Genomic DNA, 72089 nt, shown 5'->3' on the forward strand with positions numbered 1-72089 from the left:
GCGGTTAGAATTAATTTGCATGTACAGGTAAGCTCACAACAAAAGTGAGCTTTGCAGTCGCGAGTTTAGAATTGCAGTCCAGTTCAAGGAAGCGCAGACCAACAAGCGTCTTGCTGTTTTTCTCACACCGTTCGAAGAGGAGAGATAACCTAGAAAGTCAGTCCAGTTTATCGTTTGAATGTTCCCTGCTCCACGTGCGCAGTTGGCGACCACCCAGGGGCATGGTGGTAGCACACAAAAAACAGAAGTGTGCATGCATGTTTAGAACTTTCCAGGGGCTTGGGCATACTTAAAATGAACAGGAATGTTATGGCTTATATACAGGGCCACTGGAATTATGCAACAAAGGAAGACCGAATTTAACAAATGAAATGGCTTATTTGCACGGCCACTGGAATTATGCAGCAAAGGAAGACCAAATTTAACAATGGGGTTGACTAAACTTTGCAAAAATAAATTTAAATTATGTAGCACACTACTGCACACACTATATAAGTATTACTTCACTCTTGCGACATTTCAATGCACATTAATACTATATTACCAAATATCACACCTCATTGTTACCAGCTTAACGTAAATACAGCCATCAGCAACTCAAAGGTGACCACCTAATTTTGGCAAAAAATGCATGTCTCTGCGCACCACCACCTGTGCTGTCTTTTTACTAACTTCAGTCGTTTGAGCTTCAATATTTTTTGGGAAATCTGCAAATTATGCAACAAATGATAGACAACATCCATAATTATGTGGAATACAGAGCTGGCACAAAATCGATTGTCTCTAGTGACTATCGCTATTATGAAATCTGGAGATGTACTAATAGACTGGCGAAAAGCCAGAAGGTGTCGAGTAGAACGAGTGAGTGTCAGATTCGGCCACAGGCGGAATTGCATTTAGGCAGTAAATATGGATAGATGCATAGGTTTGTAAAGCATGGCAATCTACAAAACATGCGGCAAAGACACTTGGAGCAAGAAGCGCTGCATCTACTATTTAGACCCAGCCATTGTTGCAGTGGAACTGAAAGATTTTTCTGTTAGAAGTCAAACATTACCTCACATAAGTCCAGCCTGCGGCTGTGGGCTAACGTTTTGGAATGAAGATACACAGAGTTATTTTTTTTAGGCACACAAGGAAAAGCTGCTTAAGCGGCCATAGACTTAAAAGCAACAAGAATCTACAAAACGTCAGAAAACCACAAAAAAAAACATGGTTTTCTGACGTTTTCACGGCCAGCGCATGGTGACATGAAGTATAATTTCTACACTTGCCCAGCAGCCACTACAATTCTTAACTTACAAACCGTTTGTAAGTTAAGAATTGCAGTGGTTGCTGAGCGAGTGCGGAAATGATGCTTTATGTCACCATGCGCAGGCCTTGAGAATCGCGCCTGAGTCAAAAAATACGCACCTGACAAGAAATGCGTTTGGGGGAAGTCCATCAAATATGGAGTCTTTGAAGAACGCACCCCTAAGTATGACATTAGCAGTCAAGGAAATGTGTATAAAAACTTCAACCCTATGCTGCTGGATGATTCTGGAAATAATACGTAATGTTTCAAGGCGCAGGCCTTGACATACACATCCCAAGAAATGCACGTTAAATTAAATGTATGAAGTAATAAGTGCACCACCTACTGAGGCTTGCGCTCCTACAAACGTCCTACATGTGATATGTATTCCATAACACGCATTCTACGATACATATGCAAATTGTTGTAAATAGACTGCACACATACTGTCATGTCCCGCATTACGGGCGGGTGGGGGGTGGAAATATGGTCGTCGCGGCGAGGATGGTGAGAGGCGGGAGGGGTTTAATTAGATACAAATATAGAAATATCAAATAAAAGTACTTACTCAGCTTATGGATGGGTCCAGCTCCCGACTCCCGTCGTCCTGCGCCAATTCCTGCAGCTCTTCTTGTGACCTCGTCATCAGAAAGGCAGCCTCCCTCCCTCCGCCTCCGCATTGGTGAGTCGCAAGGAGAGCGCCCCAACCGTGCCTTTTTCTCCTGCATAGAGGACAAGGGAGAGTGGGCAGTCGCAATGGAGGGCAGGGGGGAAGTGGCTTACCCACGGTTGTGGGTACTAACTGTTTGGTCGGCTCCAGGGGCCGTCCAAACAGTCAGTGCCCACAACAGTGGGTAAGCCACTCTTCCCCTGCCCTCGAGCACGACCGTCCACCCTCCCCGTCCCCAACCATGCTTTCTTGCAGTGCGAGAAGCAGAAACATAACATTTTTACCATTTTATGTTTCTGCTCCACGCACTGCGAGAAAGCAGTGGGGCGACGCCCAACAGCACACATAGAAGTTGCAAATCGTCATTTTTTTAATGGGACACCTTCCTGCACATAAACAATCATTCATGGCGATTTGCTGTTTCTATGTGTGCTGCACAAAGCAGCACACATAGAAACAGCAAAGACAAGAAGAAATTAATCATTTCTCCTCATTTTGCCATGTTAAGAACAGGTTATTTTTGGTCTTCATTTTGGCTCTGCCTCATATTTACGCCACTCTTGTAAATAAGGGGCAGCGTCAAAATCAATGGATGGTGTGGCAGAACGCCCAGCGCAACATCCATTGCCCACCACTTTCACGCAAAGTGCAGCATGAAAGGGGGCCTTAATTACAAAGCGGCATTAAGCCACATAAAGGGGCTTAATATCGCCTTGTAAATAGGGTGAAGACACCAGAGCATCAAAAAAAGTGACGTTCCTGTGGTGATAGGGGCTTGTAAATATGCCCCTCAGTTTTACTGTATTTTATTTTGGCATTGATAGTGAGATTGCAATTTCTTCTCAGGATCTATGTGCTGTGATATTATATAGATTGAGAATGGTTATGGCTGTCAATGTCCAGCTTGCAATTAGTAACCGTGCGGACCACTGGCTGATGTAATGAAGGGAAGGCTTTTGTGGATGGAGTAAACGTTAAAGGATGATTAAAAAGAGTTCGGGAGGTGGTGGCATGGAGGAACGGGCATTTAGCCGTTGCTTAGCGGGAGTACTTCTCTTTACGAGGCTCTCCTATCCTTCTTCCGGCTTCTTCTGGCCAATAGTCACTTCGGAGAACTGAAGGAGAGAATGGAAGGTCAGTTGGTTGATAAGTATGAGGGAGGTAAGGAAGAATTAAGGATCTCCAAGGGCTGTGAGGATACACAAATCCAGATAGAACCTCTACCCTTGACCTCCAAGGAAGACTCTGGACCATTCTGAAGCATGGATTGAGCGGCCGTGGTCAAGGCAGCAGACATCACTTTCCAATGTGTTGAGCGTGCATGAAGGCGTTATTGTACTCTTCGGCGCGAATGCGGGCCCAGATGGCCATTTGAAATGTGTGGTGCCTTGTTTAGGTAGAATGTGTACTGAAAACAAGGACAACCCTTCCTGCCCACGAGGACCAGAGCAATCACGTATGATAAACACAATTGTCCAGTGGGATTCATTCAAACAAATACCTCCATTAATTTTGAGGTACTAAAAACAATTGTGTGTGTGTGTTTTATAACATATCAGGTCCACGTCAAACATTTCAGGATTTCAGGATTTGAACAAAGTCATTGTGAAGTGCAAGCAGCAGTGGGTTCCTGACCAGAGCCCTGGCACTTTATTTTACAAATTAAGCACTTATATTTAGGCAACTTCAACAGTAGTGTTCGAATCAGTACACAATCCTCCTCAATTTTGTGGGTGCGAGGGATGAAAGCCTGTCTACTCAGTGCACCCAAGCGGTTCATTGATGTGAGAATAGTGTGCCTTTAAGCACAAGATTGGCAAAAACCTTTGAAAAAAAGCTCTCGAGGACCCCTGGCCTGATGGTGATGCCTCCCACATCAAGTGTCTGCCTCCTCTGCCTCCCACATCAAGTGTCTGCCTCCTCTGCCTCCCACATCAAGTGTCTGCCTCCTCTGCCTCCCACATCAAGTGCCTGCCTCCTCTCCATCAAAGAGCACCCCTGGCTGCAGCACCGAGCCGGTGCCTGCGCTCATTACGTAGTCTGTGGCTGAGTTGACTTGTGGTTCTTGTACATTATACTTGCTCGGCTCCTGACCCGCTCTAAACCGGGCCTCTGGCTCCAGCCCAGTTATTTCCGCCTCTATTAGACTACTGAAGGGAGTCTGCTTGCCTGTGGTGCCAATTAGCCCAGGAAAGAGGAGGCCTCCCCAGCAGTGGCTTTTCAATGCCGCGGCTGTGCCAGCGTAAACCCAAGGGACGCCATTAGCATCCAGCCACCGACCGCCCCCTTGATGTGGAGCGAGTATTTCCATATTTTCTGCTGAAACGGGAGCTCCTGCCGAATCCGAGATGTATTATGTGCCGCATAAAAACCGCAGAAAAGCCTTCGGTGACCTGATTTCTCCGGAAAAGGTGGATGGGATGTCTGTGTTAGCAGCACCGGGAAACAACGCATCTCTTGAAGCTTCTCTCTCAAGCAAGGGGAGCCTCTTCCAGTCGCCTCATATACGACGTAGAAATAGAAAAGAGGCTCAGAACCCGTAAATAGGGCCCAGTGAATTAAAGAGTTTGCTTCTGATGTTTGTCAGTGACCTGCTGGTTGCTGAGCCTTCTTTTAGCACCATCATCTGCTCCACTAACTAGCCTTTCTAGAATATTCGGACTAACTCACCTGAAATACAGCGCTCAGGTCAGGATACTCACTTAACTCTTTACCTGATATAAAGTACCAGCTCTGAGTTATTCAGTAAACGTGTCATCCGTACGCCAAAGTGCTTTGAATTTGCCAGAAGATGACACCTAATAGCAGACCACAAAGAAATCAAATAAGTAGATTGCATTTGGACAAAGGAAGCGCCTGTTATTTACAATGCCACAAAATGGCAAATTCTGCAGTAGCAAGAATTATGTAAAAATGCATCTTATTATTTAGTAAAAGGTTCTCTAAAGAGAAGGCATAACTGTGAATGACATAAGGGTTCAATAAGCACGACCCGTCAGGGGTGGTAAGCACTATATAAATACAATTACGATATTATTTTATAAAATGTAACACGATAATTAAAACATTGATAACCAAACGTAAAATCATGCATGACCAATCAAAGAAGAAACTGCAATTGCCACAGTTAAATCAACATATTAAAGCTATTGGGTAACAACAATGGTACAGAGGTTTGCATTGTTGTTATAGTGTGGCTGTGATCATTATGACTGTTATTACATATATCTTTGTGTAGGAATCAGTTTGGAGTCACTCAAGTGGTGTTTGCTTTGAGGTTTAAAGACACATACAGTTAAAATACCCTATATAGAAGTCAGTGAGCTCTTTGCCATTTACCAGGTACATTCCTTTTTTAAATGTCTCTCATAGAGCAAAAATCAATTTTAAATAGGTTTATTCGATTGATGCTATCACCTTTATCTATAGTACCATGGTACTCTAAAAGCGCTCATTAGTGGGAACCCTATGTAGAAAAAGTGCATATACTCATGTGGAGATATCAACATTATCACGTCTGGTTTTATTAGATGCAATTTTAGCATGTTTTATTTCGGTTACATGTGATTTCATAGTGACTGGAGTTTGTGATGTATACAGCATAAATGGTCGGCTCTATCATACGGTCGGGATGCCTTCTGCAATCATTCAGACTATGTTCACTGCTTCAGACCTCCATGCATAACCACATAGGACTGCCAACATTATAATAATTCTTTCATTAGTGTATTTCCTTGTGTATAAGAGTTCACACTTCTACCCCATTGCAGTGGATATCATAATTTGTCCATTGTTCACCTAGCCTTGAAAAAGCCCCAAACCTGTGCCTCTTGAGAGGGCGAAACACGTGTTGCTTGTGAACTGGCTACCCTCAAGTGACGTCTAGTAGGAGGTCTCTCTTTTAATATTGGACTTGAATCTTACAGCGACCCAACATTTGAAAGCAAAATGTAACCTGTAACTATTGCAATATTTTCCATGATTCGAAGCATGGGCATATCTTTTGTATTGCTATAAATACAACCTGTAATTAACACAAGAAAAATATATGTATATATGCTCATAATCTCTACAGAAAAAAAAAATATATATTATATATATGTGCCTATATAAATACACACATTTCATAATACTAGTTGTCCTTTAAATGGAATTACAGAAATATAAATCAACTTGTTATTTTTCATTTGCAATGGACTATATACCAGCTGAGGAGTACTAAGCCCAGCAACGGAACTACAGCGGAAAGACCATCAGCACTTGCAACAGTTAGGAACATTAGAAAGTTCATTCACAATATGTGCACATTAGGAAAATTACTATTACATCAGCTTGTCTTTGCTCTGAAGAATCTGTGAGGAGAGAAGATATGCAGAGGGATGAGATGAAAAGGAGAGAAATGAGCAGCATCAAAACAGCATCCGTGTTAACTAATATGGCAGTTTGATGAAAATGTGGCACAACTAAATTACATTAAAAACACTTCTGCACATCATGTTAACCCGTTTCAACTAGAATATTATTAATTCATTGTTTAAGTTTCGGAACGATCACTACAATCATTAGTTTTCAATATTAATTTTATGGCAAGGACGGAGGCTCCTATTATGCCTTCTTTTCTTGCTTTATTTTGAATAGCGATTCAGAAAAGGGGGTGGTGAAGGACAGAGTATCTGAATTAAGCAGAACACTCCTACCCAGTCAACAGATCAGGGCTTGATCCATCACCGTTTTTTAGCTCACTGCACCATCCCAGCTCAGAACCTGGCTACATGCAAATTAGTCTGTCCCTGGCCCAGAGCATCATGGGAACAGGGCAGACCAAACTACCAAGCCAATTCTTTTACTGGAAAGGAAACAAGCTTCCGGGGACCGGTTTCTGGCATTACAGCCGTCTTCGGCCCGGCTTGCTTGAATCCTGATGTTGCAGTGAGCAAGGTACTCATGTCTGAGCATACCCTTCCACGCTTATGGTGGACAAAATTATTCAGAAAAGGGGGTGGTGATGGACAGAGTATCTGAATTAAGCAGAACACTCCTACCCAGTCAACAGATCAGGGCTTGATCCATCACCGTGTTTTAGCTCACTGCACCATCCCAGCTCAGAACCTGGCTACATGCAAATTAGTCTGTCCCTGGCCCAGTGCATCATGGGAACAGGGCAGACCAAACTACCAAGCCAATTCTATTACTGGAAAGGAAACAAGCTTCCGGGGACCGGTTTCTGGCATTACAGCCGTCTTCGGCATGCTTGCTTGAATCCTGATGGTGCAGTGAGCAAGGGACTCATGTCTGAGCATACCCTTCCACGCTTATGGTGGACAAAACGATTCAGAAAAGGGGGTGGTGATGGACAGAGTATCTGAATTAAGCAGAACACTCCTACCCAGTCAACAGATCAGGGCTTGATCCATCACTGTTTTTTAGCTCACTGCACCATCCCAGCTCAGAACCTGGCCACATGCAAATTAGTCTGTCCCTGGCCCAGTGCATCATGGGAACAGGGCAGACCAAACTACCAAGCCAATTCTTTTACTGGAAAGGAAACAAGCTTCCGGGGACCGGTTTCTGGCATTACAGCCGTCTTCGGCCCGGCTTGCTTGAATCCTGATGGTGCAGTGAGCAAGGGACTCATGTCTGAGCATACCCTTCCACGCTTATGGTGGACAAAACAATTCAGAAAAGGGGGTGGTGATGGACAGAGTATCTGAATTAAGCAGAAAACTCCTACCCAGTCAACAGATCAGGGCTTGATCCATCACCGTTTTTTAGCTCACTGCACCATCCCAGCTCAGAACCTGGCTACATGCAAATTAGTCTGTCCCTGGCCCAGTGCATCATGGGAACAGGGCAGACCAAACTACCAAGCCAATTCTTTTACTGGAAAGGAAACAAGCTTCTGGGGACCGGTTTCTGGCATTACAGCCGTATTCGCCCCGGCTTGCTTGAATCCTGATTGTGCAGTGAGCAAGGGACTCGTGTCTGAGCATACCCTTCCACGCTTATGGTGGACAAAACGATTCAGAAAAGGGGGTGGTGATGGACAGAGTATCTGAATTAAGCAGAACATTCCTACCCAGTCAACAGATCAGGGCTTGATCCATCACCGTTTTTTAGCTCACTGCACCATCCCAGCTCAGAACCTGGCTACATGTAAATTAGTCTGTCCCTGGCCCAGTGCATCATGGGAACAGGGCAGACCAAACTACCAAGCCAATTCTTTTACTGGAAAGGAAACAAGCTTCCGGGGACCGGTTTCTGGCATTACAGCCGTCTTCAGCCCGGCTTCCTTGAATCCTGATTGTGCAGTGAGCAAGGGACTCATGTCTGAGCATACCCTTCCACGCTTATGGTGGACAAAACGATTCAGAAAAGGGGGTGGTGATGGACAGAGTATCTGAATTAAGCAGAACACTCCTACCCAGTCAACAGATCAGGGCTTGATCCATCACCGTTTTTTAGCTCACTGCACCATCCCAGCTCAGAACCTGGCTACATGCAAATTAGTCTGTCCCTGGCCCAGTGCATCATGGGAACAAAGCAGACCAAACTACCAAGCCAATTCTTTTACTGGAAAGGAAACAAGCTTCCGGGGACCGGTTTCTGGCATTACAGCCGTCTTCGGCCCGGCTTGCTTGAATCCTGATGGTGCAGTGAGCAAGGGACTCATGTCTGAGCATACCCTTCCACGCTTATGGTGGACAAAACGATTCAGAAAAGGGGGTGGTGATGGACAGAGTATCTGAATTAAGCAGAACACTCCTACCCAGTCAACAGATCAGGGCTTGATCCATCACCGTTTTTTAGCTCACTGCACCATCCCAGCTCAGAACCTGGCTACATGCAAATTAGTCTGTCCCTGGCCCAGTGCATCATGGGAACAGGGCAGACCAAACTACCAAGCCAATTCTTTTACTGGAAAGGAAACAAGCTTCTAGGGACCGGTTTCTGGCATTACAGCAGTCTTCGACCCGGCTTGCTTGAATCCTGATTGTGCAGTGAGCAAGGGACTCATGTCTGAGCATACCCTTCCACGCTTATGGTGGACAAAACGATTTAGAAAAGGGGGTGGTGATGGACAGAGTATCTGAATTAAGCAGAACACTCCTACCCAGTCAACAGATCAGGGCTTGATCCATCACCGTTTTTTAGCTCACTGCACCATCCCAGCTAAGAACCTGGCTACATGCAAATTAGTCTGTCCCTGGCCCAGTGCATCATGGGAACAGGGCAGACCAAACTACCAAGACAATTCTTTTACTGGAAAGGAAACAAGCTTCGGGGGACCGGTTTCTGGCATTACAGCCGTCTTCGGCCCGGCTTGCTTGAATCCTGATGGTGCAGTGAGCAAGGGACTCATGTCTGAGCATACCCTTCCACGCTTATGGTGGACAAAATTATTCAGAAAAGGGGGTGGTGATGGACAGAGTATCTGAATTAAGCAGAACACTCCTACCCAGTCAACAGATCAGGGCTTGATCCATCACCGTGTTTTAGCTCACTGCACCATCCCAGCTCAGAACCTGGCTACATGCAAATTAGTCTGTCCCTGGCCCAGTGCATCATGGGAACAGGGCAGACCAAACTACCAAGCCAATTCTTTTACTGGAAAGGAAACAAGCTTCCGGGGACCGGTTTCTGGCATTACAGCCGTCTTCGGCATGCTTGCTTGAATCCTGATGGTGCAGTGAGCAAGGGACTCATGTCTGAGCATACCCTTCCACGCTTATGGTGGACAAAACGATTCAGAAAAGGGGGTGGTGATGGACAGAGTATCTGAATTAAGCAGAACACTCCTACCCAGTCAACAGATCAGGGCTTGATCCATCACTGTTTTTTAGCTCACTGCACCATCCCAGCTCAGAACCTGGCCACATGCAAATTAGTCTGTCCCTGGCCCAGTGCATCATGGGAACAGGGCAGACCAAACTACCAAGCCAATTCTTTTACTGGAAAGGAAACAAGCTTCCGGGGACCGGTTTCTGGCATTACAGCCGTCTTCGGCCCGGCTTGCTTGAATCCTGATGTTGCAGTGAGCAAGGTACTCATGTCTGAGCATACCCTTCCACGCTTATGGTGGACAAAATTATTCAGAAAAGGGGGTGGTGATGGACAGAGTATCTGAATTAAGCAGAACACTCCTACCCAGTCAACAGATCAGGGCTTGATCCATCACCGTGTTTTAGCTCACTGCACCATCCCAGCTCAGAACCTGGCTACATGCAAATTAGTCTGTCCCTGGCCCAGTGCATCATGGGAACAGGGCAGACCAAACTACCAAGCCAATTCTTTTACTGGAAAGGAAACAAGCTTCCGGGGACCGGTTTCTGGCATTACAGCCGTCTTCGGCATGCTTGCTTGAATCCTGATGGTGCAGTGAGCAAGGGACTCATGTCTGAGCATACCCTTCCACGCTTATGGTGGACAAAACGATTCAGAAAAGGGGGTGGTGATGGACAGAGTATCTGAATTAAGCAGAACACTCCTACCCAGTCAACAGATCAGGGCTTGATCCATCACCGTTTTTTAGCTCACTGCACCATCCCAGCTAAGAACCTGGCTACATGCAAATTAGTCTGTCCCTGGCCCAGTGCATCATGGGAACAGGGCAGACCAAACTACCAAGACAATTCTTTTACTGGAAAGGAAACAAGCTTCGGGGGACCGGTTTCTGGCATTACAGCCGTCTTTGGCCCGGCTTGCTTGAATCCTGATGGTGCAGTGAGCAAGGGACTCATGTCTGAGCATACCCTTCCACGCTTATGGTGGACAAAATTATTCAGAAAAGGGGGTGGTGATGGACAGAGTATCTGAATTAAGCAGAACACTCCTACCCAGTCAACAGATCAGGGCTTGATCCATCACCGTGTTTTAGCTCACTGCACCATCCCAGCTCAGAACCTGGCTACATGCAAATTAGTCTGTCCCTGGCCCAGTGCATCATGGGAACAGGGCAGACCAAACTACCAAGCCAATTCTTTTACTGGAAAGGAAACAAGCTTCCGGGGACCGGTTTCTGGCATTACAGCCGTCTTCGGCATGCTTGCTTGAATCCTGATGGTGCAGTGAGCAAGGGACTCATGTCTGAGCATACCCTTCCACGCTTATGGTGGACAAAACGATTCAGAAAAGGGGGTGGTGATGGACAGAGTATCTGAATTAAGCAGAACACTCCTACCCAGTCAACAGATCAGGGCTTGATCCATCACTGTTTTTTAGCTCACTGCACCATCCCAGCTCAGAACCTGGCCACATGCAAATTAGTCTGTCCCTGGCCCAGTGCATTATGGGAACAGGGCAGACCAAACTACCAAGCCAATTCTTTTACTGGAAAGGAAACAAGCTTCCGGGGACCGGTTTCTGGCATTACAGCCGTCTTCGGCCCGGCTTGCTTGAATCCTGATGGTGCAGTGAGCAAGGGACTCATGTCTGAGCATACCCTTCCACGCTTATGGTGGACAAAACAATTCAGAAAAGGGGGTGGTGATGGACAGAGTATCTGAATTAAGCAGAAAACTCCTACCCAGTCAACAGATCAGGGCTTGATCCATCACCGTTTTTTAGCTCACTGCACCATCCCAGCTCAGAACCTGGCTACATGCAAATTAGTCTGTCCCTGGCCCAGTGCATCATGGGAACAGGGCAGACCAAACTACCAAGCCAATTCTTTTACTGGAAAGGAAACAAGCTTCTGGGGACCGGTTTCTGGCATTACAGCCGTATTCGCCCCGGCTTGCTTGAATCCTGATTGTGCAGTGAGCAAGGGACTCGTGTCTGAGCATACCCTTCCACGCTTATGGTGGACAAAACGATTCAGAAAAGGGGGTGGTGATGGACAGAGTATCTGAATTAAGCAGAACATTCCTACCCAGTCAACAGATCAGGGCTTGATCCATCACCGTTTTGTAGCTCACTGCACCATCCCAGCTCAGAACCTGGCTACATGTAAATTAGTCTGTCCCTGGCCCAGTGCATCATGGGAACAGGGCAGACCAAACTACCAAGCCAATTCTTTTACTGGAAAGGAAACAAGCTTCCGGGGACCGGTTTCTGGCATTACAGCCGTCTTCAGCCCGGCTTCCTTGAATCCTGATTGTGCAGTGAGCAAGGGACTCATGTCTGAGCATACCCTTCCACGCTTATGGTGGACAAAACGATTCAGAAAAGGGGGTGGTGATGGACAGAGTATCTGAATTAAGCAGAACACTCCTACCCAGTCAACAGATCAGGGCTTGATCCATCACCGTTTTTTAGCTCACTGCACCATCCCAGCTCAGAACCTGGCTACATGCAAATTAGTCTGTCCCTGGCCCAGTGCATCATGGGAACAAAGCAGACCAAACTACCAAGCCAATTCTTTTACTGGAAAGGAAACAAGCTTCCGGGGACCGGTTTCTGGCATTACAGCCGTCTTCGGCCCGGCTTGCTTGAATCCTGATGGTGCAGTGAGCAAGGGACTCATGTCTGAGCATACCCTTCCACGCTTATGGTGGACAAAACGATTCAGAAAAGGGGGTGGTGATGGACAGAGTATCTGAATTAAGCAGAACACTCCTACCCAGTCAACAGATCAGGGCTTGATCCATCACCGTTTTTTAGCTCACTGCACCATCCCAGCTCAGAACCTGGCTACATGCAAATTAGTCTGTCCCTGGCCCAGTGCATCATGGGAACAGGGCAGACCAAACTACCAAGCCAATTCTTTTACTGGAAAGGAAACAAGCTTCTAGGGACCGGTTTCTGGCATTACAGCAGTCTTCGACCCGGCTTGCTTGAATCCTGATTGTGCAGTGAGCAAGGGACTCATGTCTGAGCATACCCTTCCACGCTTATGGTGGACAAAACGATTTAGAAAAGGGGGTGGTGATGGACAGAGTATCTGAATTAAGCAGAACACTCCTACCCAGTCAACAGATCAGGGCTTGATCCATCACCGTTTTTTAGCTCACTGCACCATCCCAGCTAAGAACCTGGCTACATGCAAATTAGTCTGTCCCTGGCCCAGTGCATCATGGGAACAGGGCAGACCAAACTACCAAGACAATTCTTTTACTGGAAAGGAAACAAGCTTCGGGGGACCGGTTTCTGGCATTACAGCCGTCTTCGGCCCGGCTTGCTTGAATCCTGATGGTGCAGTAAGCAAGGGACTCATGTCTGAGCATACCCTTCCACGCTTATGGTGGACAAAATTATTCAGAAAAGGGGGTGGTGATGGACAGAGTATCTGAATTAAGCAGAACACTCCTACCCAGTCAACAGATCAGGGCTTGATCCATCACTGTTTTTTAGCTCACTGCACCATCCCAGCTCAGAACCTGGCCACATGCAAATTAGTCTGTCCCTGGCCCAGTGCATCATGGGAACAGGGCAGACCAAACTACCAAGCCAATTCTTTTACTGGAAAGGAAACAAGCTTCCGGGGACCGGTTTCTGGCATTACAGCCGTCTTCGGCCCGGCTTGCTTGAATCCTGATGGTGCAGTGAGCAAGGGACTCATGTCTGAGCATACCCTTCCACGCTTATGGTGGACAAAACAATTCAGAAAAGGGGGTGGTGATGGACAGAGTATCTGAATTAAGCAGAAAACTCCACCCAGTCAACAGATCAGGGCTTGATCCATCACCGTTTTTTAGCTCACTGCACCATCCCAGCTCAGAACCTGGCTACATGCAAATTAGTCTGTCCCTGGCCCAGTGCATCATGGGAACAGGGCAGACCAAACTACCAAGCCAATTCTTTTACTGGAAAGGAAACAAGCTTCTGGGGACCGGTTTCTGGCATTACAGCCGTATTCGCCCCGGCTTCCTTGAATCCTGATTGTGCAGTGAGCAAGGGACTCATGTCTGAGCATACCCTTCCACGCTTATGGTGGACAAAACGATTCAGAAAAGGGGGTGGTGATGGACAGAGTATCTGAATTAAGCAGAACACTCCTACCCAGTCAACAGATCAGGGCTTGATCCATCACCGTTTTTTAGCTCACTGCACCATCCCAGCTCAGAACCTGGCTACATGCAAATTAGTCTGTCCCTGGCCCAGTGCATCATGGGAACAAAGCAGACCAAACTACCAAGCCAATTATTTTACTGGAAAGGAAACAAGCTTCCGGGGACCGGTTTCTGGCATTACAGCCGTCTTCGGCCCGGCTTGCTTGAATCCTGATGGTGCAGTGAGCAAGGGACTCATGTCTGAGCATACCCTTCCACGCTTATGGTGGACAAAACGATTCAGAAAAGGGGGTGGTGATGGACAGAGTATCTGAATTAAGCAGAACACTCCTACCCAGTCAACAGATCAGGGCTTGATCCATCACTGTTTTTTAGCTCACTGCACCATCCCAGCTCAGAACCTGGCCACATGCAAATTAGTCTGTCCCTGGCCCAGTGCATCATGGGAACAGGGCAGACCAAACTACCAAGCCAATTCTTTTACTGGAATGGAAACAAGCTTTTAGGGACCGGTTTCTGGCATTACAGCAGTCTTCGACCCGGCTTGCTTGAATCCTGATTGTGCAGTGAGCAAGGGACTCATGTCTGAGCATACCCTTCCACGCTTATGGTGGACAAAACGATTTAGAAAAGGGGGTGGTGATGGACAGAGTATCTGAATTAAGCAGAACACTCCTACCCAGTCAATAGATCAGGGCTTGATCCATCACCGTTTTTTAGCTCACTGCACCATCCCAGCTAAGAACCTGGCTACATGCAAATTAGTCTGTCCCTGGCCCAGTGCATCATGGGAACAGGGCAGACCAAACTACCAAGCCAATTCTATTACTGGAAAGGAAACAAGCTTCCGGGGACCGGTTTCTGGCATTACAGCCGTCTTCGGCCCGGCTTGCTTGAATCCTGATGGTGCAGTGAGCAAGGGACTCATGTCTGAGCATACCCTTCCACGCTTATTGTGGACAAAACGATTCAGAAAAGGGGGTGGTGATGGACAGAGTATCTGAATTAAGCAGAACACTCCTACCCAATCAACAGATCAGGGCTTGATCCATCACCGTTATTTAGCTCACTGCACCATCCCAGCTCAGAACCTGGCTACATGCAAATTAGTCTGTCCCTGGCCCAGTGCATCATGGGAACAGGGCAGACCAAACTACCAAGCCAATTCTTTTACTGGAAAGGAAACAAGCTTCCGGGGACCGGTTTCTGGCATTACAGCCGTCTTCGGCCCGGCTTGCTTGAATCCTGATGGTGCAGTAAGCAAGGGACTCATGTCTGAGCATACCCTTCCACGCTTATGGTGGACAAAACGATTCAGAAAAGGGGGTGGTGATGGACAGAGTATCTGAATTAAGCAGAACACTCCTACCCAGTCAACAGATCAGGGCTTGATCCATCACCGTGTTTTAGCTCACTGCACCATCCCAGCTCAGAACCTGGCTACATGCAAATTAGTCTGTCCCTGGCCCAGTGCATCATGGGAACAGGGCAGACCAAACTACCAAGCCAATTCTTTTACTGGAAAGGAAACAAGCTTCCGGGGACCGGTTTCTGGCATTACAGCTGTCTTCGGCCCGGCTTGCTTGAATCCTGATGGTGCAGTGAGCAAGGGACTCATGTCTGAGCATACCCTTCCAAGCTTATGGTGGACAAAACGATTCAGAAAAGGGGGTGTTGATGGACAGAGTATCTGAATTAAGCAGAACACTCCTACCCAGTCAACAGATCAGGGCTTGATCCATCACCGTTTTTTAGCTCACTGCACCATCCCAGCTAAGAACCTGGCTACATGCAAATTAGTCTGTCCCTGGCCCAGTGCATCATGGGAACAGGGCAGACCAAACTACCAAGACAATTCTTTTACTGGAAAGGAAACAAGCTTCGGGGGACCGGTTTCTGGCATTACAGCCGTCTTCGGCCCGGCTTGCTTGAATCCTGATGGTGCAGTGAGCAAGGGACTCATGTCTGAGCATACCCTTCCACGCTTATGGTGGACAAAACGATTCAGAAAAGGGGGTGGTGATGGACAGAGTATCTGAATTAAGCAGAACACTCAAACCCAGTCAACAGATCAGGGCTTGATCCATCCCCGTTTTTTAGCTCACTGCACCATCCCAGCTCAGAACCTGGCTACATGCAAATTAGTCTGTCCCTGGCCCAGTGCATCATGGGAACAGGGCAGACCAAACTACCAAGCCAATTCTATTACTGGAAAGGAAACAAGCTTCCGGGGACCGGTTTCTGGCATTACAGCCGTCTTCGGCCCGGCTTGCTTGAATCCTGATGGTGCAGTGAGCAAGGGACTCATGTCTGAGCATACCCTTCCACGCTTATGGTGGACAAAACGATTCAGAAAAGGGGGTGGTGATGGACAGAGTATCTGAATTAAGCAGAACACTCCTACCCAGTCAACAGATCAGGGCTTGATCCATCACCGTTATTTAGCTCACTGCACCATCCCAGCTCAGAACCTGGCTACATGCAAATTAGTCTGTCCCTGGCCCAGTGCATCATGGGAACAGGGCAGACCAAACTACCAAGCCAATTCTTTTACTGGAAAGGAAACAAGCTTCCGGGGACCGGTTTCTGGCATTACAGCCGTCTTCGGCCCGGCTTGCTTGAATCCTGATGGTGCAGTAAGCAAGGGACTCATGTCTGAGCATACCCTTCCACGCTTATGGTGGACAAAACGATTCAGAAAAGGGGGTGGTGATGGACAGAGTATCTGAATTAAGCAGAACACTCCTACCCAGTCAACAGATCAGGGCTTGATCCATCACCGTGTTTTAGCTCACTGCACCATCCCAGCTCAGAACCTGGCTACATGCAAATTAGTCTGTCCCTGGCCCAGTGCATCATGGGAACAGGGCTGACCAAACTACCAAGCCAATTCTTTTACTGGAAAGGAAACAAGCTTCCGGGGACCGGTTTCTGGCATTACAGCTGTCTTCGGCCCGGCTTGCTTGAATCCTGATGGTGCAGTGAGCAAGGGACTCATGTCTGAGCATACCCTTCCAAGCTTATGGTGGACAAAACGATTCAGAAAAGGGGGTGTTGATGGACAGAGTATCTGAATTAAGCAGAACACTCCTACCCAGTCAACAGATCAGGGCTTGATCCATCACCGTTTTTTAGCTCACTGCACCATCCCAGCTCAGAACCTGGCTACATGCAAATTAGTCTGTCCCTGGCCCAGTGCATCATGGGAACAGGGCAGACCAAACTACCAAGCCAATTCTTTTACTGGAAAGGAAACAAGCTTCTGGGGACCGGTTTCTGGCATTACAGCCGTCTTCGGCCCGGCTTGCTTGAATCCTGATTGTGCAGTGAGCAAGGGACTCGTGTCTGAGCATACCCTTCCACGCTTATGGTTGACAAAACGATTCAGAAAAGGGGGTGGTGATGGACAGAGTATCTGAATTAAGCAGAACACTCCTACCCAGTCAACAGATCAGGGCTTGATCCATCACCGTTTTTTAGCTCACTGCACCATCCCAGCTCAGAGCCTGGCTACATGTAAATTAGTCTGTCCCTGGCCCAGTGCATCATGGGAACAGGACAGACCAAACTACCATGCCAATTCTTTTACTGGAAAGGAAACAAGCTTCCGGGGACCAGTTTCTGGCATTACAGCCGTCTTCAGCCCGGCTTGCTTGAATCCTGATTGTGCAGTGAGCAAGGGACTCATGTCTGAGCATACCCTTCCACGCTTATGGTGGACAAAACGATTCAGAAAAGGGGCTGGTGATGGACAGAGTATCTGAATTAAGCAGAACACTCCTACCCAGTCAACAGATCAGGGCTTGATCCATCACCGTTTTTTAGCTCACTGCACCATCCCAGCTCAGAACCTGGCTACATGCAAATTAGTCTGTCCCTGGCCCAGTGCATCATGAGAACAGGGCAGACCTAACTACCAAGCCAATTCTTTTACTGGAAAGGAAACAAGCTTCCGGGGACCGGTTTCTGGCCTTACAGCCGTCCTCGGCCCGGCTTGCTTGAATCCTGATGGTGCAGTGATCAAGGGACTCATGTCTGAGCATACCCTTCCACGCTTATGGTGGACAAAACGATTCAGAAAAGGGGGTGGTGATGGACAGAGTATCTGAATTAAGCAGAACACTCCTACCCAGTCAACAGATCAGGGCTTGATCCATCACCGTTTTTTAGCTCACTGCACCATCCCAGCTCAGAACCTGGCTACATGCAAATTAGTCTGTCCCTGGCCCATTGCATCATGGGAACAGGGCAGACCAAACTACCAAGCCAATTCTTTTACTGGAAAGGAAACAAGCTTCCGGGGACCGGTTTCTGGCATTACAGCCGTCTTCGGCCCGGCTTGCTTGAATCCTGATGGTGCAGTGAGCAAGGGACTCATGTCTGAGCATACCCTTCCACGCTTATGGTGGACAAAACGATTCAGAAAAGGGGGTGGTGATGGACAGAGTATCTGAATTAAGCAGAACACTCCTACCCAGTCAACAGATCAGGGCTTGATCCATCACCGTGTTTTAGCTCACTGCACCATCCCAGCTCAGAACCTGGCTACATGCAAATTAGTCTGTCCCTGGCCCAGTGCATCATGGGAACAGGGCAGACCAAACTACCAAGCCAATTCTTTTACTGGAAAGGAAACAAGCTTCCGGGGACCGGTTTCTGGCATTACAGCTGTCTTCGGCCCGGCTTGCTTGAATCCTGATGGTGCAGTGAGCAAGGGACTCATGTCTGAGCATACCCTTCCAAGCTTATGGTGGACAAAACGATTCAGAAAAGGGGGTGTTGATGGACAGAGTATCTGAATTAAGCAGAACACTCCTACCCAGTCAACAGATCAGGGCTTGATCCATCACCGTTTTTTAGCTCACTGCACCATCCCAGCTCAGAACCTGGCTACATGCAAATTAGTCTGTCCCTGGCCCAGTGCATCATGGGAACAGGGCAGAACAAACTACCAAGCCAATTCTTTTACTGGAAAGGAAACAAGCTTCTGGGGACCGGTTTCTGGCATTACAGCCGTCTTCGGCCCGGCTTGCTTGAATCCTGATTGTGCAGTGAGCAAGGGACTCGTGTCTGAGCATACCCTTCCACGCTTATGGTTGACAAAACGATTCAGAAAAGGGGGTGGTGATGGACAGAGTATCTGAATTAAGCAGAACACTCCTACCCAGTCAACAGATCAGGGCTTGATCCATCACCGTTTTTTAGCTCACTGCACCATCCCAGCTCAGAGCCTGGCTACATGTAAATTAGTCTGTCCCTCGCCCAGTGCATCATGGGAACAGGACAGACCAAACTACCAAGCCAATTCTTTTACTGGAAAGGAAACAAGCTTCCGGGGACCAGTTTCTGGCATTACAGCCGTCTTCAGCCCGGCTTGCTTGAATCCTGATTGTGCAGTGAGCAAGGGACTCATGTCTGAGCATACCCTTCCACGCTTATGGTGGACAAAACGATTCAGAAAAGGGGCTGGTGATGGACAGAGTATCTGAATTAAGCAGAACACTCCTACCCAGTCAACAGATCAGGGCTTGATCCATCACCGTTTTTTAGCTCACTGCACCATCCCAGCTCAGAACCTGGCTACATGCAAATTAGTCTGTCCCTGGCCCAGTGCATCATGAGAACAGGGCAGACCTAACTACCAAGCCAATTCTTTTACTGGAAAGGAAACAAGCTTCCGGGGACCGGTTTCTGGCCTTACAGCCGTCCTCGGCCCGGCTTGCTTGAATCCTGATGGTGCAGTGATCAAGGGACTCATGTCTGAGCATACCCTTCCACGCTTATGGTGGACAAAACGATTCAGAAAAGGGGGTGGTGATGGACAGAGTATCTGAATTAAGCAGAACACTCCTACCCAGTCAACAGATCAGGGCTTGATCCATCACCGTTTTTTAGCTCACTGCACCATCCCAGCTCAGAACCTGGCTACATGCAAATTAGTCTGTCCCTGGCCCAGTGCATCATGGGAACAGGGCAGACCAAACTACCAAGCCAATTCTTTTACTGGAAAGGAAACAAGCTTCCGGGGACCGGTTTCTGGCATTACAGCCGTCTTCGGCCCGGCTTGCTTGAATCCTGATGGTGCAGTGAGCAAGGGACTCATGTCTGAGCATACCCTTCCACGCTTATGGTGGACAAAACGATTCAGAAAAGGGGGTGGTGATGGACAGAGTATCTGAATTAAGCAGAACACTCCTACCCAGTCAACAGATCAGACCTTGATCCATCACCGTGTTTTAGCTCACTGCACCATCCCAGCTCAGAACCTGGCTACATGCAAATTAGTCTGTCCCTGGCCCAGTGCATCATGGGAACAGGGCAGACCAAACTACCAAGCCAATTCTTTTACTGGAAAGGAAACAAGCTTCCGGGGACCGGTTTCTGGCATTATAGCCGTCTTCCGCATGCTTGCTTGAATCCTGATGGTGCAGTGAGCAGGGGACTCATGTCTGAGCATACCCTTCCACGCTTATGGTGGACAAAACGATTCAGAAAAGGGGGTGGTGATGGACAGAGTATCTGAATTAAGCAGAACACTCCTACCCAGTCAACAGATCAGGGCTTGATCCATCACCGTTTTTTAGCTCACTGCACCATCCCAGCTCAGAACCTGGCTACATGCAAATTAGTCTATCCCTGGCCCAGTGCATCATGGGAACAGGGCAGACCAAACTACCAAGCCAATTCTGTTACTGGAAAGGAAACAAGCTTCCGGGGACCGGTTTCTGGCATTACAGCCGTCTTCGGCCCGGCTTGCTTGAATCCGGATGGTGCAGTGAGCAAGGGACTCATGTCTGAGCATACCCTTCCACGCTTATGGTGGACAAAACGATTCAGAAAAGGGGGTGGTGATGGACAGAGTATCTGAATTAAGCAGAACACTCCTACCCAGTCAACAGATCAGGGCTTGATCCATCACCGTTTTTTAGCTCACTGCACCATCCCAGCTCAGAACCTGGCTACATGCAAATTAGTCTGTCCCTGGCCCAGTGCATCATGGGAACAGGGCAGACCAAACTACCAAGCCAATTCTTTTACTGGAAAGGAAACAAGCTTCTGGGGACCGGTTTCTGGCATTACAGCCGTCTTCGGCCCGGCTTGCTTGAATCCTGATTGTGCAGTGAGCAAGGGACTCATGTCTGAGCATACCCTTCCACGCTTATGGGGGACAAAACGATTCAGAAAAGGGGGTGGTGATGGACAGAGTATCTGAATTAAGCAGAACACTCCTACCCAGTCAACAGATCAGGGCTTGATCCATCACCGTTTTTTAGCTCACTGCACCATCCCAGCTCAGAACCTGGCTACATGCAAATTAGTCTGTCCTTGGCCCAGTGCATCATGGGAACAGGGCAGACCAAACTACCAAGCCAATTCTTTTACTGCAAAGGAACCAAGCTTCCGGGGAAACCAGATTTGAGCTTGCCAGAAAGGAGCTAGAAAAACCAGTAAACATAAGAGAAAATGGAAAGTATGACTTATCTGACTGCGTAGCAGCAAGAAAAGAGGGCTACTCGCGGTCAGATCTGGCCATATATACTACTCATGCTGTGATTGGTTTATTGTTTGTTTTGTTCAATCCCATTGGCCAGTAGTTGTTCTGCTGTGCCTTCTGGGTATTGTAGTTTTTCACTTATCTTGCTGCTATTCAAAATAAAGCAAGAAAAGAATGCATAATACTCGCCTCCGTGTCTTTAATAAAATTAAGACTTTCCGTCATAAAACTAGGAAAATCTACATTGTCACCCAAAATAATGAACTTAAAAAAACTTTAACAAGGCGATCAGGCTTAGTACTAATTTAGAAGAATGCAGTTTCATGTTCAGGAAGCGCCACAGGAGGAGCCAGTCGGGTCTTTGTCGATGGTGGCCTTCCCTTTACTGGAGGAAAACTCCATCTTACATGTTCTGTTCTTGATAGTTGGGCAGCAGCTCATTGCCAACCATGGCTAGGACATCTCCAGGTTTCAAAAATCCAGTTGGTCGGGTTCAAGAAGATGCTGAGCGGATGCTGGGTAGAGCACTCTTAACCCTGGTCTCAGGATGGATTGCTGGCTGATACCTATGTGATACCAGGCAGGTACAGCCTGCTTTGGCAGAAAACCATGTGCATTTCTTTCCTGGAAGTTCTGGGGTGGAGCAGCAGGAGATGGGTCGTGAGCTTGCAAATTTTCATTGATCGTGGATTAGGCTAATGCAATTAAGTAATGGCCCATGACAAAATCTACATTCACACAATTCAGCTTTAGCTGCAGTCACTCGTGGTGTGCTGTATGTTATGTGCATTTGGAAAGCGCACTATCACCCGCAAGGGTATCCTGATGCTGAGCAGGTGTGTGCGCCTAGCCCTTCCTATGGTAGGTTGGTTAATTGAAAAGTCAGGTTTTCATCTTCTTCCAGCAGAATTCAAAAAGAAAAGCAGAGGCTGTGATGAGTAGATGGTGGTTGTTCCACACTTTAGGACTGATGGTCGAGAATGCCCGTCCTCCTGATCTGGTTCTGTGTATGTGTGCATGTGTGCGAGTAGAACTCCTGCGGAGCGGAGGTGTCTGGGTAGCTGGTGGAAGGAGATGTGACTGTTCAGGCAGGTGGGGCCTGAGTTGTGAAGTGTCTTGAATATGTGTGTGAGGAGTTTGAATTGAGAGTGTGTATTGGAAACCAGTGTAGTTCCTTGAGGTGTGGTGTACTGTGAGTTTTGTGTGGGAGGTTGAGGAGGAGTCTGACTGCCAAGTTCTGGATCGTCTGCAGTCTTATAGTGAGTTGCTTGGTGATTCTGGCAAAAAGGGTGTTCCCATAGTCCAACTTGCTGGTGACTAAGACATGAGTGACAGGGGCATATTCACAATGAAGTGACAGAGCGCGGAGTTAGCCTTGTTGGCTTAACACTGCGCCCCACCACTTCAGAAACGCAGTAATGCACTGTTTTTACAAGAATACGGTGCAGCTCTGGGTTTCTTCCTGTGCTGGTACTAATTGCAGTTGCCTCACTCTTGCACCATTGTGCAAGTGTACCTGCGTTGCAGGAAAAAAAAATTATATGCAGGAAGGTACCTCTTCCAACACTTAAACAATCACCAATGATGTTTTGTAACTTCTATGTGTGCTGCATTCTGTGGGAAACAACCTTTACAACGCAACCATTACATCGCACTACATTTACAACGCAGGCATTACATCGCAACATCCTTTACAACGCATGTCACTACAACGCATCCATTACATTGCTTGTCACTACAACGCAGGCAAAACATCACATGTTCCTACAACGCAGGCATTACATCACATCTCATTTCAACGCAAACCATTACAACGCATAGTACCCCTACACTATCCAACACTTACCCTACTGTTGCACCCCCTGGAGTTAGAATAGTAATTTGTACCCCTACACTATCCAACACTTACCCTACTGTTACACCCCTGGAGTTAGAATAGTAATTTTTACCCCTACACTATCCAACACTTACCTTAAATGCATTGTAATGGTATGCGTTGTAATGGTATCTATTGTAAAGGTATAATGCAATGTAATGGAATGCGTTATAAGTGTAGTTTTAAAAAAATCGTTGTAGTGGTATGCGATGTAAATGTATGCGCTGTAAAGGATGTTGCGATGTAAAAACTGCGTTGTAAATGTATGCGCAGTAAATGTATGCGTTGTAACTTCATACATTCACATTCTGCAGAACACATAGAAGTTGCAATGTTTAATTTTTTTTAAAGATTGTTTGAGTGCAGGAAGGGGCACCTTCCTGCACATAAACAACCAATGGTGTTTTGCTTTTTCTATTTGTGCGGTACAATGCAGCACACATAGAAACAGCTCAAACATGGAGAAATAAAGCATTTCTCCTCATTTTGCCAGGATAAGACCAGGTTTTTTTAATCTTAATTATGCCAACCTTATAAATTTGGGGCAGCTTTAAAATCAATGGGTATTGTGATGGAACGCCCACCGCAACACCCATGACCCTCCCTTTTCATGCTAAGTATAGAGTGAAAGGGTGCCTTATTTACAAGGCAGCGTTAAGTCACGTTAAGTGGCTTAACGTTGGCTTGTAAATAAGTTGAAGCCTGTATCGCCACCACAACATCACTAAAAGTGACGTTCTAACGGTGATAGAGGCTTGTAAATATGCCCCACAGTTTTTCTTGTGTTGCTTGGGAGCCATTTGAATATCTTTCTCAGCGTCGTCAGGATGTGGAAGCACGATGCAGTGATGGCATTGACAGTCATGTCCAGTTTGCTGTTGATGATTTTACGAGGCTCCTTACGTGGGTTCTGGGTGTGGGTTTAAGTTAGGTCGGCCATCAGTTGGAGTCCCCATGGTGAGGTGTTCTTGCTGAAGATCAGTAAGATCATTGACAATCTCTTGTCCAGGTTGAGCTTGAGATAGTTTGCTTTCATCTAGTTAGTGACTCATGCAGGCGGTGAATTTGTTTCTTGTGTTGGTGGTCTTGTCCGAGAGGGGAGTATGCATTGTGTGTAGTCTGCATAGGAGAGGATGTTGATGTGTGCGTGGATTAGACTGGCCAGAGGGATCATGGATGCTTTGAAGAGGGTGGAGCTGAGCGATGAAACTTGAGGCACTCTGCAGACGAGTTTGCAGGATTTCAAGGATTAAGGTGTCAGGCTGACAGCTTGCATTCTATCCATTAAGAAGGAGCAGATCCAGCAGAGACCTGGTCCTTGGATGCCAATCTTGTGCAGAAACCTGATTACGATGGAATGTGAAACCATGTCAAATGCTGCAGAGAGGTCTGTCAAGGATCATACGGATGTTGTCTGTGGCAGCGATGAGAGCTGTTTATTTACTATGGTTTGGCCTGAATCCAGACTGTGCCGCATCAAGGAGCTGGTGGCTGTTGAGGTGGTCGGTGAGGCATTGCCAGTGCTCACTCGTACCTGACTGTCAGTCTGTCCGTGTTCTCTTTATGTTCGCTTCTGCTGCTAGATGCACTAGGGTTGAGGAGTAGTGGAGGGATGGATCAAATGATTGACACTCTCAGAGTCATTTTCCATTCAGGCTGCTACAGAGAGAGAGAGAGTGAGAGAAATGAGGATGGCTGGTGCGATGCACCGTGCTGGGATGTGGAGTTGAAGTCTGGAACCAAGTAAGGATGCAGAGACTTAATAATGTCCTTGACCACCCCTGGGCCAAGGCTGCCAGAGAAGAGGAGGAGCCTGACATAAACTACGCAATGGACTATACACCAGCGGAGGAGTACTAAGCCCAGCAACGGAACTACAGTGGAAAGACCATAAGCACTTGATATGATATGATATGATATAAAGGCTTTTGTAGCGTGCTCTGGTACTAAAATAGTATCCTGGCGCGTAAGGTGAGGCAGATTCCAAGGGCAAGAAGGAGAAAACAGTTTAAAGAGTGATACTAAACAGATGAGTTTTCAGCCCCTTCTTAAAGGCCGTAATGGTCGGAGCAGTCCTGAGATGGAAAGGGAGAGCATTCCAGGCCCTTGAGGCCCTGACCGAAATGAACTGGCCACCTAGTCGGGAGTATTTCAATCTAGGCACAATCATTTGGCACTGGTTAGCCGACCGGAGGCATCGATTAGGGATATACAAGGCAAACCTTTTCCTCAGGTAGACAGGACCAGTCTGATGGACTGCACGGAAAGAGAGGACAAGAGTTTTTAACATAATCCGGTGGACAACCGGGAGCCAGTGGAGGCTGCGAAGGCAGGGACGGACACTAGATCTTTTGGGTAGATTGAACAAGAGCCTTGCGGCCGCATTTTGGATAACCTGGAGACGTTGAATCAGATAGGCAGGTAAACCGCAGAACAGACCGTTCGCGTAGTCTAGCCTGGAAAGTATTAGAGCACACGAGACCGTCTCTTTTGCCTCTCTCTGGAGGAGGGGAAAGAACCTACCTAGGGCTTTGAGAGTGGCAAAACAGACCCCGTGAGTTTTTTAATGTGGTCCTCAAACTTAAGGTCGTTCCCAAACCATACTCCAAGGTTTTTTGCTGGGCCACCAATGGATTTTGGGCAAGGCAGATCACTGGGCCATAAAAGATCACTGAATTTATCGGGACAGGAGCCATAAAAGAGAACCTCAGACTTGTCTTCATTACACTTGAGCTGGGCAAGTGCTAACCAGCGGAAGACCGATGAAAGGCATAGTTGGACTGCCGACGTATCCAGATTGTCCTTCGGCCAGGTGAACAAAAGTTGGGTATCGACGGCGTAGGCCATAATTTTGGCCCCCAGCTGTTCCGCTAGATAAATCAAAGGGGTTAAATAAACATTAAAAAGCAAGGGACTCAGAGTAGACCCCTGAGGAACTCCAGTAGAGAGTTTCTTAGGTGAGTAAGCGAATGGTGGCATCCAGACCTGTTGCGTCCTATTGTCCAGAAAAGACGTCAACCAGTCGAGTGCAAGGCCGGTGATGCCAATGGCAGCTAATCTAGTGAGGAGAAGAGTATGGGGCACCGTATCGAAGGCGGCAGAGAGGTCTAATAAAATCAGAGCCGCTCTGCCACCTCCATCCAGGCACTCCCGGATAGCCTCCGACATTTCGACTAGCGCTGTTTCGGCGCTGTAAGCAGCCCGAAATCCAGACTGAGCTGGATGCAGTGCCTGAGATGTTTCAACGAAATTGTCCAACTGTTTAAAAGCGATCTTCTTGCAGACTTTTGCTAAGGCTGGCAGTAATGATATGGGCCGATAGTTGGAAGGCACAGCTGGATCCAGCCCAGTCTTTTTCAGAAGTGGCAACAATTTAGCTTGCTTCCAACAAAGCGGGACAGTTGAGGAGAAAAAGGAAAGATTAACAATCTGGGTGACCTCTTTGCCTACTGTTTCAGCTACCCCCCAAGGACTCTGGCAGGGCAAGGGTCAGAGGGAGACCCCGACTTCAAGGCTGCAAGGACTGCAGTAATGTCGGACTCAGTAGACGGAGCGAAGCTAGCAAACTGCTCAACTGGCTTCGGCACGGTGGAGAGGGGGAATGCAGGGGGGGACAAAAAGCTGTCACAAACGGCGTGCAAGTCCTCTTGGATTTTGGCAATTTTGTCTACGAAGAACGAGGAAAGCTCTTCGCACCATTGCTCGGATGAAGGCAACAAAGGTTGTGCGGCACATGGTGATAAAAAGCTTTTAACAATTGAAAATATTTCCTTGCTACTATTATTAGCTTTATCGATTCGCCCTGCATAGTAGCTGCTCTTGGCAGATCGGATGGCAGCGTAGTAGTTTTTTTGCGCCGCCCGCAGATCTCTCTTTGCCTCGGGCAGGTAGGCTTGTCTCCACACCCGTTCGAGTTTCTTACATCCCAGTTTCAATTCCCGTAGGGTGTGGGAAAACCATGGTTTGGAGGGGGTAGACCGCAGCCTGCGGATACAGCCTTTATTGATGGAGGTAGTGGACCCATGTTCCACCCAGGCGTTAAAGGTACTGATCGCCGCTTCTACCTCCGAGGTCAGTATTGGACGGGTTTGAGACAGAGATTCAGTCAGTTAGGAACATTAGAAAGTTCATTCACAATATGTGCACATTAGGAAAATGACTATTACATCAGCTTGTCTTTGCTCCGCAGAATCTGTGGGGAGAGAAGATATGCAGAGGGATGAGATGGGAAGGGGAGGAGGAGAGAAATAAGAAGCATCAAAACAGCATCCATGTTGACCAATATGGCAGGTTAATGAAAATGTGGCACAACTAAATTACATTAAAAACACTTCTTAGCCCGTTTCAACTAGAATATTATTAATTCAACGTTTAAGTTTTGGAACGATCACGGGAGGCGCTAGAGGGCGCGCTTGCGGAATGGCTGCCTAGGTACGCAGCTCCCGCTCCTTGGTACATGATCCTCCATAGATCCTGCGCCACGGGGTGCTGTATCACCCCCAAAGATCGGATCCTGCATCCGGACGTCGCTCTCTACACTCAATCCAAATCTGGGGGCTCTGCGTGCTTCAGAGCCGGAGCTGCGAGCTGCTGATATCTGCCCGACTCTCGCTCTGGAGCTGCGGAGAGCGGATGCCCGGCTGCTGCAGTCCACGCGACCCTGGGGACTGCCACGAGGTTCTAGGCCGCGTCACGCCACTGCCATCGCGATCCTGCTGGGATGGCGTGCGGGGGCTGCCACGCAGGTAAGCGACTGCTGGAGTCTTCGCCTTGAGTCCCCCCCCCCACCCCCAACCACCGCTGGCTATTCTCGCTGGCACTGAGGGGGGGCTGCTCCTCGCACGGCGGGTAGAGCTGCGGATCCCCCGGACTGCTGTGTCGGTCTCCCGCCTCGCTGCTGATCCTGGCCTGTGCAGCGCGGGACGTCGGACCTGCTGGCCGGGAGTCGGGGCCGGCCCCCCTGCGCTGAGCACCGCCATCACGAGCCGCATCTCCCAGCTACGGAACCCTGCATCATATTAGGAGCTGACAATACTGTCGGATGTGCGGTCGCTGCGTGTCTGCCCTGCGCAGAGGCCCTTGGCTGCTCCCCTGTGCGGCGCCGTCCTGTGAGGCCCGATGCCTCGTTGTTAACCGCCGCTATCTGCCCTGCTGGTCTGGACCCTGCTGCCCGCCGTGGACACCGGTGCCCAGGCTTCTCCCCAGCCGGCCCTGGGCTGCGAGTGACCACCACTACGGCCACGTGCTTCTGACTGAACAGCCACCTACGCTTTATTAGCGCTTGTAGGGTGCATAGCGCTTTTTCCCTGACGGCGCCTCTACTGCTTTCTATTGGGCCACGCCGCAATTGCGTTTCTCCTGCCCGCTGCCGGCTGCACCTCCCCTGGGAGGCCTGTGCTCACATAAAACTGCCCTGCCATCATTTCTCTTGGCCTACAAGTCGCCTACAGACGCTGCCATGGGGCGGACCGAGAATCGCCAGCCCAAGCTGAGTTTCGACAGCGTTCGTAAAGGCGCCAAATCGACACAGATGAACCCGGGGCCTAGCGTGTCTTCTCCGCAGCCTACCCCGCCTCCAACCCCTGATGTGGACCTTACTAGCCTGATTCAAGAGATGCGACAGGGCTTCGCCACTGTCGTAGAGAAGGTGGATGGGGTCACGGCTCGACTAGACGCCTTAGTACACAAGGTCGACCGCCATGAGGAGCGCATCACGACCGCGGAGCAGCGAATATCCGATAATACTGATGTCACCACGACCCATACGACGCAGCTGGCCAGAATGGACAATTTACTCCGCGTTATAGCGGTAAAGAACGAGGACTTAGAAGCACGCAGCTGCCGGAACAACATACGCATAACAAATGTGCCGGAGTCCACGGGTAGGATGGAACTGTACGTGGAAAAATTGCTCAGAGGCTCAATCGGAGAGGAAGCTTTTTCGCCTCAGTTCATTGTGGAGAGGGCCCACCGCTCCCTGGCGCCTATGCCCCAGCCTGGCTTGCCACCTAGGCCCATAATTACTCGGCTCTTGAACTATCGCGATCGTGACACTGCCCTCAGAGCAGCCCGGACTCAAAGATCACTGCAGTACAACGGGATTACTTTTTCCATCTACCCCGACTTCACGCCGATGGTTCAGGACGAACGACGCAAGTTTCTACCAGTGAAGAAAAAGCTGCGGGAGGCCCAAATAGACTATGCTCTCTTGTATCCTGCGAAGCTCCGAGTTACACATCAGGGCAAGCAACGCTTTTTTACCAACCCGCAAAAAGCTGAGGACTTCCTGAAGACGATACGTAGGGCGCGCAGGGACGAACATGCTTCTGCAGATGAACAGGAGAATGCTGACCTACCTCCAGCACAACACGATGACTAACTGTTCCTACGTGCTTTGAGTAGAACATTGTCCGTGCCGACTGGCCCTCACGCAGCGGCTCGGACTTTGGTAGCTGGGGTGATGCGAGAACGATGGACCTGCACGGACCCTGCATCCCAGTGGTAACGTACACCAAGGACCACTTTCTCGGCCCTAGCCTCCACCGAGGGCGGTACAGTACTGGAGCTAAGGACCGGGTAGTGGCAGTGCGCGCTCTATGCTGTACCCCTATTGGGTGTTCCCCATTGCCTTGTTGCGTTTTTTGCTGTTTGTGCTACTACAGTTGGGGGGGAGAGGGTGGGGGGGACTGCGAGGGGGGGTCCATGGCTACTGGCATGATTGGGATGCTGGGGTGGTTGGGGGGGGATGGGTTTAAAGAGGCTCACGTTGCTTAGACTGTGTGTATATTTGCTGACCTGGTGTATGTCCTGGCGCTGGTGGGGTGGGTGTGGTTTCATTATGCGGCCCCCTCGGACGCTATCGCGTTTATTGTTGCTATGTCCATGGCTGCTTTGAATACAAATGCGCGACTGACATGCTTATCATGGAATGTCCGGGGATTGAACAATGCTAAGAAATGCAGAAATGTTATTGCCTACCTGGATAGACATCATGTGCAGGTTGCCATGTTGCAGGAGACGCATCTGCCCGCACGGGGCGGTGCCTCTTTTGCGGCAAAATGGGCTGGGGCCCGTGTTATTTCCTCATACTCGACTTATGCAAGAGGTGTGGCGGTGCTCATTGCCCGCGGAGTGCCTTTTCACCGATTTGGAGAGGCGGTGGACAGGGAGGGCCGTTATGCTTTATTGTGGGGCAGGGTGGGCCACGACGTCTACTTATTTGTATCCATGTATGCACCAAATGTTGATTCGCCTGCCTTTGTGGCTGTTGGGGCGCGACACATCGTCTGGGGTGGAGATTTCAACTTAGCGCTGGCACCCCCCCTAGATAGAGCAGATGGCGTTAGCTCCTACAAGCCCAAGGCCAGAGAGGCATTAGAAGGAGTCGTAGAGGAGGGCGGACTATTAGACGCCTGGAGGCACCTACATCCCCTTGGACGGGAGGGTACACACTTCACATCTCACACCGGGACATGGGCACGCTTAGACTATTTTCTAGTTAACAGGGAAATTGCTGTAGAGTTGTTGGGGGTGGACCATCTGCCTAGAACCTATTCTGATCACAGCCCTGTGTCTTTGCAGTTCCGCACTCCTGGGTGGGACAATCCGTGGCCGCAGTGGAGACTGCGCCCTGATGTGCTTCTAGACAACCTTTTTTGCTCTGAGCTGGGAGAGGAGATAGCAGATTTCTTTCCTAGAAATAAGGGCTCGGTTGAGTCAGTTGAACACATATGGGAGGCTTTCAAGGTCACTATCAGGGGCTTCTGCATCTCTAAGAGCCACGGGGTACTGCGTGATATCCTACAATCCATCACCACACTGGAACGGGACCTGCGGGCTCTGGAACTCCGCATGACGTTAGATGCTGACCCCCACCTGCACGCTACCTTTAGGGAGACACTATCAAAATATGAGGAGGAGGCGGCCAGGGAGGCGAAATATCGGGGTAAACACTGGGTAGCCTGGAAATACTGCGAGGGGGACAGGCCTGGAAAGGTGCTTGCTGCGATCACACGACCATCGCGGGTGCATAACACTATACTAGAGCTTACTGATGCGTCCGGTGCCACCATCAGAGACTCGGATGCGATACTGTCCACCTTCACGACACATTACTCTTCACTTTATACTTCCACGGCAGAGGAAGACACGCCATACACTGCGTACCTCAATGATGTGGCGCTATGCTGGCTCAGCGATGGGGACAGGGAGTTTCTTGCAGCACCTTTTGAACTCGACGAGGTTTGCGAGGCCATCATGTCCCTTAAAAATGGCAAGGCTCCGGGGCTCGATGGCATACCGGCCGAGTTTTACAAAGCCTACATTGACATTATGGCGCCCGTGCTCCGCGAGGTCTTTACAGAGTCCCTTGCTGATGGGATACTCCCCTGTTCTATGCGTGAGGTAGTGATCACCTCCCTTTTGAAGCCAGATAAAGACCCCACCTCCTGTGACTCTTACCGCCCCCTTTCCCTCCTAAACTGCGATGTTAAAATACTCGCCAAGGTTCTGGCCACTCGACTATCGCTGTTAATGACCAGACTGTTCTGCCTGATCAATCTGGCTTCGTAGCGGGCAGATCCACGTCCCATAATCTTCGCACCCTCTTCTTGCTTCGCACGGTCCACCCTGACATCCCTGTAGCGGCTGTGTTCCTAGACGCCACCAAGGCGTTCGACTCGATCGAGTGGCCCTACCTCTTTTCGGTCCTGGCTAGCATGGGATTCCCTAAACTGTTCATATCTTGGGTTCGCCTCTTATACACGGACCCCACGGCGAGGGTACTAATTAATGGACGATTGTCGCATCCTATCACACTCAAGAGAGGCACCCGCCAGGGATGCCCACTCTCTCCCCTGTTATTTGCCATCGCGGTCGAACCACTCGCCTGTCGCTTACGACAGTTACACCGAGCGGGAGCAGTGCAATGCCTGCAACGGCAAATTGATGTATCCCTCTGTGCGGATGACATCACACTGTACGTCAAATATCCTGAGACGCATCTCAATCCCCTACTTCGGGAATTCATCCTGTTCGGTGGGGTGTCGGGTGTTCACATCAACTGGACCAAGTCGCAGTTTTTTCCTCTTACAGATGCGGTGCACGCCTTCCCTCTCGATTACCCTTTGGAGTGGTGCCGCGATGATCTTCGTTATTTGGGAATCCGCATTTCTCGTGATAAAGCCGAGACGCTACGGTCCAATTATGGTGTAGCCATAACTAAGTTGACTGCCTCCGTCGACAGATGGATCACACTGCCACTCTCCATGGCTGGGAGAGCCTCACTCATAAAAATGGTGATATTACCCCGCTTTCTGTATCTTTTTCTTAATATCCCCTACTTCCCTGGTGCCTTTTTCTTCAAGACACTCCGTACGGAGCTGCACAGGCTTTTCTGGGGCGGCAAATCCCCCCGCTTAAAATGGTCGACGCTGACCCTTCCCTACGACAGGGGAGGATTCGATGTCCCCGATTTCGAAACATACTACCAGTGCGCGCAGGCGCTCTTTGCCTACCACTGGGTGGCTCCTACTCCTTTCATGCCGCATATAGCGGTGGAAGACTGGATCGTGCACCCACTTCCGCTCAACGGCCTGCTACACTGTCCTGAGACGTCCATCACCACATCGGATACCTCGGTTTCCTGCACATTAGATGCATTGCGCCGCATCGCTAGGCGACTGTTATGCCCACTGCCCTACTCCCCCAGATTGCCGCTCACCTATCATCCACAACTTTCCCTGTTATCAGAACTGGGTTTCCGTCAACTCTGTGATAAACTACTTGTCACCTGCTGGGGTGATTTGTTCCATGAGAGTCATTTCAAGTCCGCTGACCTATTCTTTCAAACGCATGAGCATACCCCCCTTGAGCTCTTTTACTATATTCGGCTGCAAGCGGGGATGCGTGACATCCTACCCGACTACCCTGATGAGCCTGAGATCCTGCCACCGCTACACTTCCTCTTGGGATCGCAAGACGAGACCCACTTGGTCTTTGGGCTCTACCGCCAGGTCCGCAGTGCTGCTCCAGAACCGGTTTCCACTGCTCGGCTACGCTGGTCTGCTGAACTTGCCATCAATATCTCAGATGACCAGTGGAAACACTGCTGTACACTCACTCCCCGCATCTCTGCCAGCAGCAGATTGAAAATTATCCATTACAAATTCCTTCAGCGGATATATTACACGCCGGTACGGAAGCATAGATTCGGGTTGGCTGATAATGACCGATGTGAGCGTTGCCGCGACGACCATGCTGATTTTCTTCACCTGGCATGGGACTGTCCCCAGATTGCTCGCTACTGGCAACAGGTGATGGAGGCTATTGCGGAGATGGTGGGGGAGGCGATCCCTGCGGACCCTTTGATAGCCATCCTTGGATACACGATGCAAATGCCCAGAGATTGCAGGAAATTCGTTGACACATCCTTACTCTTGGCCAAGCGACATGTTGCGTGCCGCTGGGGCAGGGGAAGGGCGCCCAAGTTCAAGGACTGGCTTACAGATTTGACATATTGCCAAGATCAGCATGCTACCTTTGCTGAACTGCTGCCTCTCTCGTGTCGACCCAGGGATATTTGGGATCCTCTGGTGCACTACCTGCTCAAGCGCTCGGATGACGATGCGCAGTCAGGCGGCCAACCTGTCACTCCTCAGCACCCTGAGCTCTCTCCTAGAACTTAACCTATAGCTCCTGCTGCGGCATTTGCGCCTCCTCGTCTCTATGCGCCCTTATACCCCTACAAACTCCCTGGGGCTCTAGGCTGCCCTACCTCGATTGACCTGCCCCCCCTCCTCTCTGAGCATGTACACCCTATCTTGCACCCACAGCATGCTTTCACACCTCCGGCGGGCGACATCCCGGGACATCCTGCGCTTTCCTAAGATGGACCTCTGCTCACTTTTACAGCACTGGGATGGGAGTCCTGGCCACGAAATCCCCCACACACCTCCGCCTGCCCGAACTGCCACACTACACCACTATCACTCACTACTACTACACAGTCATGCACTGCCTCTTTGTTGCTACCTAGTTGGGATGTTTTGGTTACTGTTCAACAAAAAAGGAGAGAATCTTCTCTCGATCAAAAAACTCTGTTCGACTGCTGCTCATCCTTGCTTGTCCTACATCACCGGCTGCGGAACCAGTATCACATATGTCTATAATGTGCCGCCGGGCCCCCGGGATGCCGGCTTCAAGGCTGTGTACTGTTCATCCTCTCCTGCTGCCGGCCTCCGGGTTGTAGGCGACCCAAGCTGTGTACCATACTCTGTTTACTCCAATAAAGCAGATTTGAACCCCAAAAAAAAAACAAAAAAAAAAACGTTTTGGAACGATCACAACAATCATTAGTTTTCAATATTAATTGTCACCCAAAATAATGAACTTAAAAAAACTTTAACAAGGCGATCAGGCTTAGTACTAATTTAGAAGAATGCAGTTTCATGTTCAGGAAGCACCACAGCAGGAGCCAGTCGGGTCTTTGTCGATGGAGACCTTCCCTTTACTGGAGGAAAACTCCATCTTACATGTTCTGTTCTTGGTAGTTGGGCAGCAGCTCATTGGCGACCATGGCTGGGACACCTCCATAACTACTCAGGTGCATAAGGAGTAGCTGTGTATCCTCCACAGACCCCAAGATGAGGCGCCCACATGCATGGCACTGCACCACCTATGAAGATTAATTATCACCAGCAGCAGTGCCGCCCGGAGAGGAGAAAGGCTGGCTTGCACTGGCAGTAAACTGAGGAGCAAGATAACCTAAGCTAAGGATGCACATGTTTTCGGTAAGTTTAGATTTACTAAAGTTAAGGGAAAGTGATAATGCCTTCATCTCTGTAAGGCAGATGTTGACAGGTGTCTCTGTGCACAGCTAGCTGAGGAGCAGACATAAAATTGCCCCATGCAACGAAAGCTCCTGATCCAGGAAACCTAAAGTGTGCTGCCAGATCACCCCATTATTTTGGACAGGTTAAGGCAATCACTATCAGCCAATCTAACTCCAAAGCTGCCTCCCACCAGCACAGAAATTGTGCACTATTAGAGTTGCCCAACATTTAGTCACCATAAATGTCAAGTAACTCAGCGTAATGTGTGACTGAGACCTTTGTCCAGTCTTAGCTTTCTTGTCAATAGTGCTGTGCATTCTGGGACTTGTAGTGGGACTGAGCATGTAACATGCAACATTGGTCCACTATGCAGCAATGATGTACTCATCATAATCACCAAAGCACCATAGTGGGTGTTTCAGGAGATTGCTGCTTTAGCGATTGAGTGCTGGGGTGTCTTGTTGTCTCTTATGGGTGTCAGCACTTTCCCTCTATCTTTCATACCTTCCATACATTCCCTGCTTTATCCAGTCTCTGAAGAATTGGACATATGCCTCCTGTATGTACCACCCAGAATGAGTGGGCTCATCAATCACATTTGTACTCTTCAATCACATTTGTATTCTTACTGTGGGAAGGCAACATTGATACCTATGCAGAGATGTCAAAGATTGTTGGGTAGTAATGTATTTGCACTCTTTGGGGTTAGCTTGACCCCTTGCCTGATGAGAACAAGGGTCCAGTCCTACCAACTCTGTAGCACATAAGTCTCCACCCATCTGCTTCTGACTGTTCTTCATCAGTAGGAGAGCTAAAGAGGTGGAAAAAGTCTCTCTCATCGCGCAGCCAGTGCAAAGTGGCTAGGCCTATGCAGAGCAGTAGGAAATGTGGTTGGATCCTCACCTTAAATTTGACCTTGCAGTAATGTTTCCATAGTGATCATGTTTAAAAGGAAAGTAGGTTTATTTAAGACTAGTTGTTAAGCCCATTTCAGAAAATTAAATTGGACAAAAATAGAATCATTTATAAAATGTATCCCATTATATAGATAATACACTTCAGTCACCGAAGAAGTCACGTCAAAGGCATTGTATGTTGCACTTAAGCACACTGAAAACCTCAGGGTTGCTACAGCAGATTTGCACCGGCAAACCTCTGGTACAAACTCAAGTGCAAGCAGCTCTCAAGCAGATGGACCTTTACTACCGGACTGCGGCATAACACTTAAAACGAAATACATCGTGAACCACACGTGGCCCACTACAAATGATGGACAGTAGCAGTTTTGCAAACTATGGAGTTTTATTACCAGATTAGCAAATTTACAAATTAAAATCATTCAAATTAGTTGTAAGATCAGTAATCAATACATGAATGCATTAGTCAATATGATTCAAATCAATTCATTATGGCAAATACAAAGGCAAACTGTGTAAAGTTGTCATAAAGTAAATCAAAGCAGGCTCATTTCCCATGAAGAGAACTCGTCTAATAGGCTAAGCTAGAGGAATCGGGACATTTGGTAAGAAATCAGGCAGAAGGTGTCAGCAAATAAAGTCTCTAAAGGCAGAATCAAATGAAGATTCAGTCAAGCAAGTGGGAAGGGAATCTGCCCAGGAATATAACTCTTTCTGGCAAGAGTAAAGTAAGCGTCTCCTCTGAGGATAGTGGAAAGGGCATCTGAACAAACTATGGTGGGGTGCGAACAGATATATAAATATAACTGCATTTCAATACAATCCCGAAAGACTTTTTCTGGGAGGAGCCCTTGAGATGAGTAAACGCGCTCAGGCTGCAAACACTGCCCAGTGTTGAAGAATGTGTCCTAATACTTGTCCAAGAATGAATAGTGGACTAGAATACATAGAAAATATCAGAATTTAAAAATGTGCTACACCGACATGGTAGCGATTGGTGCAGCAAAAGTGAGACACAGCTGGAGATTAATGAGGGTTTGGTGGTATGTTTTTGTGCTTTTTGAAAAACAACATTGGTACATCAGGATTGCATGCTAAGAACTCCTCGAACCCAGTTCTCGGCTAATAAACTTGTGTACAAGCCTTAGTGCACCATGTTCTATTTGCTGAGACAGTCTGTATTTTCGAAATTCCCTCGTTGCCTTTTGTATTTCTCTTTGTTTGCAGAGACCCACAGTTATCTGAATCCGCCGCAGGATATTTTGGTGTTATACAAAACACATACCGAACAAGTCAAAGTGTATTTCTCTCTCTCACTTGACTTTACACGTTAAGTCCTTGTTTGTCTGTCCGGATAACCAGTGTGAACTTGGAAGGTTTCCCTGCAATAAACTCAAAACATATGAGGCCTTCTCTTCTCATTGTTAAATGGAAAATTTCCCGTAGCAACATATTATCCGGCCATTTGTTCCTGCGCGGGAAAGTGTTGGCTTGACGTCAACAACTGCGTCATGAAAGACCAGACTCCTCAGGGTGCCCTGGGTGGAACGTCTGTCTTTTATGTCACTGCATGAATCTTGTCTGAAGGGGGAAACGCGCATGCGTGAGTCCGTGCTGTTGTCAATTTGGAATTGTATGACATTAGACGTATGGCAGCCTCATCCCAGGTAAGGTGGGCAAACCACTGAAAGCTCGAGCCAGATGCCTGGCTCTGGCTCAGCTTGAGGTCCTCTGGGAACATCGAGCCAAAAACGAGCCGAGCTTTTATGTGGCTTCTGGCTGTCACTCAAACTCTAAACCTCGTGCATCACCAATTAAAGACAAATCATTAACATTTGATGTAAAAAAAAAAAAAAAGCATAGAGAAGCCCATTTACTGGCTAAATTGACAGAACTGCACAAAGTGAAAGCAGGAAACCTGGACGTCATCCCAATTTTTCTGCTTAACCAACTTGTGTGATCCTAGGCGAATATTGGAATTCGCTAATCTCCTTTTTCTGCATTATCAGCTATGAGAGCAGAATGCAAGCTGCACAAATTGATTTAATAGATTATAACGCTGCTCCACCTATAAAATGAATCTAGATGTTACAGAGTACCCATGACATCTAAATTACCTGTTACTTCAATAATGGTCTTGTCGTGGGAAGCAGAGGAGGTGGATTCTAAGATCATGTTTAAAATTGTCACTTTTCATAAGTACCTTTCACTGTAGATATGTAATGTGATGTGCTAAGATGAAATACTTCCTCATGTTAACGAAATACACTTTTTTAACTTGATCATATTATTCATGATGTTTGATGTATGAGTTACACAGTAAACATTTTCATAGGTCGGCTCATACATGGACTTTTAGAGCCGAGCGAGACTCTTGGCTCGGGTCTGGCACTGCTCTACCTGTCAATTTCTTGGCTCGCTGTTTTATCTGATTGATGGTACTATGCATCTTTCCTGTTTCTCTGCCTCTGCTGCTCAGCCAATGTAAATGTGCTGTGTGGAATGTTGGTGTGCATGGTGATGTAATGGAATGTGAGGATGCCTCACTCACCTCTATTCCACGGCTCTCATAGTTTGGAAAGAAAGCACAGCTGAAACTATACAACCCACAAAAGGAAGTAGCCATCTGTAATTTTTTTGAAACGTCTATTGTGTCTCCCTCAAGGTACATCCAACCTAGCTGTCCATGAAGAGCTGGGGGTCCAGTATGTCAGTGATATTTTCTCCCTGCGTCCACTGTCTTGCTGGTCAAAATTGTGGTTAAACCAGGGGGGGGCGTGGCCAGCAGCATGGCCGACTAGACGTGCCTGCTCCGGCCGAGCCGCATAATTATCCGACTATACATATCTCCCGTGATCCAGAAAAGGCACCAAACGAGAGAACTAACGCCCGGGTACCTGACACGAACTGCCGCAGTGGCGGTGCAGCGCTGATTTCGCCTGTGAGCCGTGAAATACGACAGCTCCAGTGACCCTCGGCGGCCATGATGGCGGCCGCGGCGCTCGGTGTATGGATGCGCGCCTCAAGATCCGGCTGTGCCCTATATCACTGACTCCAGCGGACGGAGGCTCCGCGACCTGCCTGGCCGCCAAGAAGAACCACACCGTCACCGCCGGAGAGAAGGAGGTAGACCGCGGTGATCGCGGGCGGCCGGCTGCCTTTCCCAAGATGGCGGCCAGCATTATCTGCGGAGGTCAATGACGGTGGAGTACCCCCTGCTGCCCCCACACAGGCCGGGGTGTGACCGGGAGCCACCGCAGAGACAGCGCGGCGGTAAGGCCGGGGCGGAGGAGGCGGGAACCGAACTTGTGCGGCACCAGGAGCGGGGGCCCAGCTCACACACAGCGCCCGCCTTTACCAACATGGCGGCCCCGCTGTAGAGACGCCCAGGGAGACGGAGACCGGCGAGAGAGGCGTAGCGGAGCGCCGAGACCTGGGGGCGAGAGGACCCGGCCCTGCTGTGCTGGAAGCCCCGGTGCCCGCAGTGGGACATAGACGGCTGAGTGGTGCGAGAGAGAACGGGCACTACAGAGCCCTATATACAAAACACTGCAACGCCCACGGCAACACCCTGGGGCTCGGGGCTGAGGCGGTAGAAACTTCTGAAAAGGCCGCAAAAGAGGCGCAGGTGGACGGAGGTACCCAGAAGTGCTACCACTGTTCCCAGCACACGGCCAAGCTCCGCAGCCACGCAGAGGAGGAGAACTTATACAAGGAGCTCCCGGCATACAGACTGAGCAAGCATGGGAAAGAGAGACCCGGTACCCAAGACCACGAGGCAGGGCCCAATGGACAACTTTGCGGCACCACGTCCTGTAGTGGAACAACAGTCCATGCAGCCTGGCACGCGCAATGATACGGCCATGTTAATGGAGGCCATCCAGGCATCCAGGACGGACATCCAAGCATCACGGGCAGCCTTGGAAACGAAAATTGGAGAGGTAGGGTCCGAGGTGACGCTACTGCGGCAGGACTTCCGAAACTTGACCGAAAGGGTTACGGCGGCCGAATCGAGATTGACCGACAATGAGGAATCGATTACTACACTCAAGAAGGACATGGCGGAGCTGCAGGCCTCCCACCGTCAACTGCTGTGGAAGGTGGATGACGCCGAAAATAGGTCAAGGCGCAACAACCTACGCTTTGTAGGCTTTAGAGAAGGGATTGAAGGAGGAATATGTCCGCCTTCCTCCTCGACTGGTTGAAAACCACCTTCCCGACGGTGCGGTTCTCCCCGTGCTTCATCATCGAGAGGGCGCATAGGGCACTCCTGGCCAAACCACCGGAGGGAGCACGACAGAGGCCAGTTATAGCGCGCTTCCTGAACTTTGCCGATAGAGATCTGATCCTACGAGAAGCCAGGAAAATGGGAGAGATCCGCTTGGAAAATGCTACCATAATGATCTTTCCGGACTACAGTCAGGAAGTCTCAAAACAGCGCCGCTCCTTTGACTCTGTAAAGGCAAAGCTGAGGTCCCTGAACATTACGTACATGCTCCTCTTCCCGGCCAAACTCAAGGACAAATCCATTTTCTTTGCACACCCGGAGGACGCGTGGCAGTGGCTCGAGGAGCGCCCTATCCTGAACAGTAGAGAAGCAGCGGGCCGAGATGCACTGGACAGGTCGATGCGGGAAAGGCCGAGGTGGGAGGTGCCAAAACCACAGCGACGGAGGACGCGGAGGACGCAGCAGAAGACACCGGCGACTCCCTACAGAACACGAGGTATGGAGGACAGTAGAGGAGGTAGATCGGCGTCCCCGGGTAACGACTCCGTGGCGGGCTCGAGGTTCAGTTGCCTGAGGAATGGAATCCGTTCTGAAGGAGAAGATATGGAGGAATCGGAGGGCCGCACGTCCAGAGGAGAGGATGAAGACAAAATGAGTGATTCGTTGCACCCGCTGGCCAAAGTAATCCAGCAACTGGAACAAGACTCTACAGGTCAAGGGCTGCATATGGACACACAAGACTCACTTTCGTGAACATTGGTGCACAGGGATCGGGAAAGATGGCAGCTCGGCGATGCGGAGCAAGCAAGTTGACACACCCCCCCCTACTGTTCTTTGAGTTCTTAGTGCTGGTTATTGCTTAGTGGGGGTGGGATGCGTGGGAGGGCGACAGGCCTTCTCCCATGGATAGTTTGGTCCCAGGTTGGGATGCGACTGGAAGGGGAGGGAGGTGGGGAGGGGGGTGCGGGGGTGAGTTGGTTCCTGTATTACCTCATGTTGGGGTTGTTGAGGGTAACGGGGGGAGGGGGGAGTTCGTCAGAAAACAGCAGAGCCATGCCAGCCCATACCTAGGGTCTCTCCTACTTCAGGGTCCCACACGGGGAAGACGCTGTGACACACGATGGCAAGTACACTAGATACTCCACACAGGAATGACACAGGGATCACGGTGCTAACGTGGAATGTAAACGGCCTGGGGTCAAAAATCAAGAGAAGTCTAGTTAATGCCTACCTCAAAAGACTGGCACCTGATATTATCCTCCTCCAGGAAAATCACCTTAGAGGGAATCAATGCGCATTCATAGCGCAAGGACGATATGCTGTCCTAGCGCATGCAGGATACACAACGGACTCCAGGGGAGTTGCGATTCTCATAAAAAAAGCAGCACCATTCACGGTTACACGCACCTGGCTAGACCCACAGGGCACATATGCGGGAGTTCAGGGGATGTGGAGAAGACGTAGATACACAATATTGTCAGTATATGCCCCACCCAAGCTACAGCCACGCACACTGAAGGCAGTCACGACCATCCTGCTGGACACGGCCGACACGACACAAGTAGTGGGAGGGGACTTTAACGATGTGATATGCACCATGCAAGATAGATCGGGGTCACCACATGCAGGGGGACACACAACAGCCTTAGCGCAGCTCATGACTACCATCGGCCTCACTGATGTATGGAGATGGCTTCATCCTACGCAAGAAACATATTCATTTTACTCGGGGGCACACAAGGTCTTCTCCAGGTTAGATTATATCTTCGTATCCAGGCAGGAGGTCTCGGCGGGAGATCTAGCGGAATATAAAGCGAGAGGGATATCTGATCACTCCCCGCTATATGTACACTTGGGGCGTGCGAGAGGAGATAGGCGGGCTCAATGGAGATTAGCGGCGTGGGACATCCAAACGCTGGAAATACTCTGGGGCATGCGAGCAGACATACGGGTCTACATGGCTGAAAATGAGGGATCAGTCGACTCCAGAGTTACCCTCTGGGAGGCAATGAAACGAGTACTCAGAGACCGCATCCAGAGTAGGCTGGGAGAGGCTAGCCGGGTACGACAGGGCAAGATAGCGAGTGAGGAGGTGAATATCCTGACCTTAGAAGCAGATTACCTCCAGCAGAAAGGAGAGGCGCGCCTCAGAAAACTGCTCGACACTCAGAGACACTATACGGAACTGGCCACAGACGAGGCACGCACCCAGGCACTGGCAACACTACACAGGCTATATGATGTAGGTGATAAGTCAGGTAAACTTTTAGCTTGGCTGAGCAGGAAGGAACGTGCCACACGGTGGGTGGATCAGATCACGTTAGCAGGGAACAGACGGGTGAACACGGATGAGGACATAGCGGAAGCCTTTGCGACCTACTATGAGGACTTCTATAGGGCCAGGGACCTGGGCGACAGAGAGGACGCCCAACACTACATGGGCGATATGGAGGTGCCTACTTTATCCGCAGAAGCTAGTGTAGCCCTGGAGGCGGACTTAACGTTGGAGGAAATATCGGAAGCCATAGCGGCGCTGAAACCAGGGAAAACACCGGGACCTAATGGCTTCCCGGCGGAATTCTTTAAACGAACTGCGGACTTGTTGCAGCAGCACATGAAGGCCCTATTTACCGAATCATACCGGGCAGGGAGTCTCCCGCCTGATCTAGACTTAGCCATTATTGTACCAATTTACAAAGAGGGAAAACCTAGAGATGACTGTTCCTCCTACCGCCCAATCTCCCTCCTAAATATAGAGACGAAAATTCTGGCCACTGTCCTAGCTAGGCGCCTACGACAGGTCATCACAGAGCTAGTACATATGGACCAATTCGGCTTTCTTCCTGACAGGGTGACCAAACTAAATCTCCGTCGCACCCACAATTGGCTACAAGAGGTCCGTGAGAGAAGTGAACCCCACTGGTTCCTCTCCCTGGATACGGAGAAGGCATTCGACGCAGTCCACTGGCCTTTCCTGATCGAGACCCTCCAACGGTTTGGGTTTGGACCTAAGTACTTGAAATGGGTTCAGCTCCTTTACTCAGACCCGAGAGCGAGAGTGCGGGTTAATGGGAGGTTGTCCCGCGAGTTCCCCATCGGGCGGGGAATGCGACAGGGCTGCCCACTGTCCCCCATTCTATTCACCCTTACCATCGAAATTTTAGCGATAAGGATTAGGCAGAATCAGGTAATCAGAGGCTTTATATGGGGAGACTCAGATGCCACACAGGAAAAAATATCCCTGTATGCCAACGACATACTATTGTTCGTGACAGACCCAGATAAGACTATCCCAGCACTGTTCAGAGAGCTCGGCGAGTTCGGGGCGAGAGCAGGACACACAATAAATTGGCACAAATCGGTCCTTTACGATCCACAAGGCAAGGAGCGGGGAGAATGCCTGCCAGAGTTACTTATACACACTAAGGACGGCTTTCAATACCTAGGAATCTTTATAACACTAGACAGGGCATGCTCTTTCACTAACAACTTAGCCCGAATAATGCTAGAAGCTACGACAGAGATGGACAGGTGGAGACAGCTCCCGCTCACCATATTGGGTCGCGCCGCACTATATAAAATGATCCTCCTGCCTAAGTTTCTTTATGCACTCCAGAACAAATACTATCCTCTCCCGAATAAGACCCTGAATAAAATCCATGCTGACCTGCGCACCTTTCTGTGGCTGGGGAAACAGCCGAGAGTGGCGCTCTCCACACTACAGCGACACCAGTACAGTGGGGGGATCTCGCTCCCCAACCTAGAGGCGTACTACTGGGCGGAACACCTCGCCCCAATTAACGAATGGCTGCATGCGGCAGCCGACCACCCCACCTATGCCTTGGAAAGATCCAAATGGTCAAGTAAGACTATACTACATTATCTCTATGGGGAGACGATGGGACAGCAGTTCCTTCCTGCCACCAGGATTACGTTAATGGCTTGGCATAGAGCGTCAAAAAGAATGGGTTGGGACAAAAGGCCCACTCGACAGACACCACTATGGTGCTGCAAGTGGCTGGGAGAGTTTCATAAGCTAAAAGGCTTTAGATGGTGGGACGATATTGGCATCTCCACAGTGGGGGACGTGATAGCAAGGGGGGACCTAAAAACCTTCCAGGCACTCAAAGATGAATTTTGCCTACTCAACACCCAGTACTACAAATACGTTCAACTGAAACACGCATGGAGGGCACAAAACATTACACTTTCGGATATCCCAGAATACGCTCCATTAGAGGGTAGATTGCTGCATGAACAGATAGGGAGGGGGGCAGTATCCCTCACGTATACAACCCTGACCAACAACATGCTAGGGGACCTACAGGGTCTCCGAGACAAGTGGGAGGCAGACGTGGGAGACATGGAGGATCTGGACTGGGAGCTCACCCTCATGCACCCTCGGGAGGTGGCGATTAAGTCAAGACTCCGTCTTATCCAATTTAAGGTACTACACAGATCATACTTTGACAGGGTGAGACTATTTAGAATGGGCAGAGTACCTGACACGGCATGCCTTAGATGCCGTCAGCAAAATGCTGATTTTTTTCACATAATCTGGGGATGTGAAGTCATTCAAGAATACTGGGAAGGTGTGTTCCTGGAACTAGAGGAGGTACTGGGGGTGGACTTACCACGAGACCCTAGATTAGCACTGCTGGGCATGACCACAGAAGTAGACCTATCCCGCCCCTTGACTATCTTTCTGGTATTAGCGTTAGTAGTGGCGAAAAGGGATATCGCACGACGCTGGGGGGCGCCCGAAAAACCAGATCTGGAGGAATGGAGGCGAGGGCTGGATTTGTACATGGCGGCGGAGAGAGTGACTTATAAAGCCAGGGGTTGCCCCAAAAAGTTTCGGAGGGTGTGGGCTAAGTGGAGGCAGTACCACGGACTAGAATGAGACAATGCGAACTGGTAACATGAGGTCAAGGAGACCCTGGATGGGATAGACTGCACGCCGGGGATCCATGCTTGATATATGTGTACCTTACTGCCCAGTTCCCATGTATGAGAATGATGGGAGCTCCTGAGCGGGAGGGAGAGGAGACCAGAAGGGGGGAGGTGGGAGGGAGGGGTTGGAGGCCTGCTGTCTAAGGGACTATTATGGTTTATTATTTCTTCTTTATGTTGCTTGTTCAAAAGCAAAGAGTTCTACTGAGGGGTACGACGTTTAGTAACATAAGAAAAGTTGCGTGATTGACGGCCAGAGCGGAATGTTGACGCTCTCCCGTGTGCTGATCCTTTGCATTTGTGATACTTCTGATGCAACAATAAAAAGAATTTACAAAAAAAAAAAAATTGTGGTTAAACCCTGATATCCCCCTTACGCATATGATTTTGAAAGACTGTCTGTCTATGGACAACTCATCTGCTGTACCCTGGCTGAAATGTCTCAGGAAAGGTTTCCTAAGCCTAGGGCGGGGTGAGTTATTTGAAACCCCTGAGTGTATCACTAAGGGGGATGTGGAAGCAATAAAAACGGCCTTCCTCGGAAAGGAAATTGATGAGGGAAGCTAAAGAGGTTCAGAAACCGAGAGTTAGGACATATGTTAGTCTAAAAACAACTATACATACTGAGCCTTATTTATTGGGTTCTCTGTCCTCATACGAGACATTTTTACTAACTAGATTTCAGCTGAACCTATTTTATCATTTGCTTGTGAGGCCTCAAAATTCTGCTTTTAGTAATGTAGCAGCTGCCTGCGGCTGCAACGGTAAGTCTCCGCAGGATATGCTGCATTTTATGTTTTTATGTAAATTGTATAATTTTCCCCGCAAACGCTATCTGGTGCCACTTTTAAGGAAAATTAATTTTTATCAGATCAGACCTGCCATGATGTACTTACAACTATTAAATAGTGACAGTATTTTTTTAGTATTGGAGTTTTTAAAATCTGCTGTAAAATATAGAAAATGCTTGGACTTATAATGATTTTCACTTAAATTTCTTGTAAATATATCTAATATGCTTTCACAAAAGAATGTACTGTTACAAATTGCTGCTAATCGAGTATTGATGTATCTTATGCTGGTTTTCCTAACAATGAATTTTACCCCGCTGTTTCTGTACGTACTTTTATGGTTTGTAAAAACAAAATCGAAATAAAGTTTTATTGATTGATTGATTTGTAATTTATTATAACATTTTAGAATTATATTGTATACTAAACACATGCATGCAGTTTATCTGGAGTCCTCTCATTAAGGGCATCAGGAGAGGGACGATCATAATTCTGTATGACACAAATCATTTCTATGTGTGCAATCCACATATGATTCAATATTTTGTAATAAGATTTTTTTTATTTAGTTCTGTTTTGTCAGTGGTGTAGTAAGGGGGGGAGCACAAGTTTTGGTGGCGGCGGTGACCATTGCGGTGCGGCAAATGAAGGAATCGCCAGTACCCTCCCCACCCACTTGTACATGCGGCCGCTGCGGGGTGGCAAACGCAGGGACCGCCTCGGGCGTTTAAAGGTCTGGCTATAACACTGTGTTTGGTCTATTGCAAGGCCATTAGCTAGTGCCATTTTTTATCACTTTGGGTTTTGCTCTTGATCTGGTGATTTTTTTTTTAATTATGGTTGTTTTTCTTTCATTTTGAAAGTGAATTCATATGACCCATATGATGTTCACTGATGTCAATTTTTCTTTGCCTATAACCTTCGAACCTTTAACATTGCATTCTTGTGCATTTTGTAAATGGTGCTCCTTCGCAAATAAAATATAACAAGCGTGCATTATGGAGTGTGTTTCCAACACTCACATATTTACAGCTCATCGACGGAAAATACCTAAAACAAAATTTACTTCCCTACCTGCTTGCCACCATAATTTCCTAACCATCACTGAGCCAAAGGGCAAGTCAGAACTCTACTGCAAGCTCTTTCTGCCCTTACCATTGCGAGCACTCCTAGCATGAATCTCAACAACCACAGCACAAGAGGTCAAACCACCGGCAGCAGATAACTGTCAGCATCACACACACATCGCCTCACTCTAGGTCAGCCACTCTCTTGACACACATTCCTACACGCCAACTCTTGATTGAAGACCCTTTGGATGGTACAAAGGACTCTACAATTAATCAGCATACCATAATCTGTGGGACACAAACTCACACAATCACCACAACCTTAGCCGCAAAGCCACAAATGTCACAAACACGTTCACAAAACATGCATGAACCCAACAATAGACAATGGTTCTAATACATCCAACATCCATTAAACTCAAGGGTAAAGTCCTTCTCTCACACCAACCAGATACAAACTTACATAAATAGAACAATAAATCATGCATAATGCTTACAACACAATTTACTTAAAACACAGCTGCGATCCGTCCTTAGAGAAGGAGGGTTTTCGGCCCCACACCTCTTTTCCAAACACAAAGCCAGCTCACAAACATACATCCACAGGCAATCCGGACAGCCCACGGTGCCAATATGGCATACCAGTGACAAGCGTTTTCTATGCAAAGACTAACAACATAAAATAATTATGTAAAAATTGGCTCTTTGGTGAATAGTCCACTTTTTAGATGTATGTATTGCAAGTACTGCTGTTTTAGGGTGTTTATTCGTGTTTTTGCAGTCTATTGCGCACTACACAGTGCCACAGGCCTTTGTATTAGTGTGCTTTAAAATAAATTAAATGAATATAACATATCAAACTGTAATATATACGACGGCATTGAGATGGAAGACCGTGGCAGTTTCTTTGTAATAGAGAGCGACGGCCTTAGCCACGTGCTAGCGACGGCTTAGCCACGTGCCAGCTACGGCATGCTTGTTTTGTTATATTTGAGGACTGCTAATGTGTATCCTCGGAATGTCGGAAGGGGAGTCCCAGGGTCAAATGCCTGCAAAGATGTAGCCACTGGTAGCAGAGGGCAAAAGGTCGCAAAAGAGAGAGGGGCTCAAACGGAGGGCAGTGGCCTGGTGGTTTGGTTCGGCTGAAACCAACTGTTAGCTTCAGTACACTAAAGCAGAGGGAAAGGGAGTAAAACAACAGTTACAAGGAAGGAAAAAAAAAAGTCGGGGAAAAAAGTAAGGGAACTGTGGGCGGAGAATCAGAGGGCGGGAATAATCCGAGGATTGGGGCAGTGGGTGGAGTCAGAGGTGTGGGCAAAAGGAGCAAAACATCTACATTTTTAGTATTTGTTTCGCCTTTCACTGACCAATTACAGCACCTTACGTTATTCAATTCAAGAAACGGATACACATGTTTATTTAAGGTTTAATGTCAGTTAGTGACATTAAAATACATTCACAAAGTGGGATACGTTTCCAATTGCAAAATGTCCCAAATACGCTTAAAGCCATTTGTCTCCGATACATGCTGTTTCTGTCATCAGCACTTATCCTCCCCTTTTTCACAAAAGCACTTCAAACATTAATTGCAAAATATCCTAGTTTGCAAATATTTTCCACATAATTATGGCTCTGCCATATTTGCCCCATAATACATCATCTGCTGCATAATATGACACTTTTCACGAATACATTGTTTGTAGCTCAATTGGATTAAAAGTTACTAAACATGTGACTTGTGTTGCTGTGAAGTGAAGGGCCCTTTGCAAAGGTTGACTGGTTACCTTCCTCACCTTTGTATGTTGCACTGGTATTAATCAGTCAAAATATTTGCAGAGACTGTTTGAATGTGTAAAAATGTCAAAATAATAAAGTATCTGAAAATATACAGCATCACAAGGCAGCCTTTTTTTTGCTACATAATTTAGTCAACAGCATCATTTTGTCTCCCATTGCTGCATAATTCCAGTGCCCCCAAAGCAGGCAGCACATGTTAAAAGTGGTTGTTAATGAGATAGCAGAGAAACCGCAAAGTTTGCTAACTTTGGTGTGAGTGCAAATCCTGCACAGCTGATCCCTAGTGAGTTGTAATACTGCTGCGGAAACAAGGCCAATGGAGGTACCAGTGGCGGACTGGTCTCAAGGGTCCTGTGACCTCAGTGAAAAAAGTCACATTAATGTTTTCCAGTCCACACAGCAAGCAGGTGTTCCAGTACCTCCAGGAAAGCAGCACTTCTCCACTCCAGGAAAAAATGTTAGTTCAAAGAAAGACGAGAAAACGAAAAGTAGCGCTTCACTGGTAAACTCTGTAAAGTGGCGCTAATGTGTTTGGGTGTGAATAAAAGGAATCTGGCCACTTTGTGACCACTCTGTCTTGCTTTACTTAGTAAAATATTTATTGTTCATATTTTAAATCTTTTTTCTCTCCTCTTAAGCCTGCATTTTGGAACAGAAAAAAGACATTTGCAGTGAAAGTGTTTCTTCCTTTTTCGGATCCATTTCACAGGGTATCGAATGATGGAAGGGAAAGGAAAGAAAAGTCACGGTTTTCAGCAAGTGAGGAGAAGCGAGACAGAAAGAGAGGGAATAAGAGGAAGAACGAGGGGTGGGGGCAGCTGCCAGAGGCAGAGCAGGAGAAGTGGACACTCTCCTTGTCTTCTCAGGGCAAGAAGGAAGAGACAGAGTCCTTTTCTTTCTCTGCCCGCCCGTCTGCCCATACTCTAACAGCCACAAACGGCAGAGCCTTATCTATAGGCCGTGGCTATTTCTGCCATTCTAGGACGCATTTTTTTTTTTTAGTAGGGGAACGGATTGTATTAAATTAAAGAAGTAGGGGCCCTGCCGATCCCGCTCACTTCGACCACTGCTTTAGAATAATGCATGCATGTGTGTGGATTTTCGTGCGTACATGTGTGCGTGTGTAAGGTAGCCCTTAGGCTGTATAGTTTCTATGTGGTGGATGAAAAACCGTAAATAACATTTCATGCTAATAATCAGTGAGAAGGTAAGAAGGGGCAAAGACCATGACACAATTCAAATGTAGACATTAGTGTTACTCATATATGAGCAGAATATGTGTACTTCTCACTCCCTACACGTCAAGACATATAAGCTATTCTTGAAACAAGCGTCCAAACTCTAGAATTTTTAACTTCCTGGAAAGGTACCACTAGATATTGCCCAAATGCTGAAGAAGGCACCTTCCATCATTAGGATTTCAGTCAAAACGTTGTTAACATATTCTACCCTGGAACAGCGCAATAGAGAAGGTGGATTTTCTCAATCACTAGCTACGCCCCCCAACGCCAGCTTCGATCGACCGGCCACGCCCTCGCCGCCATCCCCCGCATCCGAAGAGCCACCACAGGGGGACGGTCCTTCTCCTACCTCGCCGCCAAGACATGGAACTCCCTCCCGACCCACCTCCGCCTGACCCAGGACCACCTCGCCTTCAGGAAGCAACTCAAGACCTGGCTGTTCAAGCAGTGGCGGACCCCCCTCCCCTAGCGCCTTGAGACCCTCTGGGTGAGTAGTGCGCTATATAAATGCTTTGATTGATTGATTGAGAATCATCTGGAATCTGAGTAAGGAGCAGGAACTCAACAACAACTGCTGTCACAGAATATAACCTTCTTTAGAAAAGATTGGGACAATGACATGAGCATAGATGCGCATATGAGAACGAGGGTGGCTTTAGCAGACTGGCGAGAAGCCGCACATGCTGCTCTACTCGCTGTGAGCATGAACAGTACATGAGTGCATTGAAAGGACCGATATTTGTGTGTAAGGTTATTGGGCGGGAGGAGCAGCACAAGGAAATTTTATGGAATGCTATCCTCTGTTGTTATTGTTGTTTTAGGCTTTATTACTTAATGTGATATGTCATGCTATAACATGCCATGCCATGTATATATGCTGAGTTATGTTATGTCATGTAATGTTATGTTATGTTATATTATGCTATGTTATGTTATGTTATGTTAATTTATGTTATCTTACTGGTATTTGTACATCACAAAGAACAGTAGTCCATGTCCTAGTTATTTCTAGACTGGACTATGGTAATGTTATTTATCTGGGATCTAACAAAGTGACTATACAGAGGCTTCAATTAGTGCAAAGTGCAGCTGCTAGACTTCTTTGTTTTGTGCCTAAGTTCTCCTCTGTCTCTGGTTCTCTCGGTTACCTACACTGGCTGACGGTGGAGAAAAGGGTGAAATTTAAAGATTTTTGCTATATGTTCATAATTAAAACAGGAGTGGCCCCGCAATATCTTCAAGATCTGTTTCAGCGTTACCAGCCCTCCCGTCCTCTAACAATAAAATCCATACCAAGTTAATTTGTTGCTAAATGCCCCCATTTCACAATAGCTGCATTCTGGATATATATTTATATATCTCGATGATATGATGGATCCTGTTGAGCAAACGTAACATTTTGCAATTCTATACCAGTCCCACAGTGGCGTAACATAGGCCCTCCGCAGACACTGCAGTGCGGGGGGCCCCAAGCTCCAGGGGCCCCTTCAGCACACTATCCTGACCTGAGTGTTCCTGATTAAGTCTGGATGGGGCCCCTCCATGTACCTTGCAGGGGGGCCCCCCTCAAGTTTCGTGACGCAGCCCCAGGACCCTTTCACTGTTGTATACTCGCATGTCCAAATCATAGCCATAGGTTCAGAAAGTGTTGTTGGGTAAAAAGGGTTATCCTTAAGTGCAATAGATGTTCACTTGCTGCACATATCATACAGGCACTTTCCAGACATTGCATCCTATATGCTGGTCTGAAAACAATTTATTATCACCACAATATTCGCATACTGATCATCACATTGCAAGGCTATAATCCACTACCTTCAAAACGTAATGGGTGCCCCTTCGGAAGAACGCCAAGCGTTTCTTTAGTAAAGGAAACAAGCATTTACAATGCAATAGGTCTCGCAGCATTAAAGTTTGAGTTATTGGCATTGTGTATGACAATGGGTTGCATATTTTTTTTAGCAAACTTTGAATTGGTGAGCAGTGAGAGTGTGTGCAAGAGTAGCTGTTGCTCACAGCTGTTATTATTCACACAGCTCTGATGATGCTCCTCAGCACGGGGCTGACGCAGTTATTATTCACACAGCTCTGATGATGCACCTCAGCCACGGGCTCACAGCTGTTATTATTCACACAGATCTGATGATGCACCTCAGCATGGGGCTGACACAGTTATTATTCACACAGCTCTGATGATGCACCTCAGCACAGGGCTGACGCAGTTATTATTCACACAGCTCTGATGATGCACCTCAGCACGGGGCTGCCGGCAGTTATTATTCACACAGCTCGGATGATGCACCTCAGGCAAATAGTGCCTCTAGTACGAACATACGGTCATTTAAGATCTTGGTTTGTTTGTATAGCTTGCATTGTAAAAATTAAAATTTGAATAGCAATCATCACGAAAGCATGTATTAATATTGTACAATCTGACACTCGTGTAGTAGATGTCGTCGTCAGTGCTTGTGCAGAAAATGTATCAGTCAATGGTCAATACAAAAAGACTGCCTTAATACATCAGGACACAAAAAGAAATATTTGAAAAGAGGAAGACAGTAGTAAAATTCTCAGTTATATTGCGTCCATAGCAGCTACTTTACCGGACAGTCACTTGAGCCCAGGGAACCAAGCTGTCACTGCCCCACGCAACCAAGACACTCCCTCTGGATCATTAGCAGCACTCACCCACAACAGGATCAGCAGGCAGCCCAGTATAAGCCTCTGGAGGCGCAACACTCCCTCCATTGCTACAGCCTCCGCTCCTCAATGTGCTGCGTGGGGCCGACAGGCTGTCTGGGTTAGCTCCTCGAAACTCCACACCAGGTACGTTTCTGCCATCACTGCAGATCAAAGTGTGCTGTCTGCCGCTTCTGGCAGGAGGCCTAGCATGTGACTTCACCTAAACCCCACCGAACCTCCCGCCCTTTCCAATGACCGTTTCAGCCGTCAAAACGAAAGAAGGACTACGTGGACGACCTCTTGTGTCCAATTTCTTATGCACAAAAAAAACGAAACCGCCATATTAAAAGACGAGCGGTGCACGTCCCCGAGGCCCTGTTTAATGCCCAGCAATGTTCCTCGCCCTGCCCCCTGCTTCAGCTGCCCCCTTCCTCTTCGCTCCTTTCCCTCCAGTTGAATATTTTACTCTCGGTCCCTGGGTTTCTCCTGAAGCCACCACCCTGACGCCCCCTCTCTCTGCTGTGTCACTTGTCGGGTGTCCACTAAACTTTAGCATTGTCCGGATATTATTCTCGGCGTACAGCGCGTGGGGTGGGACTTACGTCTTCGGAAGCCCACGCACCCGCCCACGGAGTGCCTGAGAGAGGGGCTCCCATGCCCGAGGGAGAGCCCCGCGGAGGCTGCAGAATTCCAGAATGGCGGTAAGTGGGGCTTAGTTGTAGGGGGGAGGGGGGTGCGCTTGTGTGTGTTTGTATGTGTTTGTATGTGTGCGGCAGCGGGTCAGGGCGGGGGGGGCCGGGGGTCTCTGTATGTGTGTATGCGTGCATGTGTGTAGGTGCGCTGGTGTGTGTGTGTCTCTGTGTGTGCGGCGGCGTGGGGGGGCTCTGTATGTGTGTGTGCGTGTATGTGCGCTCGTGTGTGTGCCTCTGTGTGCGCGCATGCGGGCAGGGGAAGATGTGGCTGTGTGTGTGGTGGAGCTTTCCAGGAGACAGGAGATGGCCACAGCGTGCACGTTTGCGCGCGCGCGGCCAGCTCCAATCGCCGATTTTGGGATACACGTCGCCAGCTCCTGTCTCCTGGAAAGCTGTGTCGCTGACAAAAGGTCTCTGGCGAGACCGCGTTTACGCTTGGTTAATCGCCACGAGACCTAAAAAAGGGGGGGGACTACAGGAGTTCTTTTGTATATGATGGTTCTCTCTTCAGTGAGATGCACCAAGAGTTCCTGTATCCAATCTGTAACCGACCATTAACTATTGGTGGTATGGGAAAGACACCCTTTTCTTTATATAGACCTCACTCACTCTAATAATGACATTCATCATTGGGCTCACCCCAACTCCTCAAGGTTGGAGTGGGATCAACCGTATTTCAGGGAGCACTTATGAGAAAGGTGTATGGGGGCATAACTTTAAAGATAAAATTCTTCCCCACTCCTAAAGTATCCTTTATTGGCGGAGTGGGAGGGAAGAATAAAAACAATATCGGAGGGTATAAGGATGTGATGGTCCTATGACCCTAAACTAGACACCAACATGTTTCAGCCCTCTCTACTGGCCTAAAAAAGTCCTGGGCTTTCATCAGGGTGGGATGCGATGAGGTCACTTCCCCAAAGACGTGAGTGCCCTATAGGTACGCAACTTGCATAAGGCACATTTAGTAATCTTGTAAGAACAAGTCTAATACCTGCCTCTGGTTTCTTAAGAGGAATTACCCCATATAAACAGGGCATCAGTTCCCAGAGCGGCATAGGGGGAGGCCTTGTAATCACACATTTATCAAAGGTCCGTCCCAGCAGCAACCTACTTGGTGCTCTGCTCCCCTGCTTGTCCCAAGCTCCAGGGGCCCCCTCAGCACACTATCCTGACCTGAGTGATCCTGATTAAGACAGGATGGGGTCCCGCCATGTACCTTGCAGGGGGGCCCACTCAAGTTTCGTTACGCAGCCCCAGGACCCTTTCACTGTAGTATACTCACATGTCCAAATCATAGCCATAGGTTCAGAAAGTGTTGATGGATAAAACGGATTATCCTTAAGTGCAATAGATGTTCACTTGCTGCACATATCATACAGGCACTTTCCAGACATTGCGTCCTATTTGCTGGTCTTAAAATGATTTATTATCACTACAATATTAGCATACTGATCGTCACATTGCACGGCTATAATCCACTACCAACAGAATAAAACATGGTCATCCTTTAAAAGGTTGTTTTTTTGGCAAAGTTTCACAAATATCTTACGCATTAATGTGTTTTCTTGTCCCCAAATACACTTGCAAAAGAGCCCAAATGTCAGCAGATTCTCTTTCTTTTGTTCGTAGACTTCTTCCCATCTCAATCGTTCAACAACCCAGGCTCCCAGGCACTTGTACTGTTTCACTTGCTTCAGTTAGCTTGCCCTGTAGATATCATTAGTATAATTTGTAAGCTCTCTAAATACCATCATTTGGGTTTTCATTTATATCAACAGTAAGCGATTTGTCTGTGAATGGGCGAAGATTTTAGTTGGAGCGTGTTGCAGGCCAATCACCGAATCATCAGCATAAGCTAGGCTTGGAAAGGGATTCCATACAGTTTTGGTGGGAAAGGTCGACCTTTATCAAGTTTGTCATTTAACTCAATAATGTCTATGTTAAATAGAAGGATAATGCATCCCTGACTCATACCTATATCACACCTTATTTTGCCTGCCACTTTTTCGTTTTCTGGTATGATCCTTCCCCAAATCTAAGTATAGAACGCGCTAATGAGGTCAATAAGTGTCTTCGGGCAACAATTGAATGATTTTTTTCCACAATGGGGATCAATTATCATCTGTAAATGCCTTCATCCAAAAATGCACCGTACGGAGGTCCCGACCCACCAACGTCACTTCCTGTTGCAATAGTGGTTAGAGTTGCGCGGCCATGAATCTTTTTCAAAACTGTCTGCAATTGAGGGGAACTATATCTGCTTCTGTTACCTTCTTATTAAGCCTATTCAGCTTAATTCCAGATAGTATCTTAGTTGAAAATATAACATTTTCCAGCGGATTTTTACTGTTTTTTTTCATCAATGAGCAGCAGCAATCCACCTTTCCATAAGTGCATTGTTTTGAAGACTGGAAGTAAACCGCAGACCACCATTTAGGTTTTATTTTAAAGAATTTGCTCCACTTGCCCCGTCCAATGGTGTTGGACGATTTGCTGAATTCTATCTTATCCACAATTTCATAAAGTTTTTTCAAATCAGAATTTAGCTAGTTCAATATTGTACTGCTTTGATTCACCGTCGCAGTTTAAAAAAAGTATGAAAAAATACTAAATATGTTGCCCGTTTATCTTTCATAATGGTATCAGACATACATTTCGTCTTACCAATTCTAAAAGTTTTTCTAATCATATTACAAAATTCCTCCTTTTCTGTTCTAGTGCGCTCATGCATTTTAATTCAACAGGAAGCTGCAAAAAGTCCCTTTTAATTAGATATTTTGATTGTTGTACAGGTTGTGCCTCTATCTCCTTTGTGGGTGCATCTCGAATGCTTCGTGATCAAACATCATTTGCTTCTAGTAAGTGCATCCCCTTTCACTTCTGCTGCTTTAGACTCAAATACTGTTTTTGAGGTCATGCGCTCCTATTTTTATATTTTCATTAATTTTCATTGTAATCTCAGACGGCAGGGCTGTGCCACATCACTTGTAAACCCTTGGTGATGGACTGGGTTTTCAAGTTGCCTGCCACTGCTAGATGAACCAGCTTGAAAGGCCAGTGTGTGACCTGGTTGATTTCATCCATTCACTGCACAAGGAGCTAAACACACAAACACACACTGGCCCTTGCAGCTGGCCAATCCTGCAGTGCTAGACTGCCAGAAGGCCCGAAAGGCCAGTCCAACACTGCACATCCATTTAGAACTGTTGGCATGACCTACCCTTTGTGAAAGGCTGTGGGTGTGACGGGTGCTGTTTGGTCCAAAGGGATAGGCTAGGAATTCTATTTTTAAATGTTCTGGTGTGTGATAGTGCATGATGCTTATTGGTGGAGCGTGCTGCAGAGAGCGTGGTGATAGGGATCTATATGGTGCATCTATGAGGTCTTGTCTACAATATTCTATCTAACGTTTACTACCGGTGCCAGAAGTGTTAGTATGCAGGGCTTTAAGTGGGATGAAAAAACTGGGGGGTCTCTCAAAAGGGCGTGGCCAGTGTAATTAGGGGTGTGGCTTTAAAACACTTACGCTAAAAATCTGTGTTTAGCATAGTGTGCTACCCGACTTGTATTTTGCTGTTTCTGTCATTACATCCAGATATGTGATACAACAAGTAAAATCATACCTACAGCAAGTCAGGACTAATGGCGTTGACAATAGGTGTTAGTTGCATAAGATAAACAAGCTGCAGCTATGGCTTGTTACATATAATATTGAAAAAGCTTCCAATTAAAGCCCTGGTGACCCTACCACAATGTTGCTCCTCTTGCGTTTCAGAAAGAGAAGGGAAATCCAGAAAGAAAATGACTCTTTAAAGGAGTTCCCTTCCCCCACAACGCTCACCTGGCATGATGTCATGCCGTAACTTCCACTAGTGAGATGTGAGCAGGGCACATCCATGTGCTTGCTGTCTCGAAACGGGTCTCTATCGGGCTGTTTTGCACCCTGGCACTTTTTTCAGGACTGCAGTGACAGCAAACTGCTGTCATTACAGTCCGGAAAAAAAAACGCCTGTTCCAGGGCTCAAAACTGCCGGTGCTCAGACCCCATGAGATCCGGCCCACTTAAAGCCCTGGTGATAGGGATCTATATGGTGCGTCTATGAGGACTTGTCTACAATATTCTATCTAACGTGTACTAGCGGTGCCAGAAGTGTTAGTATGGATGAACGTAAGCACCGCACGCAGTGAGTTATCCATAAAGTAACCGGGCAACCCCTAACCCAGCAGGGACATAACTGCCAACTGACACGGTGCCACAGTTTGACACACGATATCGACTCCCATCACAAGGTCTCCCAGTGAGTAGCCGATATCATACAGTAACAGGGAAAACAAGCAGTAAACCACTGCAAATAGTGGATTTCCAGCTCATTTTCCGGGTCTTTGAACTGCCGACATCCATTAACATTGGCACCAGCCTCAGCAAGCTTTTTTTTGGGAGGAGGGAGGGGGTTTGGGGGTGAGTTGGGGTTCAAAAGTGCCTCGTAGGTACTTCTCAGTTTGAGGCCCCAGCCCCTTCGTGGCCTCGCCCCCTCCTCACACAATGAGATTGCTTTTCAAGTTGGCAGGTATGCAGGGTAAGGACCGGTGCCAAACCAGAGGGAAGAGAAAGACCTTTAGTGCAGCCGGTGATACCTTATTCCTCAGAATGAGTTAACCTCTTCCATGCTCGTGATGGAACCGTTCCGTCACGAGCCATGGGTGGGCTGTGCTGGTGACGGAACGGTTCCGTCACGGCCCTGCCGCCGCGCCTGCGCTAACATTCTAAAGAACGGGCGGGGTGGTGACGGAACCGTTCCGTCACAAGCACAGCTCACCCGCGAGCCGTGACGGAGCGGTTCCGTCACAAGCACGGAACCGCCGCGCGGCCGCCCCACCCCCTTAGCGCTGCGGCGGAATAGCCGTCGCAGCGAAGGGGTTAAAGGCCAGTCTACCCATGACTTCCCCATCGCAACACGAGGCATATGAAAGAAGAGAGATAGTACATCCAGAGCTTTAAGTGGGATGAAAAAACTTGGGGAGGGGGGTGTCTTTCAAAAGGGCATGGCTGATGTAATTAAGGGTGTGGCTTAAAAACACCAAAGCTGAATATCTGTGCTTAGCATAGTGTGCCACCCGACTGGTATTTTGCTGTTTCTGTCATTGCATTCAGATATATAATACACGTAACCTGACACCTACAGCAAGTCGGCGCTAATGACTTTGCCAATGGTTGTTAGTTGCATAAGATAAATAAGCAAATGTGGCTTCATTGTATATAATATTGAAAATGCTTCAGTTCTGAAATGATGAGACAGTGGGAGAATCCTAATGAGTGTCTTTGAAGTTGCTTCAGAGGCAGCGAAGGGTGGCGCTGCTGCAGAATTAAAAAAAATAATTCACTCTGAGGGTGAAGGCAAAAATGGAGAGCCCGATAGGGTCCCATCTGAGCGCCTATTTTCTAGAACTGCCGGTGCGGAGCACAGGCAGGACCCGGTCCACTTAAAGCCCTGTGTTTGCACGAGATCTCGTAATACCAGGAAGGTGTGGTCCCTGACTCCAAGTAACCAGGGGCAGGTCACAGCTTCCTTAGAACCTGTGTTCATGGAAGCCTCCTCAAGGCTCGACAAATGCGGAGCACTTCTCCGGTCGAAAATATCACATCAAAGAAAAAAATGTGTTGATTCAGAGAAAAGTCTGCTGTTTTAATACGAGGAAAAATGTGCTCTGAAGCTTAATCCAGGCTGTGTTTACATGTTCATATTTCTTTCATTACAAAAACTCCAAGTCAACGAGGCTTGTGATGGAATGTTCAACCGAAGTCACGACCTCTGCTGACTGCTTCACAAGAAGGATTAACATTTTTAATTTATGGAAAATATCATACAACGTGTTAGACTGGAGCCTGAAGTGCGGACAAGTGCCGCTGCCCTGTGCATGCCTGGCCCACAGACGCCGTCTCATTTGCAGCCCTGTGTCATCTGAGCGCCCCCGGGTAGGAATCACTCGCTTCTCGGATCTTCCCGGATGTTGCATTTTTTTTTCAAATTCTGATAAAACCTCGTGCACAGTACCTCATTTCTGGTTTCTCAATCTCCTTGCAAGGCACATTTTCAGATGTAGCCACAGAGGAAATAGGGGAAATGATATGAAATATCTGGGACAGAGACACAAAGACAGACGGTAATGCAACACAGGCGGGGCACCGAGGCGACAGCCATAGCAGTAAGAGGCCTTAGCAGACCCCAGCTAAGGCTCCAGAAAGGGCCTGACCTGCTCGAAATGCTCAGCGAAACGATAATAGAAATGTATTTTTTTTATGGTGCTTTCTGAAACAGTTCTGTGGCCTCAGGGCCCTGTAGATTCCACTGGCTAGCAATTGTACCTTTTACTGGTATCCAGCTCCATGGTCTCATCAATCAACATTGGAAAGACCAAATGTCGTGTGAGAAGACTGCGGCTTGAATCCATGACATGCGGGTTGTGCAAAGGTCTTTGTAACTAGTGCAGTAACCCACTGTGCTATTTTACTATAAAGGGCATCAATCATTTACACCAAATTAGTCAGACAGAGAAGTGAATATGTACAACAACAAACTGTTCATATGCAGGTTCGGACTGGGACAAAAAATTGGCTCAGGGCCCAAAATAAAAGTGGACTCTATTAGCGGAATAAAAGTGGGACATGTTTCAAAAATGTTGATGCTTCAGGCTTCCTTCTACCAGCTATTAGAAGCCCAGAGCACTCCATTGTCCTCAAAGGAGCGCTCAACATTCCAATGTTCTAATATCAAGTAATTCCAACAGTAATATCTGTCCCAGCCTACCATACCATAAAAAAGGCTCACTCTGGTGCCTAATTAAAAAAATAAAAAAGTGCCATGACCGTCATCAGAAGCCCACTGCAACTTGCACTACCCATAGCTCCCGCCAGCGCTGCCAATGACAGTACCAACACAACTGCAAAGCAGCGCACTCCTACAAGTGTGACAATTCAGACTATTCCAGTCCCTCAAAGCTATAAGAATGGCTTGAGCGGCATGCATTAGCCATGTTTAATGTATATATGAATTAATATACAACTGTTGTTGTGGTCATCTATAAATTAGACAGACAGCGCCACCATGTGGCAGACTGTCATTAGCGCCGTCATTGACAATTAAGTGCTGGTGTCGAGCACCGGAAAGCACCAGCTCAAATTAAGCACTGGCTCACCATCAGCCAATAAAACAGACCACACTTTGACATTTCAGACCAGCCAGCCTGGTTGCCCTATAGGCCAGTCCGACCCTGTTCACATGATCATGGTTCTCATGATTCTTCAGCCAGTTCCACCAGACGATGTCGAGGCCATTGAAAATGTTGCCTGAAGTTAACAAAGTTAGACTATTTTCCCTCTAGCACTGAATTATGCTATGATCACCTATTCTGATAGGTCATCTATACACACCACCAATGACATTATGATTGCAAAGACAAGAAAAATCTAGCATTCAGCATTCAGTTTCTCTTGAAACATTTTTGAGTCGGTGAAACCTTTGTAAATTTAGGAGCTTTTGGATATAACATGAACAAATGACTTAATTGTTATTTTTAAGAAAGTAATATGTGTCCTGGGGAAAGAAAACTTCCAACCTGAGCTCTTCAAGAAAATGGGTACAATCAAAATTCCACAAAAAAATAGAGCGAAAATTGACCACGGTTCTATGGATTTGTTGACATCAGTGAATAAAATCATCAGTGCTGGCTTCCAAATACTAACTTTAATAATAAGTCTGATGGCTTGTTTTTGAATAGCACTTCATACCGCGCTTCTGTCATTGGATTCAATGACAGCCACAGCAATGCGCACCCCTGACCTGTAGGTGGCGTCGCAAACAACAGTGACAAAATCCTTCTTATATAGCCCCACCAGAGACATGTCGAGGCAGGTGAATCAACAGCTCTCACTTTTACCTTGCTTTTGGGCGTGTTTGATTGCTCTGCTAATCAAGGCTATCGGGCAGGTGATGGAAGGCGTACTACGTCAATGGAAGGATCTGAATCATCCAGTTTTTCTTCAGCACCACCGTGCCAGATCAGTAAGAGAAGATATGGAAGAAACTTGGCAATTTCTTGGATGGATTTGAGGACAGTCCGTATCGCTCTGGGATGGCTGGCGTGCAAGTGGTCAAAGTCTACTCTACATGAATGTCGTCACTCACTGGGTGCGCCTCACAACTGGCACCGCCATAGTGCATGAGCGCTCACAGTGTTGAATGTTAAGACATGGACTGTGATCTGTGATCAGCTTGCTGTTATGTCACTGCAGAGTGGTCTGATGTGTTGCCCCATATCTTGAATATCATGGTGAGGTATTCTTGTTGGATCCCATTGCAGGCAACTCAATGTTTACATTAGAAGTTTGTATTTCTGTTCAGTGTTGGTAGTTTTGTTTTTTGTTTACGCTCCAGCCGCAGTACATTATGTCCCACTGTGCTACATCAACAGAGGTTGCACGCATCTGAACTCGCCCTTGGACGTGTTGTGGTGCCTTTATGATCAGAACACCCAAGGGCTTTGCAAATCCCTTGGTATTTTGAAAGAAGAGAAATGGTTAGTCCACCGATCAGTTGCAATGCTTTGAGAGTGTCCTCACCTGATACCTGAGCTTGACAAAATGCTGAGAAACCATGATGTGGAATGTAGAGACATGTAGTGGCATTTGTACAAACCAGAGGGCCTACACATGTCGAAAAAGCTCCCAGAAAGATTGCGTGGACAGCTGATTTTGTTTATGAATGACGAGGAAGAACATTTCCTATTTACGTTGGTGAACAAACACTTTGAGGCCAAAAATATGTAATTTGTTGCAAACACACATCAACCCTTTCTTTCTTTCTTTCTTTCTTACTTTATTTATTTTTTCTTTCTTTCTTTCTTTCTCTCTGTCGTTCCTTCTTTCTTTCAGTTTATATAGAGATGCTCTACCAGTTTTATGGGTGTTATTGGGCCTTACAGTATAATAACATTAGAAATTATATTTGCATTATATTACCACTGTTTAACTTGTGTAGCAGAGAGTAAACAACTGGTCGAAATTCTCATCTGAAAATAGATTGATGTTGTGGGTCTTGTGAAAGAGAAGCTAGATTATTTTACACTTCATGCGTAAACGGTGATCCAGAGAGGTGCTATGTACAGCATTATTTACCATGTGTATTTGTCACAATCCAGACACTGCCTTTTGTGAAGAGTACAGGCCTGCTATGTCGTGAACTCATGGTCCAGTGTGAAGTCTACAAGAAGCGCTTGCTTAAAAGTGGCCTTGCATTGGGTAGGACATATAAATTATTAACTGAAAACAACAGCAGTAGCAGTACTTCATACTCATCGGTAATGGCAAAGTATGTAGCGAGAATTGCCTGTATGAGTTCATCCAACTTTGGATATTATCAGCTGCCCGCCAGGCAGTGTGTTGCCAGAGAGGATCTTCAGTGATACCAAATCTATTGCTGGCCATGTATTAACTAATTTGCCATTTGTAAATGCAAAGTGTTATCCTTTCATCTTCCTGGAAGTCTAGTGGCAGCACGTGAAGCAGAGGGTAGTAACAATGTGGTTCTGGTCCTCTGAAGCCTGCATTTCTTTGCGGTGGAGCAACCCGAGAGAGCTGAAAGAGGCGATCAAAGCGATGATAAAGTGAGAGAGAAGGAGAATTGCACAGAATCTAGCACACTTGCGACAATCTTCTGTGCAAATGGCTGGGTGTGGAAACATGGCAAAGCTTTCCTACAGTGAGGACATTATCATTCTAACATTTACTGAGCACTAAATCTCCAATAATGACATCCAAGCACTAGCATTGTTTACATAAACATGATGTCTTATAGCAATGATGTTTTAACCAAGCTCCAAAATGTAAGGATGGAGCTGTCCTTCATTTGTGCCAGTGATTTCTGGTGCTCAGCACCAGCACTTAATCATCAACACAGGCGCTTTTTATGAGCATCAGTTAAGGACATATTCATTTATGCATGGCATAGGGTGATTAAGTGATTTGCCCAGAATCACAGGATGTTGAGCCGACACTGATGCTCAAACCTGGTTCCCCAGCTCCAAAGTCGCAGCTCTGGCCATTACACCACATCCTCTCCCTACTTTCACGGTTAGTAGTTGGTTCTGTTTTAGGTGGCACTAACAGGAGAAATGGGCTGATGCAAGCTGTATCCTGACGAGAGCCTTGGCACTTATGTGTTTTACAAATTAACCACTGGGGTGGAGTGTATGCTTGTGCTCTGAAGCACTCTAAAGCACTTTCCTCCCGCCCATTTTCTCTGTACCTCACAGTTCGTCAGAAGTAATTTGCCACAAGACTTTAGAATTCTGGATGGACAATAGATTTAAGTCTTTTTTTAAGCGACGAGGGGCATAACTGCAGATTTTAGAGCATAGACTACTCTGAAGATAAGGGCTTTATGAGTTCCAGATTGAAATAGGCAGCCGGGGCAGTTCCATTGGGGCTGAGGGTCATGTCCTCTCCCATTTTGTCCCTAAGAACAGTGTCTGTCAGGCTGAGCAAAGGCTGGCCTGACGGACACTGTTCATTTTCAGGTCAGGCAGTCAGGAGCTAGACATGCTTTAAATGTGCAGGCTTGCGGCTGCCTGAGCTGAACTTTGCTGGGCTGAGGATGTCACAGCTCCTGTGGGCGTGTTCTCCTCAGCTCAGCAAAGGACCTCAAGACAAGGGGAAGCGTCACTCATTGCCTCACACCAGGGTGCTTCAGTTTTAAGAACTGAAGCGCCCAGAGTCGAGTGTCAAACAGTGACATTTCATCACAGAATGGGGTGGGGTCAGCAGTCTCACCGGACCTATCCCTCTCTGTGATGACGTTGGTACTGCTGCCTTCCCTCATTGGCTGACCTTAGGCCAGCCAATGAGGGAAGGCAGTAGTCCCAAACCTCCTGGCACCTCCGAGGCAGAGATGCTGGCATGCGTGTATGTATAAATATTCGGTCATGAGTATTGGGAATGGATGTGTGAGTCTGTATATGTGTGTGCCTGGTTGAATGCATGGCTGTGAGTGTATATGTGTGTCTGTACGTCCTGTCCGCCCCTTCTCTCCTAAAATTACCGTCCACCATTGGAAATAGGTATATGATGTGGTACAGTTTTATGTAGTAACCACATGATTCGAACAGTGTGTCCTGGACAAGGAGAGCCGGAATCTGTTATAAAAGTATCACCTGCAGAGATGGGGGAAAAAGCAGGAATCAGAAAGATAGTCATCCAAGATGCTGATTCGCTGGTGAAAACGGCCACAAGCAGTATCTGTTGGGTGCTGTGGTGCACAAGCGTGGCCACATTCTGTGCTCGTGCTCACATATCATGTCCCTGGTGTTTATTGTTGAAGGGGCCAGTGGGTATTCATGTGCGCGAGCGTGCGACCTGTTGTGGCGTGCTCGCGCAGTAGATCAGAAAATGTGGTAGTTAACTGCTCAGCCTTTTATTCGGCATTTTGTATATTCAATATATGGCGTGCACGTGGGTCTTAGCAAGTGTCGTTAGCCCCCCTGCTGTGGGGGCTAACGAGATACTCAACTTGGACGCTGACCTGTAACGCTGCCTACATGTGAGCGGAATAAAGTAGAAATAATTGTACCTCATCATGTGGTGTCTCTCTACGGGGGATTACTGTGTGCTCCTGGAACCTCTTTGTTACAGTATCCATGTAGATTGTTAGCATAAAATAACACCTAGTGGAATGCAAAGCATAAGTGATGATGCTTACGTCCACTGAAGAATTTGAATAGGTCAATTTCAACTCAGAGACGGCACCATTAGGGATACGTTTTACATCTGGATCGGTGGATGGCCACTAGGTTCGGGATGTGGATCTCAGTCATTTGACTGAATTGTAGGACTAAAAACCTTGCATTGGTAGTCAGGTGTTGTTGTGGTGTGCCTTGTGTTCACAGTGTTAAATTGTGCTCCCTCTTTCACCAAGAGACTTTGCAGTGCCTTCAGGAAGGTGTGACAGAGCTTTACTTTTTTAGGCAATGATAAAGATGGGTGTATCACTTGCACTTCTTCGTAGCTCGCTGAGATCCTTTTTTGGCAAATGTGCAAGAAGCCAGGAAGCATTTCAAAGTCCAGAGATGGCAACAGCGAACACTAGCTAGCTTATGTGTTTTTATGGTGGGGGGAGGTTGCAAGTGGCCGAGGACTCCAAGAAGTTGTATGGGTGGAGATAGGCATTAATGGTGATGATATTAACCTAGGATGAGAAGGTCATCAATGTCTAAGAGAGCACCCATGCTGCAATTTTCTGCATTAGTTTCGGGGAAAGATGGAAGAGAGTTATCTTTGAGGCAGGTCATGACGAAATGAAAGGTAATGGTTTAAGGATTCTATGAGCAATATTTTTGTTTCATGAGTGCTGAGTGACGACTTGTTTCTTTATATCCAGGTCTACGCGTTCCCCAGATAGTTTGCAACATAATTTTTTACCCCAGGCCCCACTTAGGTTTAGGGTAGATCTTGAAGTCAGCTGCTAATAATTAACAAATACTGTGGATTTCCAAAATATGCATACTGTGGGTTTCCAGAATATGCAGTAGCAAGGCCTTGTCTGTGTTAAATACTTTCCACTCAGGTGCTGAATCTTGTGTAGCTCCAACTTTGATGGTGGTTGCTTTGGCGAAAAGGGAGCTAGTCTAGCCTGCTGTATAAAGTTGATTAGGAAGGAGATGAGTCATTTAAATAGGGTCTTCTCACCCAGGAACAGAGACCAGCCAGTTGGGCATCACCTGATTGTCGATGTATGGAAAGCCACAGACTGGCGGAGAGAGGGTGTAGTCCTCAACTTTGGCACTGCAGACATAGATGAGAAGACAGCTGTGAGGGAGATGAGAAGATGTTTCACTTGATGGAGTTAATATTATTGCAAAAGAATGGCATAAGGCAGCAGCAGTTGGCCGAGGTGTTGGTAACCTGCTGATATCGAAAAAGAGCCACTACATCCTTAAGAATTCAGGACAGCTTTCTATTGAAATTCATCTCATCTACCATTCTAAAGAGGTGGCCATGTAGGTATTTGGGATAATGCTGTCAAGAAGTTACAAGTCAAACACAGTTCAGCGTCAAAGGTCACTGGGTTAAATAAATGCATCATTCATCTGTAGATAGCTCCAAGAGCATAAGATGATGAAACTTAAAGCTGTTTGTCAAATACAATAGCCTTCTATGGTATGGACTGCTTGGCCTTAAGGAACCACTTCTTGATCAAAAAGGCCTACTTGTGTTCTACGGTCCTCTCCTAATAAATATTCCTTTCTTCAAACAGTTCCAGTCAGAAGCCCATTCCATTGCCTAACTAATCGCCAGACTGTGGAACAATCTTCCACTAAACCTCTCTCTGTGCAAAATCATTGTGGCTTCAGAAGATGCCTAAATATTATCTGCTCTGTTGATTTTAGCTTCATGATATATTCGCTCTCCTTGCTTTTTTTTAGCTCTTCTCTCCCCAGCATCTCATGTATTTTCCTTTTAGCGCTAAGACGCCCATTGGGTTGAACGCCATGCTATATAAATAATAAATCAAACTAAATGAATATTGATAGTGGTCTTTGCACAATATTTGTAAAGTAAAGAATCAGCATGTGCTGCCTTTGCTTTGGCCATAGCGTTTCTTTGATATAGCTTGCAAAGTGATTTATTTTTAGGTTTCTCCTACCCTTTGTGGGCTTACCAAAATTTACAGTGGGCTTACTGGTTCCCTGGTTGGTCGTATTATCTCTCATATTTGCTTGCTTTGTATTCAATCGCTGGCCTTCATCTTTTTGTTTTTGTCACTTTCCTCCATCATACCCTCTTTACCAGCATTTTGATTGGATGACTTGCCTCCTTCCACTGCTCACTTTTAAGGAACTACTTTTTCTTTTTGGCTAAGCACTCCGTGAAAGTGCAAGTATTTTCTGTCTCTCTCCCTCCTGTGTTTTTGCCCCCAAGTACCAGCCCTGCCTATAAAAAAGCAAAGCCAATTGCGCCCATATCATTCCGCTTGCATGCCTATACCATCACACATTGGGGCAATAGGGAAATGGGACAGCAAGCCTCAACCACAACATCATGCCTTTTTTTCTTTTTTGACGATGCCGTTCAGCATTAGCAAAAAACATTTTGTCATACTTTACAATACAGCCATAACTGAGCTGCAGCCATAACATAAATACTGCAGCAGGTGCTACTGCACCTGCTGCACCATTGATAGCCACACCCCTGAAAGTCTGGGTGCCCTGACCTGGAGCTAAAGGCAGTAACAAAAATCTATTTTCATATACATTAGGTGACCGGGTGTATATAATGGATGTTCCTCACAGTCTCCACAGTCACAACTTGTGCATGTTTTCTAAGAATCACAAACATGTTTTTATTACCTTTTTGTAATTGAAAATTGACGACCCACATTCTGTCTGGCTATATTTTCTATCAAATAAATGTTTTTGGTTTTTTTAAACAAATTTTTGTTTGAGTTTTTACAATTATTTTTATTATGCTTATTTTGCAGCACTTTGAAAACGCGCGCCTTCTTCCGTTGGCGCAATAGAATCCCGCGCGTGCAGCGGTTCCCGCCCAGAGGTCCCGCCGCGCGCCGCGCAGCTCTGAAAAGCCTCGGGTCAGACACAGTGCAGCGGCGACGGCGGCGTGGCAACCGCGGCTCTCGCGAGGTGCTCACTTTGGGAGAAAAGTGCACCGTTAGGACAACAGACAGGAAGCAAAATATCAACACAGTCCAGCCGGCCAGTCAAAGAAGCCTCACCATCTCAGCCTGAGGAAGTCTGGGGTCTGGAATGACTCACTCGGTTTCCTGTACATTAGCAGACAGTTTTTTAACGTTTCTTTCGGCCGGTAAACTAGTTGGCATCACAGGCAGACGTCTCCCTCCGCGCCGCGCCCCCTGCTCTTCCCAGATACATGAAGTTCAAAGGGGACATAACCCGAGACGAAAAGGGTGCTTATGGCGCTCTTTTTAGGACTTTCTTCAGTCCTAAACCACAGAAGAAACTATTTAAAGGTGTACAACTTCCATAAAAAAAATAATAATCAAAATATTCCATTCGGATCTCTGCAAATCTTATTCACCGATTAAACCTTGTTCCATTTCTGTGAACTTACACCAGTTTTCTCCTCATGAGGTGTCTTTTGGGATGGGGAACAAAAAGCATGCAATCTTCACTGTGACCCCTGCACCTACACCCTTTGCGAGTTCATTCTTCTAGATGCTACGCTGTGTGCATCCTTGGGATTTATAATAATAATTCCGCAAACATGAGTCGGGTGTCTCTTTTCTCTTCTAACACGTGGTCAACTGATCCTTTGGTTCATCCTCATCCCTTCAGAGCCTCTTCCTCCCATTTAGTTTTGCTCCACTCGTGGGGATAGGCCTTTTTTTGTTGTTGCAGTTTTCCATAGCGCAAACTCTACCCGAAGGCATCGAAGCGCTATACATGAGCATCAGTTGCATTACAAAGGGACACATTCATTATTTAGGCATGGAGAGATGATGTGATTTGCCCAGAGCCACAGAATGTTGAGGCTTCTGCAAAGACTTGAATCCTGTTCCCCAGCTTCAAAGTCGGCCACTCTGGCAGTTACCCACATCCTCTCCCTAGGTATTGAGCGAGGGATGGAGACACCCATGGGCAGTCGTCAGGTGCTATGCCCGAGAAGGGGGCGGTATGAACCCGCAAGGCACGCATGCAGTAACCTGCAAAATTAGGGGGTATCGCTGATACAAGGTGGGCAAGCAGGGAGAACAATAGGAAGCCAGGCACTGGTCAGGTCCATTATTCTTCCCCTAGCCAACAGCAGCCCAGTTCGGATTTCAATTATACACTTGATGAAAAGTACTTTCTGTGGAAAACCACTGCTGACTGTGGCAATGTGTTTGCAAAACACCATGTCGAGGCCAATAATATTAACCTAAACCCTATTCCACTGCTAGGCACATATATAAATACTTTTCTTACATCCATCTATCCTTACCTTGTGACAGTAATAGGTCAATGTGCTTGATGCAATATTATTGTCATGTGATATGATGCATGCAATATAAAGGGTATATATGCCAATCATAGGTAGTATTGTACAGAACAGGCCCGGGGCTTATCCCTGGTCAGACTCACACCGGCTTGGGCTCTTCCATGTGAGCTCTATAAAGACTGGGGAATAATTTTGTAATAGAAAGAGGCCTCACTGTTTTACAGGTGCTCCTGTGCTGGAGGGCCACAGAGTAATTTTGTAATAGAAAGGGGCCTCATGAAAGGATGCGCCCTCGAATGTGGGCCATGCCCTGTGAATGTAGGCCACGCCCAGCGAATGTGGGCGTGGCCCAATTTAGAGACAACGGAATCAATAACTAACGTAAAGAAATATCATCCAAAATCGGTGAGTCCTTGGTATCCCTTAAATGCTCCTTTTCTTTCCTGCTTGATTACTAATTTTCTTCTACGTAGTTCATATGGGATGTACATACCAAGGGGACGCAAAGCCCTTTATTGAGGACAGGAGCTTTCTAAACACAAGGTGTTGTGTATGGAATAGGGCCCTGTGGGGGGCAGTGGGAGGTAGTGTAGTTAAAATCGAATTATTGAAGTCATGATGTGAGTGGAACAGAAGGAAACATCATATCATTTGGGCATTAAACTAAAATATTTGTCTTTTTTACCTAATACACACAAGTGTTGATCTTCTATTTAGTCCACACAGAATTACAATCTATACTACTATTATAAAGGAAGAGCTTTGTACCTTTGAGGCGGGTAAACTCGGGAACCACAGCTCCAATCCACACACCGGATACATCATTGTAATCGTCAGGGTGTGCAGATGGACATAGGCTATATAAAGTATAAAAATATGCTTTATTAAAAAAATTAACATAAAAAAAGTAGTCCCTTCGAAGTAGCGCCTGCCGCGACCTGCGTGCTCACATCAGGAGCGCGGGGAGGAGCGGCGTCCAGGAACGCGAGGAGGAGCGGCGGACATGGTGCGGGGGAGGAGCGGTGACGAACGCGGAATGGTGGTGAGGACCAGCGGAAAGGCGGGAGGAGCGGTAAGCGGCGAGGAGCGGCGGAGTGGTGAAATGAGGAGCGCGGGGGAGGAGCAGCGGCTGAGGTAAGGCTCCGGGCAGACGGGGGTCGGGGCAGGCAGGGGTCGGGGTAGGCAGGGGTCGGGGCAGGCGGGGGACGGGACGGGCGGGGGCCCGGGCTGCTTGACAATGTCGGGGCGGGTGGGGGGGGCGGGCTGCTGCACAATGTGCAGTGAAATGAGGAGCGCGGGGGAGGAGCGGCGGCTGAGTTAAGGCTCCGGGCAGGCAGGGGTCGGGTAAGGCGGGGGACGGGGCGGGCGGGGCGCGGCTGCTTGACAATGTTGGGGCGGGCGGGGGGCCGCGCTGCTGCACAATGTCGGGGCGGGCGGGGGTCGGGGAAGCCTGATTGCTCCCGGACAATGTCGGGACGGGCTTCTAGTTCTAGATGTAGAAAAGAAGGAGGGATAGGGACTTGAACAGAATTTTGCAACTTTGGGCCAAATGTTGAATTGGGGTTGCAACCCTGGTTGCCATAAATTATGGACCACAGCTTAGCTCCTAAACCTCATCCCTCTGCTTGAAGTGGAGTACTCCTCAACTACAGCTCTGATTCTGCACTTCTTTCATTGCTCCATGTGTTCCCTTTCACCTCCAACGCAGTTTGGCACGAGACCACCCTTACGCACATCTCCTGCCGAATTGTGCTGCTTTTGACTCTATGTCAAATCTGCAGGGAATTACTAAAACATTGATTTATAAGCTGCTTACGTTCTATGTGGGTCCTTGAAATATGCAGAACTGAGGTGCTCATTACGATGGTGGCCGGACCGGAGTCTGCCCACCGTCGGTGCGGTGGTTGGGACAGCCCACAGGTCATGCGGCGGTCCCACCACTAAAATTACGATGCAAGGAGTATGGCGGGCGAATCCAGGGCCCTTAACATTGCGGACGGTGCTGCAGGCTGTAGCACCGTTCGCAATGTGAAAATGACACATAGTGCAGTTCCCTCCCCACACATAGAGGGGGCCCACAACGGGCCCCCAAATCCATTCTCCGCCAGCCTTTCCGTGGCAGTTTCCGCACCATGGAAAGGCTGACTGCGGCTAGCATTGTGATCCGGCGTTGGTGCCTGCTAGGCACCGCCACCAACCACCTCCATCTGTCCGCTCCACTGGGCAATCGTACCGATTGCCTGTGGCGGAACCGTGGCAGGCGGTCTTTGCGCCCGCCACAGTTGCGGAACGATTCCCCCGCTATCGTAATGTGGCGGGGGGAAATTGCCAGTCAGAGGGCGGAGGGCCCGCCACTGCACGCCATCATAATCGGCTCCTAAATTCGACAGCTGCCATCTTGTCAGACTGGGCTCGATGACGTCATCATGTAGGGGGCGAGTCACCCTGTTGAAAACCTGTATAGTGGATAGATGCCTTACAATGAAATGTTTCATATGGAAGAAAACAAACAACTCAGCAGTGGGATTCACCCCAAAAGAATCTTCGAGAATTCTTTCGTCAGTGGTGAAACTACCATTTAAAGTTTGAACCCAATAGCTG

Source organism: Lissotriton vulgaris, chromosome 3_1 (assembly GCF_964263255.1).
Source record: "Lissotriton vulgaris chromosome 3_1, aLisVul1.2, whole genome shotgun sequence".
Lineage (NCBI taxonomy): Eukaryota > Metazoa > Chordata > Amphibia > Caudata > Salamandridae > Lissotriton > Lissotriton vulgaris.